Consider the following 71,653-nt stretch of genomic DNA (forward strand, 5'->3'; position numbering starts at 1 on the left):
CTGGTAGACTGTCTGCCAGAAGACCAAGGAAGTTCAGAAATTATTTTTGGGGAATTGAAGGTTTCTTCACTAAATCTTCAGCACCTACAGAGAAAACAGACACTTACTAAACATGTATTTACTGACATATGTGTAAGAACTTGTCAGTAAAAAATGATTTGATAACATTTGATCGTAAAAATTAACCAAAGTGAATAACTGTACATAAACTAAAAACATTCTTCTGGTATCTTCAGCTTCAGTTTCTGTAGAACACCCTGATGAAAAAAACAAAAGAAACATGAAAACATTCATGAAAAAACAGAAACTAGAGGAAACAAAGTAAATTTATTCAGGTATTATATTTAAGTACAAATCTGAGCTCTTTGAAGTTTTATTACCTTTTTACATCTCAGAGTTTTATGGAGGGATCTTATAACAAGATCTGACAACTTTTTATTGATCACTTTTATTGAATGAAATATTCAGTTAGAGTCCTCAGCTCTAATAAAATGAATTTACAGATAAAACAAAGTCACAACAGTCTTGACAGTTATTTAGGATACTCAAGAAGAATCCAAGGGGCTCTTAGGGGTACGTCAGAATTTAAAGTATATTGTCTAAAATTACACAAGTTAAACACCTTTTATATGACCCCTGTTCACATTGTGTATAATCATAGTTACATACAATCACCATGAGGTTTTAAAGTGGTCATCTATTCAGTTTATTTGGCAAGACGTAAAATGTGGTTTGATATTTTTGTATACTCACTCACTTGTTCATTAGTTACACTAATGAATACATTCTGGCATTAAACTTAAGCTTCAGGAAGTTTCTGGAATTCGGGATATGTTTCAAATTCCAGCATCTCTTGACTAAATCCAGGGAATGATAGGCAAACAGTAGAGAGCCATCCTCACGGAGTTCATGTTGTAGCTGGGTACATCAATCATTGATGTACCAAGCTAAATGCATTTCTTCCTAAGTACTGGTTTCCCCACTATACTAAACTGACCCATGGACTATACCACGTGTCAAAAGGAGGGATGTTAACTGAAATACACTGGTTCACCAAAGACTTCTCTGAAGTTTTGTCACAGTGGTGTGATTAGTACTACCAAGGATGTGAGTAGAGGTATTCAGACTACACAAGTGAAACACTTGCAAATGTTTGTAATGAACCAACACCAAGTGAAGGTAAACAATACTGTAATTGGATTGTAGACATGTTGACCTATAATCCATCCTGATCCCCAACTGGAGTGTGGTGGGAGGAAAGGAATGTGCACCCTCGAATATTTCATACAAAAGTTACTTCAGGTCTCATGTCTATCTTAATCTTGTGATGTCTAGCCACTGGGCTGCTAATCCCCAACCAACCAAACAGATTGCAACCAGCTCCTAAATTTATTTTTCACATATTCAGACACAGAATAACAAAATCCTCAATATATCTATAGACTATCTATAGACATAAATGGTTTGACTGGAATTTGACATGGAGGTTAATCAAGAGTCTACAGGTATCTACAGTGTCAGGTTTGATTCCTGGAGGTCATTGATTCATTTTACTGCAGTGACTCTCTGATAACAGGCTTCATATCCAGTTTATCTGAGTAGATTAATAATGTCAAAGCTTCATGTGAAACATTAACAGTGACTAAATACAGACGTCACAGTATCATAAAATGTTTATAGTTAAAGTAGAAGAACATTGGACTGAGGTACGTTGACGTCTGAGTGAAACCAGTTTACTTCCTGACTCACCTGCTGTTCAGAGTTTGATGAAAACTGATTCCCCGACTGGTTACCTGGATCCATAGAGCTGCCTTCACCTGTAGAAACAGGGTGACATGAATGTACAGCGACAGGTAGAAATGATATGTCTGCAGAGCATCACTCACCTGAGTTTGAGCTGTCCATCATGGAGTAAAGAGGAGAAGGATGTCAGGGTTATCTCTCACACCTGAAACAGTCACTAGTTAATAACACACAGAGAATATGATGAAGGACTTCATTCAGACACAGAGAGGTCAAATAAATCTGAACATGCTGTTCAAGGGGAATAAATTCTCCTCCACCTACAGCCAATGATCTCTGATTAAAATGCTATCAGTGCTAACATGCGAAAGTTGACTGTCCAGTGTGAACAGAGAAATCTTTACCTGCAGCTTTCTTCTGCTCTTCTGCTGCAGATTAACAGGAACTGACTCTTTATATAAATGATCTACCCAGTTTATTGGAGACTGATCAGATGACTTACAAGAAATCAGCTCCACAGATATGATCACAAACATTTAGTTTGTGCGTCAGTCTACAGGTTGATGTTTTGGCAGTGAGGACATTTTTGTTAGTTTGCTGTTTGGTTCAGGTAAGTGTCAACCTGTCATGGTTTAAAGGATGTGGAGATTAAATTCTGTAGAGTCTTTATTTATTAAATTGATCTTTATATGTTGATATCAGGTTGGTATCAGGTGTGACGGGCAGGGTAATTATGTTGTTGGATTTCTTTAAAGTCAGGGTTTTAAACAGTGATGATCTTTTAGATGAACAGTTTCTGACCTGAGTTGATTCTCTTTGCAGCAGAACGACGACAACACGACCATCGCTCCCAGTAAGGATGTTTCTATTGTCTCAGTTCTGTTAATGATTCATTATTTATAATATTAATTATTATCATTATTCTGAAGTTACTGATGAACTGAATCTAATTTTCTAATGTTAATGCCAGAACTCTTAAACCACTTAGTGATAAATAAAGGATAATCTTGTCTTATTAGCAGTTCAAGTTCATTCATATAGAAAATACCACAATGAATCATTTTCAACATTTTAAATTCTTGCAAACATTTAAAATAAAATGTTTTCAGCTGATTTAAGCTACAGTCACATTTCACATCCTGTTGTGGTCTGACTTTCCTTAGTGAAAAAAGTGAAGGCAATTTTCTCTCGTCCTGGTGAGTTAACCACAGAACTCTGTTCTAAACACAATGACAATGCTCTTGGTTTGAATGTTGATAAAAGTTATAAATCGTTGCATCTGATTGACTTTATCATGTTTGACTTAAACACGACTCATGAGTAATCTATTAAATACTGAACATGTTTGTTAATGTTTGTCTTTGTTTAAGCTCCACCTTCATCTTCTCTCAGTAAGACATGAAACTTATTTCTGAACATTAATCAGTTATTATCATCATTCAGTCTGAATTCTGTTTCTGAACTGGTTTCTTAATTAATTAAACAACTTTCTCTTCAGTACTTGATAAACCATGGAGGGACATACTCTGGGGGTGAGTCACCTGTAATGTGTATGTGGTGACAGTTGAATATTTCTGAACTGTAACTTCTCTCAAACATCACACCTTTAGACAGGTGTCGACTGCATGTTAAAAGAAATCATCATCTGCAAAGATCTGAGTGATTTATTATTCAGTGATGTTTGTAGCAACAGAGAAACACAAACCACACTAAACATACTGACTGTTCACTGATCAATTATAGTTAATTAATTAACATTAATGTCAGAGGTCTGAGTGACCACTTCTACCAACTAAAGGAAATAAACTGTCCTGTATCTGCAGCTAGAGGTGGTCTGAGCAGGTTTTAAAAGAAGAATCAGTTTCTCTTTTAATCATCAAACCTACAGCCTCAAGTTAAGAAAAATGTATGACAGAATAAAATTAACTAAGTTCACGTTTATATTTTAATCAGAGACAGAGAAGAGGATCTCTGGTTTGTGAAGGACTACAAACCTGCAAATCGTAACATTAAACACCTCAGAATTCTTCTGTACGGACCAGTCGGAGCTGGAAAGTCCAGCTTCATCAATTCAGTCAGCAGCATCTTACAAGGCAGAATGACCATTCCTGCTGCAGCCAGTACAACCACCTCTGACAGCAGCTTTACTAAAGAAGTAAGAAAACTTTAGATTATAAGAAATAACTTTATTACGATTGAGTGTCACAGCAGCAGAAGGAGGTATGATGTAGAGTAGCTGTTACAGTACAGTAAGACACATTTAATAGAAATTAATGAGTTTATTTTAAGTCAAAGTTAGAATAAAGATGAACTGATTAGATTTTACTGTCAAACATCTCTTTGTCCTCAAAACATATTTATGTTCAAAACTGAACTAATCAAAGTTTAATTATAACAATATAATGAAGTAATGACATGTTATGTCTAAAAGCTTAAAGATTCATTGTGTTCATAGACTCTAACCTTCATATATTATATGAGTCTGACAGACTGGTTAGACGTGTTTGACTTTACTTTCCAGAGTTAAAGCAGTTTACTTCCTGGTTGTTTGTCTCACCTGTGAGTGTGCTCCATGAAATATAAAGGATTTAAAATTTTAAGAATGTTGACTTTGTCCTTTATGCTATCTTTAATTGTGTTTTGTTAGAACAGTTAGGATCACTATAGTGTTTGAGGTTGTTGTGAAACCATGTAGACTCTGAAGATGACTTCTCCATCATTAAATCCAACTTTCAATCTTTTTGTGTTTCAGTATCAAACTCATCTATTCGAAAAAGAAGGTGGAAACGAAAATACATTTTACTCTGTGGTCTTCAATGACATCATGGGTCTGGAGGACGGGGCTGAGAAAGGAGTTCATGCTGAAGACATCAAACTGGCCATGAAAGGACACGTGATGGAGGGTTACAAGGTAGATGTTTCACTTTATTTACCAAACCCTCCAGTCTGAATCTTTCTGTACAAACACAGTTACAGACATTTTAAACACAGACAACAAGTAAAGACACAAAGTGTATGAAAGGCGTTAAGATGTGTGGCCAGCAGCTGTTCTTTCTGTTCACTAGTTTTGAATCAGTACTTCACCTTTTCTAATCTCTATGATGGCGCCGCGGACGGACGCCTCGGTACTGTGCTCTCTAGTACTTGTTGCTATTTGATTTTTTAGTGTTGTTTTCTGCACTCCCTCTGCTATTAAAATTAGCAGAGAAGAACTCTTGAACATAAGGCTATCCAGTGCCGGACTTTTTTCTCTGGTTTTCACTCAGCCAGATTGTTTTTTGGAGATTCTGGTCGGAGGAGCAGCAGCGCTCTGTGGATTTAGACGGAGACGCCGGCGCGGGAAACGAGCTGGAGCGCTCGTTAAGCAAGCTGCGGCAGCGGGGATTACACATCGCTCTCCCGTCCATACACCTGGGAAACGTCCGCTATCTGGCTAACAAAATGGATGAATTGCTCCTTCTCCTAACCAAGAACTTGGACTTTCGCCGTACAGCCGCCCTGTGCTTCACCTAAACCTGGCTCAGCGAACACATCCCGGACAGCGCCCTACGACTGCCGGGCTTCCAGCTGTTCAGTGCGGATCGCTGCACGAAACTGTCTGGGAAGTCAAAGGGAGGAGGAACGTGTTTCTACATTAATGAAGGTTGGTGTACAGATGTCACATTGATACAGAAGACATGCAGCCCTCACTTGGAATCTTTCTTCATAAACTGTAGACCATTTTATTCACTGCGGGAGTTTGCTTTGTTTGTGCTGGTCATAGGCGTTACATCACCTTGCCGACCAGATTACAGACGTGGAGAAAACCCACCAGACTCTCTGCTAATCATTCTCTGGGATTTTAACAGAGCAAATCTCAAACTCGAAATGCCTAAACATAGACAGCATGTGACATGTCCCACCAGGGACATGAACACTTTGGACCACTGCTACACCACAATAAAGGACATATATCGCTCTGTCCCCCGCGCTGCTTTGGGACTTTCTGACCACTGCCTGGTCCACCTCATCCCATTTTACAGGCAAAAGCTGAAATCTGCTAAGCCTGCAGTAAGAACTGTGAAGAGGTGGACAGATCAGTCAAAGATGCAGTTACAGGCCTGCTTTGACTGCACTGATTGGAGTGTCTTTGAAGCAGCAGCCTCAGACCTGGATGGACTGACTGACACTGACATCTTACATCGGCTTTTGTGAGGACATGTGAATGCAGACCAAAACCTTCTGCACATTCAACAACAACAAACTATGGTTCACTGCAGAACTGAGACGACTACGCCAGGACAAGGAGGAGGCCTACAGGAGTGGGGATCGGGACCTGTACAAGCAGGCCAGGAACAAGCTGACAAAGGAGATCAAGGCAGCAAAGAGGAACTACACTGAAAAGCTGAAGGACCATTTTTCTGCCGACGATTTTTCTGCATTTTGGAAAGGCCTGCAGACCATTACCAACCACAGGAGACCATCCCCCCACCCTGTGGGGAGCCCTAGCCTGCTCAGTGACTTCTACTCCAGGTTTGAAAGGACTTTCACACCTTTCACTTCCCCCACCATCTCCATCACAAAACCCCTGTACCCGACCCCCTGCCTGCGCTGAGGATCTGCAAACAGGATGTGCATCAACTCTTACAGAGACAGAGGATTAGGAAGGCCCCAGGACCCGATGGAGTGTCTCCGTCCTGCCTGAAAGTCTGTGCTGACCAGCTGGCTCCCATCTTCACCCAGATCTTCAACAACTCCCTGGAGCTGTGCGAGGTACCCTCCTGCCTCAAACGCTCCACCATCATCCCGGTTCCCAAGAAGTCCCCTGTCACAGGATTAAACAACTACAGACCAGTCGCCCTGACATCTGTGGTCATGAAATCCTTTGAACGACTGGTGCTGGCCCATCTGAAGGACATCACGGATCCCCTGCTAGACCCCCTGCAGTTTGCCTATAGAGCAAACAGGTCAGTAGATGATGCAGTCAACATGGCTCTCCACTACATCCTGCACCACCTAGACTCTGCAGGGACCTACGCACGGGTCCTATTTGTGGACTTCAGCTCTGTGTTCAACACCATCGTCCCGGAGCTCCTCCACCAAAAACTGTCCCTGCTCACTGTGTCCCCCTCCACCTGTCAGTGGATTACCAGTTTCCTGACTGACAGGAGGCAGCAGGTGAAACTGGGGAACTTCACATCCAGCACCCGGTCCCTCAGCACTGGCGCCCCCCAGGGATGTGTTCTCTCCCCACTGCTCTTCTCTCTTCCAGGACGGCGATGAGTCTGCATACAGGAAGGAAGAGGAAGAGGTGGTCCTCTGGTGTAGTCAGAACCACCTGGAGCTAAACCCGCTCAAAACTGTGGAGATGACAGTGGACTTCAGGAAGAGACCCCCATCAACCCCTCCTCTCACAATCCTCAACAGGACAGTCCCTACAGTAGAGTCACTCAGGTTCCTAGGGTCCACAGTCTAATGGGACCTGAAGTGGACCTCCCACATAGACTCTGTGAGGAAGAAGGCCCAGCAGAGGCTGTACTTTCTGCGTCAGCTCAGGAAGTTCAACCTGCCTCAGGAGCTGCTGAAAATCTTCTACACTGCAATAGTCCAGTCTGTCCTGACCACGTCCATCACTGTCTGGTTTGGATCTGCCACCAGGCATGACAGGGACAGACTGCAGAGAACAATCAGGTCTGCAGAAAAGATCATTGGCACTGACCTTCCCTCCATCCAGGATGTGTACCGGTCCAGGGTCAGAAAACGGGCCAGTAAAATCACCACAGACCCCTCACACCTCGGTCACAATCTTTTTAGACTCCTCCCCTTAGGCCGGCGTTACAGAGCGCTGTACGCCAAAACAACCCACCACTAGGACAGTTTCTTCCCCCGGGCTGTCGCTCTTTTGAACTCTGATCAGTCACAGAGTGTGAGACCACTCACATGAACAAACAATAACTCTGCACTACTGTATATAGTCACTGTACAAATGGTTTGGTGTATATATCTGCTCTTATTCTATATTTTATGTGTATAGATTGAGATTTATTTTATTTTATTTTATTTTAATTTTTAATTTTCTTTCACTTATTTAAGTTCGTGTGTTTATGTACAAGAGAGTAAAGCTGCCGAAGTCAAATTCCCTGTATGTGCACATACTTGGTCATTAAAGCTGATTCTGATTCTGATTCTGAGGTTCTCAGTCATCCAGGTCATAGAATATACAAAGCAAAAGTCGGACTGTAGGGTTTAGGGTTTGGGATCTTCTCTAATCTCCCCACTGCTCCTCCTGATACTACATACAATTATTATACAGTTACTGGATGCATCATTATGCCTCTTAAGTCCGGTCTTTCTCATCTCATGAAAGCTGTAGTTATTTAGATGTTTGACTTTGATGAACATGTTACATTTACAAATGTCTCTGGCCCAGTGAGCATCAACTAAAGTTAACATTTATGAGTTTGATTGCAGCTTCGGTCAGAAGAACTCCTGAACTCATCCCTGAACCTTCTTATATCCTCGGGTTATGGGTAACTGCAGTACTCTATTACTCTTTTATACACTTTGAGGTCACCCGAGCTTACTTGTAATTTCCCTACTTCAGTGTCACCCAGAGCCCAATCAGAAGCCTGTAAGATTTGGCACCAAATATGGGCAGAGAAAATCTCTATCACTATCCCAGACTATAGCTCCCATTCAGTCTTAGTGATAGCACCTCCTGCAGACATTGTGTTATGCTAAAACATATGAGATCCTTTTTCCACTTAAAACATCCCACCAATGTAGGCCAATAGTCAGGCTGCAGCTCTGTGTCTGTTTACTCTCACATAGAGTACCAGTCAAAAGTTTGGACACACCTTCTAGATTGTAGATTAATACTGAAGACATCCAGGAACACATATAGAATTAACAAACAGTGTTTAACAAACGAGAATCTGTCAGGTTCATGTGGTAGTTACCCATTTCAGGTGATAACCTCTTGAGGCTGACTGAGAGAATGCCAGAAACATTCATATGTTTACTGACATTACTCAGGTACACACAAATATCACAGTTTGTTGTTGGCCATTCTCTATATTTACCCAGTGAAAGGTTAAAACAATTTAAAACAATGTAAGCAGCAAATGGTTAATAAAACTGAATCTTATTGTGTTTTACATTGTTTTCAGTTCAACTCAGAGGCTCCACTGTCAGAAGGTGTTCCTGGCTACAACCCAAAGCCCACTGCAGACGACAAAGTTCATGTTCTGGTTTGTGTGATTTCTGCGAACACATCAGAATTCAAGGAATCAATTGTGCAGAAGATGAAGAGCATCAGAGAAACAGCTAGAGACCTGCGTAAGAACATGTCAGGAAGCTATCCTGGTTTTAATAAATAGTGTATGTGAGCTGTAGATTAAATGTGTGAGACACAATGAGCTGACACTCAACTTGTATAGAATCCTAATTCAAAACCACAAAGCTTTATGTTGTACTCTGTTCAAGGAACTCACCGTATCTGATACTAAGACAAAGCTACAACCAAGTATGCACATATACAAGGAAATGACCATGTGCATTTGACCTGGCTATTTGTACAGAAAGAAGTGAAGACTATCAGAGTAGTGAGCAGTCGTACCAGACACCCAGGCAGCAGTTTTAGGAGTTAAGTGCCTTGCTCAAGTGTACTTGGATGTGTGGTTGATTCAAACCAGTGACCGTATAGTCCACCTCTCCAACTACTAGCTCACAGTTCCCTCACAGTGGAGGCAGCTCCTTTTCTGGTTCATCAGGACTGGTAGACTTGTAGTTGAGTTTTCAGAACTGAATTGTTTTAAGGCTGTTATCTACTGTGGCATTTACAGCTTTGATCACGTGGCGGTAAAATTTTTTTCAGTTCTCTGACTGGCTGATAGAGACAAAGAGACCAACAGTATTTCTGAACTCTCAGATTAGAGTTTGGACTCATAGTTGTGAAGTTGTTACTGACTTTGAGAATGACATTTCAAACTGAAGTTATCCATATGTAAGTATGATTTCAACTGCTCTCTTCTCTCTCTTTTACTGGCTCTGCTCAAGGTCTCTTAAGCCATGTGTCTACTCACTGTTACTAGAGGTCATGTGCAGTGGGGAAAACATTTATGAGTTTGATTGCAGCTTCGGTCCAGGGATCTCCTGAACTCAGGTCTTATCCTGTAAACTCTTTCTACCCCGGGTTACTGGAGTACCCATTTAGATAAAGATAAGATAAGACATGTTTATTGATCCCACGTATGAGAAATTAACTTGTCACAGTAACACAGAATTTGTCAAAAACTAGTGCAGAGCCCGTAGTAGATGTGCCAGAGTATTGTGTTTTTCGTATTGTTTAAGAGTCTAATAGCTTATCTGGTGAAAGGAGCAGGAAATAACAATAAGTACTGTTATGACTTTTATTAGAACAACAGGCATACAGGCATACAGGCAATATAATATTTTATATGTATCAGAACAGGTCCGCAGGTATTTTACGTGCATCAGACAGGTACGTCAATTAGCTCCTCCTCCCAACTTTACTGACAAACTCGTCAGAGTCTCATGGTTGCCTTGGCAACCGCTCAGCGTATCGGTACGGCAGCGCGGCGCTCTGACATTCATACGGGTGACCAATAAAAGCTCAAGACACAACCATTAGAGCACTAAATACTAAAATATGTTTACTGGTACAGCGTATAAGATGTAGCTGATTGAGTTTGACACCACTGTCCTAAACAACCAATCAAACCACAATAGTCTAATAAAATAGGCTATGCCCATGAACTGACATCTTCTGGTAAAAGCACAACCCGATAGGAAATCAATCATAACATAATGTCCCATACCGTATCAGTCTCAGAAGATGATTGGGGATGAAGAACGTTTTTTGAGGAGTATCGGGGTGTAGAGGACATTTTTAAAAGGCGCGGGTTATGTGAGCAGCGCTGTGTGTGGTGTCTGTCTCTAGGCAACAGTGACAGGGGGAGTGGTGTCTGTCTCTAGGCAACAGTGACAGGGGGAGTGGTGTCTGTCTCTAGGCAACAGTGACAGGGGGAGTGGTGTCTGTCTCTAGGCAACAGTGACAGGGGGAGTGGCTACAGTCAGACGGAGCAGAAGAACGGTAAATGAGTAAATGCTTGTTTTAACGATATCTTTAGTGTTTATGGTCCAAAAACCACGAAACTTTGCACTGCACTCCCGCGAACCATTGGGAAGATACATAGCAAATTGAGGTGGATCGGATAAGTGGTTCGAGAGTTATGCGTGGAACAGACAAACAAACAAACCAACAGAGTGACACACAGACAGACGCTCCTTGCATTATTAGATAGATATTTCAAAACAGTGACGACTTGACTTCGACAGCGGAAAATTACCAGGGAAAAACAAAAACAAAAACAAAAAAACACACATACTCATTTGAAAAATATATACAAAAAATAACAACGCTTCGAAAATATATAGAGAAATATAAAGACATTCTGTATATACACTGTGGTGGTGGAATAAAAATTTACAAATAAATAGACTGCTAAAACTTTAAGAAAAACTACAAGTTGGTGAGGTAGTGGTTTGTGCAAAAAGGCAGATTTATTTGTGCAAAATGACAGTTCTTATTGACTCAGGCTGGTGTTGTACAGCCTGATGGCAGCTGGAATGAAGGACCTGCGGTAGCGTTTCTTCTTGCAGCGTGGATGCAGCAGTCTGCTGCTGAAGGAGCTGCTGAGGTCTGAAACAGTCTGATGCAGTGGGTGAGAGGGGTTGTCCATGATTGATGTCAGCTTGGCTACCATCCTCCTCTCACCCACCTCCTCGATGGAGTCCACAGAGCAGTCCAGGACAGAGCCGGCCCGTATGACCAGCTTGTTCAGTCTCTTCCTGTCCCTCTCTGAGCTCCCGCTGCTCCAGCAGACCACTGCATACAGGATGGCAGAAGCCACCACAGAGTCATAGAAAGTCCTGACCAGTGACCTGCACACTCCAAAGGACCTCAGTCGTCTAAGCAGGTGGAGACGACTTTGGCCCTTCTTGTACAGGGCGTTTGTGTTGTGCGTCCAGTCCAGTCTATTGTTGAGGGAACACCCAGGTACTTGTAATCCTCCACGGCCTCGATGTCCAAGCCCTGGATGTTCACCGGTGCAGTGAGTAGTGGTTTCCTACTGAAGTCGATCACCACCTCCTTTGTCTTCCTGGCGTTGATGTGCAGGTGGTTCAGAGTACACCAGTCCACAAAGTTGGCGATGACCTCCAGGTACTCCAGATCGTTTCCCTGAGATGCACGCCCGACAATGGCTGTATCGTCAGAGAATTTCTGGAGGTGGCAGCTGTCCATGTTGTGTCTGAAGTCCGATGTGTACAGGGTGAAGAGGAAGGGAGAGAGCACAGTACCCTGTGGCGCCCCCGTGCTGCAGACTACCACATCAGACACACAGTCGCGAAGCCTCACATACTGCGGCCTGTTGGAGAGGTAGTCGATGGTCCATGCAGCCAGGCTACTGTTGACTCCAGCTCCCTCCAGCTTCCCCCTGAGCAGTGATGGTTGGATGGTGTTGAAAGCACTGGAGAAGTCGAAGAACATGACTCTCACAGTGCTACCGGTGTTCTCTAGGTGGGAAAAACATCTGTGCAGCAGGTAGATGACAGCGTCTTCCACACCTATGCCTGATCGAGTCCATCGGGTCCATGTTGTCGTTCACCAGATGACGGAGGTGGCCCAGGATGATCCTCTCCATGGTCTTCATCAGATGAGAAGTCAGGACTACTGGCCTGAAGTGGTTCAGCTCACTGGGACGCGCAGTCTTGGGAACTGGAACCACGCAGGATGTTTTCCACAGGAGCGGAACTCTCTCCAGACTGATGCTCAAGTTGAAGATGTGGAGCTGGAGCTGATGCCATCAGGGCCAGTAGCCTTCCTTGGTTTGATCCTCCTTAGCTCCCTCCTCACCTGGTCTGTTGTTATGGAGAAGTTGGAGGGGTGGTGTGAAGAAACCCCTGTTGTGTTAGGTGGGGGTTGGGGTGAATGGATCACCCCAGCAGAGTGTAGTGGGGGGAGGTGTGTTGCTGGTGACAGTCCAGAGATGTTCTCGGGGGTGGAGATGTTGCTGATGGAGATGTTGTGGGGGGTTGGGGATAGGGGGTGGTTTATGGGGCGGCTGTGGCTCAGTAGGTAGAGCAAGTTGTCCACGAACCAGAGGGTTAGCGGTTCGATCCCCGGAATGTGCCACATGCCGAAGTGTCCTTGAGCAAGACACTGAACCCCCAGTTGCTCCCAGTGCGTGGCACTGGTGTGTGAATGTGTGTGTGCTTGTGTGAGCGAATGGGTAGATGTGTCTATGACTGTAAAGTGCTTTGAGTACCAATAGGTAGAAAAGCGCTATATAAAAGCAAGGCCATTTACCTTTTACCATTTATGAGTGTCGTTTGGTCTGGGCTGTGGAGGGTGGGGGAGGAGGCAGGGACACAGTCAAACCTATTGAAGAACAAGTTCAGTTCATTGGCCCATTCACGGTCTCCCACTTCTGGGCCCCTTCCACTGTCCTTCCCGTGTCCGGAGATGGTTTTCAGGCCTCTCCAGACCTCTCTGGTGTTGTTACCCTGCAGGCGCTCCTCCAGCTTCCTCCTGTAGCTGTCCTTGCCCCTCCTTATCTCTCTCTTAAGCTCCTTCTGCACCCTCATTCAGCTCCTCTTTGTTCCCAGTTTTAAAAACCCTCTTTTTCTCCTTCAGCAGGGTTTTTAATTCCGAGGTCACCCAGGGTTTGTTGTTGGAGAAGCACCGTACCTTCTTCATAGGTACAGTGTTCTCCACGCAGAAATTGATGTAGTCTGTGATGCAGGTTGTCAGACTGTCGATGTCTTCCCCATGTGGCCTGCAGAGCACATCCCAGTCTGTGGTGTTAAAACAGTCCCTGAGCGCCATACTGGCCTCCTCAGTCCATCTCCTCACATACCTTTTGGTGGGTGGTTGTTTGTTTACCATAGGTATGTAGACAGGGAGCAGATGAACCAGGTTGTGGTCAGAACGACTCAGTGGGGGGAGGGGGGAGGAGCTGTATGCATCCTTGGTGTTTGCATACAGCAAGTCCAGTGTCCTATTGTCTCTGGTGTTGCATTTAACATACTGGGTGAATGTGGGGAGAGTGGAGGACAGGGAGGCGTGGTTGAAGTCCCCGGAGATCAGTAGCAGGGCCTGGGGGTGCGATGTCTGGAGCTGTGATACAACAGTGTGTAGAAGCTCGCAGGCTGCAGCGGCGTCGGCAGAGGAGGGGATGTACGTCGTTATCGCGATGACGTGCGAGAACTCCCTCGGGAGGTAGTACGGCCGCATGCTAACAGCTAGCAGCTAGCAGCTCAATGTCCCTGTTACAGAGCTGCTCCTTTACCCTGATGTGTCCTGGGTTACACCATCTGTTGTTTACAAACATCGCAATGCCCCCTCCTTTCTTCTTACCGCTCTCTTTTGCCTTCCTGTCCGCTCTCATGATCTGAAATCCGTCCAATGAGACGTGTGAATCCAGTGTCAGTTCGTTCAGCCACGTCTCCGTGAAGCACATGATGCTACACTGCCGGTACTCCCTTTGCAGCCTGGTTAGCGCCGTCAGCTCCTCCATCTTGTTGGGGAGAGATCTCATGTTCCCCATAATAACAGACGGTACGCATGGTTTATACCGTCTGTTCTTCTCCCAGCGCTTCACACCAGCTCTGCAGCCCCGTCTCCTTCTCCTTAATTCCACGGGGATCTCCGGTCGTTGTCCTGGGAGCACCCTCGTGTTGCACAGTGCTAACAGCTGATCCCGTGTTTAAACAACAGAGCCCTGGCTAAAAGGGTCTCCGGATGCCGTATTTATCAAACAAATAAGTAGAAATACACATATTCCAAACCTCGCCCGATGCACATCCATAGGATTAAAAGTCCAACTGAGGTTGGCGACAAAAATGACACGAGACAGCACGAAAATACACAAAATCAAGGCAAAACGCTCAGAGCTACTGTAACTAACTGCCGGCCACCATCTTGGAAAAAAAAAGAAATTTCTCTTTACACTCACTTTTTTTGAGACATGAAAACATTACACCTGTTCAGATGCAATTGGAAAAACACAATAAAACACAGTCAAGAACAAAACTAACAGGTGGCAATATAACCCCAAAAATACAACCATGTAAAAATTCCAGTTAGCAACATTAGCACCACAGCTATCTTTGCCACTGTGACACCAAACTGTTTCACATAAACACTGCAAACTTTTTCTGAACACTTTCACCCAGGAATGAGTTTTTTTTCTCAAATAAATTATGGTCCAACAGCCAAAACACAGAAAACACTGTTTTAAAAACACACGTGGACAAAGACTGGATGTTAGCTGAGCAGGAGGCTGGACCTCCACTGAGGAGTCAGGATCAGAACAGTGGAACTCATTCAGAACTCTTTTCTGCACTTGCAGGTATTCCCCAAGTAGCGATAATGACCAACATCGATGGGGCCTGTCCTAAAGTCGAAATGGACCTGAGGAACGTGTATAGGAGCAAATACCTGAAGACAAAGGTGAGGTTTAGTCGTTCTGATCAGAAATACAATGATTTGCATTTATAATCCAGAATATATGAAAACCATTAATAGTGTTGTTTTCAATTCTCAGATGAATGAGTTCAGCTCAGAGGTGGGAATCCCAATGATTAACATCTTTCCTGTGAAGAACTACAGTGAAGAGCTCAGTTTGAAAGAAGATGTCGACATTCTGATCCTCAACGCTCTGAGATACATAATCAACTGGGGAGACGACTTTGTTAGGACGCAAATGAGAACAAAAAGTTGAAAGTTATTGTCGCTAACAGCTAACAGCTAACAACTAACTAGTCAACTACCTGCTTCATGATTCAACAGCTCAACAGTTATTTCTTTTATTGATGGGTGAAGGTGCAGGTCTGTGAAGTCTCCACATGTTGTTGCTTTTACAACAGAGATATGATAATATTAACTAATCAAACGTATGTGTTGATATAATTCTGAAGATCGAAGCATTTAATCTGATCACTACACTGTTTCTCTCTCTGACTAATAAAATGAATATTGTTTGCAATCATAAAACGTGGTCTGATTCATGTTAAACTGAAAAACAGAAGAATTTCTTTATATGTATGTATTAATTCAGCTGCCCTCTTCTCTCTCTTTTTTGGCTCTGCTCGAAGTTTCTATGTGTTTACTGACTGTTACATTAGGTCATGTATGATGACTGACTGGATGCAAAAGAAAACAGCATTGATGAGAACTGGTTCTGGTGGCCAGAGAGTCAGAGCCCTTTATAAAATAAGATAATCCTTTAATTTACCCCCCAGTGGAGAAAACATTTATAAGTTTGATGACAACTTTGTGACCATGACCACTTTATACCCCCAGGTTATGGGTAACTGCAGTACCTATTACGCTTTGCACACATTGGTGTTTTTGCACACCAAAACCTTACACCTGGTTTCATGAAAATGGAAAAACACAATAAAACACAGATAGACATGTGAAAAGTCCAGTTAGCAACGTTAGCATCACAGCTGTCTAACTCCACTGCACAAAACGGTTTCCCATAAACACTGCAGACTGTTTCTGAACACCTTCACCCTGGAAGGAGTTTTTTTCTGAAATAAACTGTAAGGTGCGAAGGTCAAAACATAGAAAACACTGTTTTAAAAACGTTTGGATAAAGACTCAGTGGATGTAAGCTGAGGAGATTCAGGTCTCAGACTCATTGATCAGTCACGCTGCAGGAACATGTTTGGCAATCAGGATTTCAAAATAAGAGACAGACATCAGTCATTGAAAGAAATAATTTTTTTATTCATCTCTTTGCTGCAGCATCGACTGAGGAACACATTAAATAAATATCATGGACTGATCATGGTCCAGACCAGGGTAACGCTGCTGCACATGCATAGATCATCTGATTCTTATTTCTTCCTTAGACATGTTTATTGCACCAACATGGATTTTATTGCACGATTCAGAATGAGGTCAAGGTTCTTCAGAGATTGGTTGGTGTCGAGGCTCCTCCTGGAAATACAGGGAGAGAAGAAGAAGGAGAAGAAAAAGAAGAAGATGAAGAAGAAGAAGGAATGTGATGAAGATGTGTTTATTAATGAACTCTGTGAAGCCTGACATTTGAAATCATACTCAAAAATAAATAGTTTTTGAAACAGAAGTTTAAACGAAATCAATAAATTAAAAAAAAAAAAAAACTACAAAAACACAATAATTAACAAGTGAGCCCCTGCAACATTAGGCTGAATAAAATAAAAGAAAAAAACACATTTTTAATAATCTGTTTGATTAAATTAGAAGAAATTGTCAAAAAAAAAATAATTAAATAAAATGAACCACTGACTGAGGTAAATGACCACATATACCTGCTGTATATGCCTCTCTCAGTTCATGCCAGGCCAATCAACATTTTTTCAACATGATTTTACAACATCATGTATAAAGTCTGAAGTAATAAGGTTACTTTAATAAACCAAATATTCAAATTTAAATATCGGTAACAACATTAATGATGTTCTTAATGGAATCATTTCATTATTAGAAAAGATTTTCCTGCAAAAAACATCATTGAAGGCAGCCATTTTGGAAATGGCTGCCATAGGCTAGTGACTGCAGAGCATGACTAAATCCACCAGGGGGCAAATGAGAAGGATAAATTGTCTACAACAGTTTTTTTTAGGTGAGTATTTTAGAGTATTGATGATGTTGGTGGAGCAGAGACTCAGAAACTCATGGATCAGATAATATCTGTGTGTCCAGTCGTTACCAGGACGTTGATCCACTGAGACTCGGCGTAGATGTAAAGAGCTCTTCTGTCCGTTCGCAGCACCATCACGTTCTCCTCCCGTAGCCTCCTCATCTCCTTCTCCCCGTCTGCCACGAAGATCTGCAGAACGACAAAGACGAGTTTATTTTACTCAGCGAACATCTGGAAATGTTGTGAAGAGCTTGAACCACACATCTGTGATAGGTAGTTTTCGAGTTCAAGAAAACCTTTATTCTGCTTTTACATGAATCAAATAAGAACTGTTTTATCCTTTACTTCTCCTTCTGGTTTCTTTGCCTTTTAAATTGAAAATCAAATAAGCTTTTATTTATTTAGTTTTAATTTCAGTCTAAAACTGAAGATGAAGATGAAGATGAGGTTCATGGGGAAATAACTTGTTTCTGGAGATTTGTTACAAGATAGAAAAATTCTTAATAAATTAAATGTGTGTTTACTTCACTGACCGTCTGAACTCTGTCCAGTGGCAGCGGGGTTCGAACCCGTGAACAGTTGCATGATGCTGGAGGTCCTCGGCTTCCTGAGTCTCCCTGTAGGCCCGGTAGGACGAACACTGGTAACAACAGGTAGTTATTATGAATATTTAAATATCAGTAGCAACATAAATCACATCCTTAATGTAAAGATCTCAATATAAGTAAAGATCTCCTTTAAAAGAAACTGAAAAGTCCATGAAGGCGGCCATTTTGGAAATGGCTGCCAAAAGCTAGTGACTGCAGAGCATGGATAAATCCACCAGGGGGCAGATGACAAGGATCAAATTGTTCAAATTCAAGGGTCTGAGGGTTTCCCTTCATGCAACACAAGTAAAACGTTTTTTATTTCAATTTATTTCAAACCTGATCATTCGTTGGACTGTTTATGATATTAAAGGAGAGTTCTGGTTCATTTCAGCTTGGCCTGTTTCACTTCAATGTACCTGTTGTGTCTCTGTGGGTCATGATGTGTTTTTAACCTTTATTTTTTTATGTGATTGGTTTTACCTTGTGCGATTTAAAATTTAATCTATTTAAATGTTTTTGTCAAGTCTGCAGCTCCACACACCTTGTCCAGGTAGTCCAGGCTCTCCAGTCAGACCAGGGAGTCCTGCTGGACCGGGGTGACCCAGCTGCCCTGTAGGCCCTCGAGATCCCTTCAGCCCCTAAACACAATCATCATTAAATCACTGGATGAGCAGAGATCTCACAAATTTGTCAAAAAATGTTTAGTGGACAGATGAGACCAAAGTAGAATAGTTTGGTTTAAATGAGATGAAACAACACTGCATCATTCCAGCATCAGAACCTCATCCCTCCATCAAACATGGGGGTGCTAATGTCCTGGTTTGGGCCTGTTCTGCTGCATCTGGACCAGGACGGCTTGTCATCATTGATGGACCAATGAATTCTGAATTCTACCAGTGAACTCTAAAAGAAAATGTCAGGACATCTGTCCATGAGCTGAATGTGAAGAGAAACTGGGTCATGCAGCAAGACAACGAGAACCAAGAACACAAGTGGTTCTACAAAAGAACGGTTAAAGAAGAACAAGATGAATGTTTAGGAACGGCCAAGTCAAAGTCCTGACCTTAATCCAATAGAAATGTTGTGGAAGGACCTGAAGCAAGCAGTTGATGTGAGGAAACCCACCAACATCTCAGAACTGAAGTGGTTCTGTTCTGAGGAATGGGCTAAAATTCCTCCAAGCTGCTGTAGACCACTGATCAGCAGTTACCAGAAACATTTAGTGACAAGGAGGTCACAGCAGATACTGGAGACAAGGAGGACATGATATGTAATATTGGCTCATTTTAACTGTGATTGGGTTTCCTTTGTCTACTTTCAGGACAACCTGCTGATGTTTTGAGTCATTTTTATGCAGAAAACCTTTAAGCTGCACTATATTCGTATGCACCCACCACTGCTCCTCTGCCACCAGGCTTTCCTCTGGGTCCTGGCTCCCCTCTCGGCCCAGCGTCGCCCCACAGACCCGGGTCTCCCTGCAACAGACCAACGTTCAGAGTTCACACCGTTCATCTGTTGTGTTTTATTCACAGTGAATCTCAGTCTTACCTTCTCTGCCAACATCCCAGCGACGCCGCGTTCTCCCTGCAGAGACACATCAGTTACGTTCATTCATTTCACGTCCAGCAGCAACACGAAGAAAAACGTTTCCTCACCTTCTCTCCTCGGACGCCTCGGCTTCCTTTCAGCCCTTTCTCTCCCTGATTGATTGTTTAATTGATTCATTAGTGATCAATAAAAGAAGATAAAATATGGATAAAGTGGAGGAACTGCTGTTTAGAAACCCCAGTGAAGAAAACTCACCCTCAGTCCTTTACGGCCTTTACTGCCCTGCAGACAAACAGAGAGAGTAATCAGATGCTGAGGTCACGTTTCAGCTTCCACCAGACTTCACTCGTGTTTCTGACGATTATTCTCTGCAGCTCACAGCAGAGAGGATCACACTAGTTATTTCCTTTGAATACCATTAAATATAAATGACAGAAATCATGGAAAGATGCATGAAACAGGAAATTAATGTAGTTTAGATAAACTACAAATTAAACTGGTACAGTTCTTTGTTTCTACTGAGCACTCAAGACTTTTTCTTTTGTTATTTTAAATGTGTGTGAAGAGATTCAAAGAATAAATATTAAAATAAACTAGAGCAGCAGATCCACTGATTGATGAGTTGTTTAAGTCATTTATAAATAAGATAAAATATAAAATATTGTGACATCTCTTTTCTTTGTCCTATGTTACTGTAAACATCATAGTTTTAATTAGTTTTAATATTTTGAACCAAAAATGTAATTTTTTTTCAGACGTTGTGATGGTGATTTTTTATTTATTTTTTTGGTTTTATGGATCAAATAATTTCTGAAAAACATAATTTAATCTGCCATAATTGTTGCAGCCAATCTGGCCACTTCATTAGGTACACTTCATGACTGCTCTAATGTTGAGTTGATGTAGAACCAGAGTCAGGAAGGTGGTGATTCACCTGGATGATCATTGTGGAGGATGGAGTCTGTGGTGCTGTTAAACTGGACTGAACTAAACACTGAAGAGTTTCTGTTATTTAGATTAAAATGTCAAAATATTAGGAACACCTGTCAGTTCAATAGTACATATAGAACAACTAGAAACTAAAGCTGAACACCAGAACCTTCATGGAGACTAGATTTAGAGCAGAACTGTTCTCACTAGTGTACCTAATAAATTGGCCAGTCCTTTGTGTGTTGTGATGAAACCAGGAAGTTCTATCAGATATTTGCTGACGTACCTTTATCATCCCAGGAGTTCCTATGTCTCCATACAGACCCCTCCAGCCTCGGTCGCCCTTCTCTCCCTGAGGAAACATTACAATCAAACTTCTGTCAAGGTTCTCAGTCATCAGGTTTATCATAAAATAAAACAATAATAATACCTGTAAACTGAAACCAGGGCATCTGGACTGGTAGAGTTAATAGAAACCCAGTTGGTTTTGTTTCTAGTTTGTTTTTAGTTTTTTTTTGGACAGATTTAATCACAGTGACATAAAAACTTGAGAAAGGTTTAAATTATGATGAAGCAAAGTTTCATTTTCCATGCATGGAAAGATGAAAAACACAAGTTTCTAAGGATGTGACGACAACACTGGAGGAGACTGGCTGTTGAGCTCGTGTGAAGCATAGTCTGTATATAAATATGGACAACACGTCTCCACTTATTGTCATTGGTCAAACTGACTCTATTTTCCCAGAGATACAGGCGGTGCCAACTTGTGACTTTGGAGTCTGATCAGTATGAGGGTGGAGCCACGTGGAGCCGTGATATCGATGCCCCGCCCACACTTCCTCCAGACTCACTTGTGTTTTAGTTTAATTAATACTACGCTCTGCTCTACCTCCACCTGTTACAAGGAGATGTTGGATTATACACTGGACTTGTTTTTAAAAAATGTTTGTGCTACTCTCACGGTCCCACAGACCGCTTTACAGAGTAGTTGGCATGGCAACTGGTAGTCGTCTTTATGTCACATCCTGTTTCTATAGCGGTAATGCTGATATTCTATCTGAGACCTTTGGACCCGGCTGTCCCATAACTCCCTGAGTTCCTGGTTCTCCGTCCGGACCCGTCACGCCGGGACGACCCTGAAACACAAGCAGCTCGTTGACTGTTCTGAACGACACCAGCGTCTAATCTCTAAACATTAAATAATCCACGGTACCTTACGTCCTCTGGGTCCCCTGCAGCCCTGCAAACACCAACACGGCTCAGAGACGAGTACAGAGTTAAAATATGAACATGTTGGATGTTTACCAGGAGGTCTGAGCTACCTTCTCTCCCTTCGCTCCCGTGATGTGTTCTGTTATATCAACCTGAAGAGTTCAAAGACAAATTATTAGACCTGATCATGGAGGATTTTAAAAGTTTAAAGGAAAGTTTAAACTCCTCACCATCAGCTCCTCCTTCCGTTTGACAGGAGGAAACATCGGGGGAGGAAGAGGAGGAGGGACGAAGGCCTCACATTTCCGAGCCGACCACTTGTTTCCTCGGTTGGACGGGAATCCTGAGGACACAAGTTAAAGGAGTAACGAGTCGGACTCAGCGACATCTGGTGGTGGAGTCGTAGATTACAACCAACCCAATGATTCCAGGGTAGAGGAGTCAGAGACGGACCGTTACCACGGAGACCGGATAAAAACATGTGATCGGAGACAAGCTGTTACCATGGAGACCAGATCAAACCATGTGATCAGATACTTGAGTTCACATCAGAACATCAATCACTGGAGAAGGTTATTGATGAAGAGGTTAAAACCTACTGGAAATAGAAGAGAAGAAGAAGAAAGAGGAGGAGGAGAGGAAGAGGAGGAGAAAAAGAAGGAGGGGAGAGGAGAAGAAGAGGAAGAGGAAGTTGAAAAAAGGAGGAGAAGAAGAGGAAGAAGAAAGAGAAAGAGGAGGAGAAAGTAGAAGAAGAATGAGGAGGAGAAGGAGGATCAATAGGATGAAGAAAGGGGAAGGGGAGGGGGAGGGGGAGGAGGAGAAGATAATGAGGGGAAGAAGGTGGAGTATGAGGAAGAGGATGAGAAGACAAAAGGGAAGATCAAGAGGAGAAGAGGAGGAGGGGGAGGAAAGGAAGGGGAGAAGCTGAAGAAGAGAAGAAGAAGGTGGAAGAAGAAGAAAAAGAAAAAAGGAAGACAATGAGGAGGAGATGTGGGAGAAAGAGGAGAAGAGGTAGTGGAGAAAGCTGTAGGAGGAGGAGAAGGAGAATATACAAAAGGATGAGCAGGAGGAAAGCGTGGAAAAAGGAAGACGTGGGGCATCAAATCCACTGGAAATAAAGCAGAAGAAGAAGGAGGAAGAGGAGGAAGAGGAGGAAGAGAAAGAGAACAACAAAGAAAGGAAGACGGAGAAGAAGATTATGAAGGAAGGACATGAGGAAAATGTAGAAGGGGAAGCATGTCCTCCTCCATGTCCTCCTCTTCCATGTTATCCTCCATGTCCTCCTCCAGTCCTGAATGTCTAGAGTCTTAGAAGACGACCAAGATGTCTCCACGTCTCCATGGTCTCTGTCCACATTGATTCCATCTTGGTTCATCTTGTTTCTCTACCTCCATGTTTCTGTTCCTCCTGGAAACTCCTCACCTGATGTTGATTAGTGAAGGTTACCATGGTTACCACCACGAGAACATCTACTCCTCATCCATGAGGTCTGGTTCTGATTCTGATCATTAGAGGAACAACTAGAGTCCATGGACACTCAGCCAGTGTTTGGTTTGTTCCTCAAAGAGGTAAATGTGAAGAAGAGGTCTCACTCCACCTGTTTGTTTGTTTTTACATATTCAGTAACGTTAGTTGTGTTTTTATACTCACTGGTTATTATAGAGGAAGCCGCTGGCTGGAAGCCGCTGAGCAAGGCAGTCCATCCCAGAACCAGCTGAGTCAGCATCTCTGTTTCTTTCCTCAGCAACAACAACAAAGATGAATCCAGTCAAACTTCAGATTCTTATTAACTCAGCAGCAGTAGATTTTATTTCCTACAGTTTTTTTTTGCGATTGAAGAACTTTTTCGTTCACATTTACAACATTTAGATCTTGTTCCATTTATTCTTTAGTAGACGAAGCCTCTGCAGCGTTTAGCTTTAATTCTTTTAATCCTCCAGTGAAAACACTCAATCTCACTCTGCTTCAGATAAAAGATCATCTAAGACACATCCAGTGCTGCCTTGTCTATCAAGAGCATGAGTTTACTCCTCAGAGTAGTATTCACACCAAACACACCGCCCAAAGATGAATGTCATGGTTTTATAACATATAAAATATCTGGATGATGATGAAGAAGCTGCTGATCTACCCATGCATGTTACTGAGTTCATGTTTGAGGGATGAGAGCAGGTCTTACCTCGGTGTTGTTCCCTGGTTCTGCAGCCCTCAGCTCTGCTGCTGCTGCTGCTGCTGTTCCTCCTGGTCATCGTCCAGCAGCTGGAGCTCATTCTGCTAAGCTTGCACACTCCAGTCCGACTTATCCCAACAAGCTGTGGAAATGCAACGCAGCCCCTGGCAGCGCTCGGCAGAGATAATCAGATAATTACAGAAGGGGCTGAGCCAAAGAGAGGCCCCGGAGGAAGAGGAGTCAGTCACCTTCTGTCACACTGTGCTACATCACCGGGGCTGCATTTACATCCAAGGCTTTTAGCAAAGTTCACCACAGCAGATTTTATTGAAGTCTATAAACTAATACAGATAAAAGCATTTAAATATGTATATACAAAAAAATAGGATAGAAAAACAAGGCAGCGTCACATGTTCTACATTTCTGAACAACCATGACTCAAAACAAGAAGATAAAGAGAACGCAAGCAAACACATAAAGCAGAAATATTATTCTTAAAATACACCAATATTACATATCAGAGAGGAGCTCCTCTAGGATCCAATCAGAGTCCATGTGTTCAGAAGTGTTTCCATCAATGTGATGAGACTCAGGTGTGGTTCAGTTCCCGGTTTAGTTTCAATAAATCAGGGATTTGTCTCAGTCTGATCTTCACAACACATGTTTGTGGACAAAGGAGCTTTCTGAGGAGCTCAGAAAAAGAGTTGTTGTTGCTCATCAGGCTGGAAAAGGTTCCAGAACCATCTCTAAAGAGTTTGGAACCCACAAATAATCCACAGTCAGACAGACTGAGAACAAACCTCTCCACTTGTCTTCCAGACCCCATCCAGGAGGGTTCTATTTCCACTAATGAACACCTCCAAATCAGATAAATGCATCTTTCTTTTAAAGATGCTGCAATTAAATTCATGTGTTTTATCCGACCATAGTCCGATATCCAAACTTCCTTTTATTTCTAGAGTCTCAGTCTGGTTTTAGAGTTCATCCCAGGACAGAATCAGCTCTGGTTGAAGTTTCTAACCTTCTCTATACTTGTCCTGTTAGATCTCAGCGATGCATTTGACTCTATGGTCACAATGTTGAACTTTACTGTTATTTTTGCAGCCGTACTGAATAATATACTCAGGGCTCAAACGTCTGGTGCCTTACAGTCGATAAGTCCATCAGAACATTTGAGTCGTGATTGGAGTCGATTTTTCTCCTGCAGGAATCGGGTTTCTAACTCAAAGCAAACATCTGGGTCAGGATACGTTTGTCTGTTAGTCAAGAAGACGACGTCCAACGGAGGAGTTTAATCTAGAAGATATTGACTTAATCTTTTGACTGATTTCTGAAATAAATAAATTTTTCATACAAACCTCGTTCCTTGTCACCTCCACTGGACGAGCGCCAAGGTTATAATAGTTTTGGATTTTTCATTTTAGTTTAGTTTTTATTTCGTTTTTACCTTTTTCCCTCCATTCAGTTAGTTTTAATTAGTTTTTAATGTGGGTTTGCTAGTTTTTATCAGTTTTAATATTTCCAAAAATGCTTAGTTTTAGTTTAGTTTTTATTAGTTTTAGTATTAGTTTTAGTTTTTTCATACTTTGGGTTATTTGTCAGGTGCAGGATTCGAAAAGGTCAGGGTGAGTATTGTATAATAAAATTCAACAGAGTTAATAATGACTGACTTTTTATTTTTGGGTGAACTATTCCCTTAATCCGGGGGTGCCCACACTTTTCTGGCTTGCGAGCTACTTTTACAGTGACCAAGTCAAAGTGATCTACCTCTCTCTCTCTCTCTCTCTCTCTATATATATATATATATATATATAATCATGTATATATATATATAAACCTCTTTTTCGCTATGGGTACAGTGCGACTTCAAGCATGCCACTCCAACATTTTACGTGCACCCGTACTACAGACTGTACAGCGTGTATCGACTTCCGATTTTCAAAATAGAAATGTGGGATATTTAAAGCAGAGATACTGTGTGTGTAAAGCTATTGAGAAGGTATTGGGCTAAAACAAGAGGTGTATCTCATGCAGCCAGTGTAGTAACATGATCCAACATTGATTTGGAGTCAATAGATGACATGACATGGAAGCTATTGAGCTAAAATGCTAATATTTACATATAAAAATTAATAAGAAATATTCAGAGATATGAAATGTAAAAACAAAGAGGTGTCTCACATGCAGCCCATGGAGGACTATGATACCACACTGATCTGGAGTCAATAGATGACATGACCTGGAAGCTATTGAGTTAAAATGCTAATATTTACATATAAAAACTAATAAACAATATTGATAGATTTCAAATGTCACAAATAGAGGTGTATCTCATGCAGAAGGTAGAGGACCATGATCTCACACTGATTTGGAATCAATGGATGACATGACCTGGAAGCTATTGAGACAAAATGCTAATATTTACATATAAAAGTTAATAAAAAATATTTAGAGATTTAAAATGTAAAAAAAAGAGGTGTATCTCATGCAGCCTGTGAAGGACTATGGTCCCACACTGATTTGGAGTCAATAGATCACATGACCTACAAGCTATTGAGATAAAATGCTAATATGTACATATAAAAATTAATAAAAAATATTTAGAGATTTAAAATGTAAAAAACAGCGGTGTATCTCATGCAGCCCATGGAAGACTATGATCCCACACTGATCTGGAGTCAATAGATGACATGACATGGAAGCTATTAAGCTAAAATGCTAATATTTACATATAAAAACTAATAAACAATATTGAGAGATTTCAAATGTCACAAATAGAGGTGTATCTCATGCAGCAAGTGGAAGACCATGATCCCACACTGATTTGGAGTCAATAGATGACATGACATGGAAGCTATTGAGCTAAAATGCTAATATTTACATATAAAAATAAAAAATATTCAGAGATATAACATGTAAAAACAAAGAGGTGTATCACATGCAGCCCATGGAGGACTATGATCCCACACTGATCTGGAGTCAATAGATGACATGACCTGGAAGCTATTGAGTTAAAATGCTAATATTTACATATAAAAACTAATAAACAATATTGATAGATTTCAAATGTCACAAATAGAGGTGTATCTCATGCAGCAAGTAGAGGACCATGATCCCACGCTGATTTGGAATCAATGGATGACATGATCTGGAAGCTATTGAGACAAAATGCTAATATTTACATATAAAAATTAATAAAAAATATTTAGAGATTTAAAATGTAAAAACAAAGAGGTGTATCTCATGCAGCCCATGGAGGACCATGATCCCACACTGATTTGGAGTCAATAGATGACATGACATGGAAGCTATTGAGCTAAAATGCTAATATTTACATATAAAATTAATAAAAAATATTTAGAGATTTAAAATGTAAAAAACAGCAGTGTATCTCATGCAGCCCATGGAAGACTATGATCGCACACTGATTTGGAGTCAATAGATGACATGACATGGAAGCTATTGAGCTAAAATGCTAATATTTACATATCAAAATTAATAAACAATATTGAGAGATTTCAAATATCACAAATTGAGGTGTATCTCATACAGCAAGTGGAGGACCATGATCCCACACTGATTTTGAATAAATGGATGACATGACCTGGAAGCTATATAGCTAAAATGCTAATATTTACATATAAAAATTAATAAAAAAAACAAATTCAGAAATTTATAATGTAAAAAAGAGGTGTATCCCATGCAGCTAGTGGAGGACTATGATCCCACACTGATTTGGAGTCAGTAGATCTCATGACCTGGAAGCTATTGAGCTAAGATGCTAATATTTGCATATAAAAATTAAAAAAATTTAAAATTACTTTAGTCCTCTTTCAAACCATCGGCCTTCTCTGGCTACGATTTGGACGTTGTTATCTTCAAAGGCGTGTCCTTTGTCCTTCAGGTGTAGGTGGACCGCTGAATCGTTTCCTGATGAGCTGGCTCCCCTGTGTTGAAACATGCGTTTATGGATGGGTTGTTTGGTTTCCCCAATATTCTGATGTCCTGCTCTCAGTTACCAGCAGGCTGCAGACACAGCACCCACAGGCCCTCTTCCTCATCTCTGGAGACTTCAACCACGCTTCTCCCTAATCTGTTCTGCCCACATACACTCAGTATGTCACCTGCCCCACAAGAGACAATAAGACACTGGACCTGTTTTACACCAACACCAAGGAGGCATATTCTGCATCCCCTCTCCCTCCCCTAGGAAGAGGTGACCACAACATTGTTCACCTGCAGCCTGTGTATAAGCCTACTGTACACAGGCAGCCTGTGTATCAGCCTAATGTACACCTGCAGCCTGTGGTACCATGCATGGTGAAGAGGTGGACTGCGGAGAGTGAGGCAGCTCTCAGGGACTGCTTCAACACCACTGTGTGGACAGAACTCTGTGATCCACATGGGGAGGATATCAATGCTATGACAGACTGCATTACAGACTATATTAATTTCTGTTTTGAGAGCATGGTTCCCTCCAGGGTGGTACGGTGCTTCTCAAATAACAAGCCGTGGATTAACCCTGAGATTAAAGCTCTGCTGAAGGAGAAGAAAAGAGCTTTCAGATCAGGGAATAAGGAGGAGCTAAAGACTGTACAGAAGGAGCTGAGAAAGAAGATCATGGAGGCAAAGGCCAGCTACAGGAGGAAGATGGAGGAGCAGCGGGACATCAGAGGGGTGTGGAGAAGCCTGGAAACCATTTCGGGCTATAAAACACCCCATGCACAGGTTGGGGGGGGGGGGGGGGGGGGGGTCAAACTGCTAACGGCTAACCTGGTTCTGGTTTGACTTAAAGGTGCAGTAGGCAACTTTTATAAAACTAACTTTCTGTCATATTTGCTGAAACTGACCCTATGTTCAAGTATAATTGCATAAAGCAGGTCATTTAAAAAAAAATTCGGCTCCTCTGGCCCCACCTAGAGCCTGTAGCGCGATTTGCAAGACATCCACCGCTCCACATCCAGATGCACCAATCACGTCCAGGGGTGTATCTAACAGAGTGTCAATCACTGCTCATGGACACGCATTTCATAGCGCCCTCCCCTCCCTCCACCACCTCGCACCACTTGGCCGCGGGCGTGTAGAAGGAGCCGGGACGTAATCCTCGTCTGAGGCCTGTGCCTCAGCTTCACTCTCAAACGTCTAACCACATCAACAGGTAGCGGTCATATATCTACCACATAGCAAACTGATAAATCTAAACTGTGGAATAAAACGCCACAATGAATGCTTCTAACTGTTACTGATAGCAAACATCACCGATGTAGGCTACTTTCAGAAACATCCTAACCTTGGTTTTGTCCTAAAGTTGACTATTGCTAAATATTTTGACCTAAAATTATTTAGCAATAACGAAGGGTATTATAAAACTATTTTGTTGTTGTTACGTCGGTGTGTTCCATGCTAGTTTGTTTACTCGCTCTCTCTCGGTTCTCTGCTCGTGCACAGTATTCCAGGGCCAATATGCACGCGCTCTATCGTGCACAGCTCTCCCTTGTGGGGGGGAGGGGCTTGCGACACCTTTTTGGGCTTTAGCGGAAAGTGGGGAGGGACTGAGAAGTTGTCGATGTTCAAATTTTTTGGCTAAGTCCTGGATCTTCGCAATCCTGCCTACTGCACCTTTAACTGTCATACTAATCTGATTAGCTTGTGGAGTTCAGATCTCACAGTTTAAAGTTTTTCAGTGCACCTACATCAGGAAGTGATGAGAGCAGTACTGTGGAAAGCAAGCAGAGTCTAAAGAGCTGGAGCGCTGTCGTGTGCAGAAAGCGTAAATAAAATAAAAATCTTCATCAGTTCTTTATTGAAGCATTTAAAAACAAAGACCGTCGACTACAATCCATGTTAAAAAAAAAAATCATTTTAAGTGACAAGAAAAGAGCAAAAGAATCTAATAAATGCTACAAAATGTACACGATGAGTGAACAGGCACCGACAGGGACGACACCAGAGCGCTTATGTACAAAGTCTGAAGGAGTCCGCTTCACGAAAAGTCAGTTTCTTCATATGAAAGATGTTAAAAGTCTCAGTTTAAAAAGTGTGACTGTGCTTCCCTCTGGAAAAACAAAAAGCTACAGAGGGAAGAGGAAAGACGTCTGCTAGCGTTTATTAAAAATACTCTCAGCTAAAGAGAAGGTCCAGTCACGCACATTAAAACTAAACAAAAAGAAAAAATAGATTCATCTCGTCTGGAAGGATAAAAGAAAACTTTATCCTCGGTTTCAGGCTCGTCTTCAGGCGTCCGTCCTCTAGAAGCGTCTCCAGTCGATCGTCCTCTAGAAGCGTCTTCAGGCGTCCGTCCGGCTGAGGCGAGTCTGCAGCTCGACCACCAGGCGTCCCATCAGGCCTCCCAGACGCTCGTGGATCTGGACCAGCTCTGGTGGAGAGCAGCGGCTCAGTTCTAGAGGCGTCATGCTGCGGGTCAGGGCCTCCACCTGGGGGAGGAGCCCGTCCCGTCCTCCGTCGGGCCCCTGGTCTCCGTCAAGTTGGTTGGGTGTCTCTGAGGCGTCCTCAGGTCTCACGTCTGCAGGAACGGGCTCGTCCACCAACTCAGTCGCTGCAAAACACAGAAGAAGAAGTTTAGAGTGACGTCATGGGATTTAAAGTCTAGATACATCATGGACTGGACTGGAAGAGAGGGAGGAAAGAAGAGGAGGTGGAAGGAGGAGGAGATGTAGGAGGAGGAGATGTAGCATGAGGAGGTCCAATGGTAGAAAAAGGAGGCAGGAGATAGAAGAGGAAGAAAAAGATGGAAGAAGAAAGAGGAGTAGTAGAAGAAGAAGGAGATGTGGGAGGAGGAGAAGACAGAAGAGGAGGGGGAGGAGACAGAAGGGGGTGCAGGGGGAGACAGAAGAAGAAAGAGGAGGAGGAGGAGGAGATGTGAGGAGGATGAGACGGTAGAAAGAGGATGAGGTGGAAGGTGGACAAGAAGGTAGAAAGATGAGAGAGAGGAGATAAAAGGAGATGGAAGGAGACTGAAAAAGAAATATGAGGAGGAGAGAGAAGGTGGAAGGAGGAGGTGGAGGAGAAGGTAGAAAGGAGGGACAGGAGAGAAGGAGGTGCAAGGGGAGATGGAAGAAAGAGGAGTAGTAGAAGGAGAGTGGGAGGAGACAGGAGGTGAAGAAGAAATGGGAGTAGTAGTAGGAGGAGGAGGAGATGATAGAAGACGAAGGAGAGGACAAGGAGGACAGTGGGAGGAGAAGGAGGTAGAAAGATGAGGAGTAAGAGACGGTGGGAGGAGGTTCTGAACATTTAAATATTTGTACAGGTTTTTATTTCAAACTCACCCAGAGTCTCCAAGGTCTTCTCCTCCGAGGTCTTCTCCTCCGAGGTCTTCTCCTCCGAGGTCTTCTCCTCCGAGGTCTTCTCCTCCGAGGTCTTCTCCTCCGAGGTCTTCTCCTCCTCGTCCAGGTTCTGAGGAGCGCCGCTCTCCTCCAGCTCAGAGGTCATCCTCTCCGTTTCATCGAAGCTCTTCAGCTCGTCTCCTCCTCGTCCTTTACGCTGTGTGACGGAAGTCCAGACGTCAAACACTCAGAGCCAGGTCATGGTTTAGGTTGTGGTGCGTTCACGTACCTGCTGCTCGTAGGACTTCAGAGCCTTCTTCACGTTGGAGACCTTTGGAGAGCGGATCGGCAGCGTCTTGATTTCTCCAGGAGTCAGAGCGCTCAGGTCTCCCACCGTTTTGATGTTTCTGGCCCGAACGAGTTGGCCGAAGCCTCGAGACCTGAGAGGAGAAACCACGGTGGTCAGAAACCTGAGGGGGAGCAGGAGAAGACCTCCTCTGTGACGTTACTCACCACATGTTGGAGGAGATCTGAGGGAGCACAGCCTCCACGGGAGCAGAGCAGCCAACCAGCGGAGGGTAGATACAGTCTCTGGAGACGGGACGGGGCTCCTGACCCATCTCAGAAATCTGGAAGATAAAGAGGTTCCACAGGACATCAGGACCGTCTCCTCCTCCTCCTCCTCCTCCTCCTCCTCCTCCTCCCACTATCTTCTACTACCGCCTCCTCCTCCTCTTTCTACCTCCTCCTTCCATCTTCTCTTCCTGTCCTCCTTCTACTCCTATCCCCTCCTTCCAATACCGTCTCCTCCTACTTTCTTCTTCCTTCTCCTCCTGCACCTCCTTCCATCTCCATCTTATTAACATCAAACCCTCTTCAATGAGGCAGATCATGTTCCATCTTGTTCTTACTCCTTCCTTCGTGTTCTCCTTTCTACTTCTTACTCCTCCTAGTTTCTCCCCTGTTGTCTTCTTGTTCTTCGTCCTTCCTTGTTCTCCCTCCCTCCTCCTCTTTTACCCCTTTACTCCTTCCCTCTTGCTCTCCATCCTTCTTCCTACTTCAACCTTCCCTCTACTGCCTTCTTCTCTCTACCTCCTCCTGCTTTTCTTCTCCTTGTTCTGACTCCTTCCTTCTTGTTCTCCCTCCTCCTTCCACCATTTCTTCCTGTCCTTCTCCTACTACTATCCCCTCCTTCTACCAATACCATCTCCCCCTGCACCTCCTTCCATCTCCTCTTCTTCCTTACGTCTCCATCTTATTAACATCTTCAATGAGGCAGAGTAAACTTTAATATTAATAAACTCTCACCAAACATTTCTTGGAGCTCTTGTAACCTGGACTGTGAATATTTCTTGGACTCAGTACCAGCGGTCCCTTCGTCGGAGTCGTGATATGCTAAAATAAAGAAGAAAGAAAAAGAAGAAGCACAAGATGGTCAAGTTTAAAAAGAAAGATAAAAGAATGAGAGGATGTCAAACGTGGCATCGCCCCCCCGGCCTCCTTTGTACCTTGGGCTGTGGGATGCCGCTGATCTTGGACCTTCTGGGGGAGCTGGTTCTGATGGCTGGACTGCGGCGGTCTATGTCGTCCGCCAGCTCCTGATGCTGGATCGGATTAGCAAAAGACACCCGTCTGGACTGTAAAGTTAAACCAGAGAATATAAAGTTAGATAAAACGAATAAGGTGCAATATTTATTTTAAAAGAATTTCATCCGAGGACAACGACTGACTTTGACGAGGGGCGACGGAGTCTGAGTCTCCACCACCTCCAGTGGTCTCTTCTGGCCCTTCTTCAGGATGCTGGTAGAGGGTGAAGCTGACGGAGACCAGGTTCCTCTGGTCCGGCCACTGCTGGGGCTTTGAGCGACGTCGGCCTCCATCAAGGCCTCCAGGTCCTTCTGCTTCACCGGAGACTCCTGAGGAACCGCTGCGTCGGCAACATCGGCCAGAGCAGCGTCCAGATTCGTGACGACCTCGTCTGCAGCTTCGTGTCCAGGCTCAGACTCCTGACCCTTACTATCTTTATCCTCCACCTCCTTCTCCTCCTCCTCATGTAGATCCACGGCTTCTGTTTGCTGGTTTGCCGTCTCCTCCTCCTTTGGGAGCTCCTCCGAGACTTTTTGATTTTCTGCACCTCCTTCTGGAACAAGTGGACGTTCTTGAGCTGAATCAACATCCACCTCATCCCGGGGTTCAGACACTTCTTCGACTTTCTCCTCTGAAGACTCTGGCACCTGCAGATTCTCCATTTTCCCATCAGGAGGCGCCGATTTGACAGCAGATACTGAAGACTCCTCCTGAGTCTGTTCACGACCAACCCCGACACAATCAAGCGTTTCCAAACCCTGAGACGATGCGTCCTCAGTTTCCTTTACATCATCAACCTCCAATGCTGATTCGTCCTTGCTCTCCACTTCGTCTGTACCTGGAACCAAATCAGAACTCTGCAAATCTTGGGTTTTCGACGCTTCCTCTAGATCCGTTTCTACGGTTTCAGTGTCCGGCTGCTGGGAAGAATCGGCGTCAACCTTTTCCACGTCAGTCCTGTCCTCCTTAGACTCGACGGTGAGAGGACTCTGCAGAGACGCCCGAGGCTTCCTCCCTCTCTTTTTGGCAACGGGTGGATTCTCTCTGGCGTCAGAGGATTCAGACTCGGAGGACTCGACGCCAGCTACTAAACCCTGAGAGGATCTCCGCGTGGAATATCTACCTCTGCCCTGGGAGGACTCGGATCCAGAGATTTCTAAAGATTGTGAACTCTCTGGGGTCGAAACTCCCTCATGGACCTTGCTCCTCCTCGTCGTCCTACCCCCCGTCCGAACTTCTGTCTGAGAATTAGACCGACTCTGCCTTCTCAACGAATCCGTATTCTCACTTTTGGTTTCGGACTCGGCTGAAGTCTTGCTTCTTCTGGATTTGCGTTTGGACTCGGAGGAGGATGGCGAAGGCGTGCTCACCTGAGAGTCCTCTTGACTGAGGTTGTCGTCTACAGATTCTGTCGTCTTATGTTCAACGTCTTTGACCAGCTCCTCATCCATCGACTTATCTGTCGAGCTCGTTTTGTTTTCATCAGTAGCTGGTGAAGAAGAAGGGACTATCTGAGAATCTGTATTTTCCTTTTTAGACTTTTCTTCAGGCTCAGACTCTTGGGACTGTGCATCGACTTGAGATGAAGAGTCGAGGATTTGAGAATCTTTGTTTGGCTCATTGACGTCTTGTTCTAAAAGTTCAATTTCTTGGGAGTTGTCACCAGTTTGAGGAGAAACAACAACAGTTTGGGAGTCTTCCTTAGTCTCCTTGTTTGTTTCACTCTGTTCTACGAGTTCCTGAGTGACCGTTTGGCTGGATTCGTCTTTGTCGACGTCCTGTGATGCTTTGCTCTGTCGACTGCGTCTTCGCTGAGTCTGGCTGTCTTGATCAGACTCTTGTCCACCGGTGCTTCTTCGTTTCTTCTCAGGTTTATTAACATCAAGGAGCTCCTCTGAATTACTGTACAGTTTGATCTTCTTTCGCGGTCGAGTCACGGAGCCGGTTTGACTCGAGTCCCTCTGAGCCCTAGATCGTAGTCGATCCCTGCCGGCGTTGTCCTCGGCCGCCTGCTTACTCCTCGTCTTCGGTCTGCTTGCGGACTCGTTGGCGGGTTCCTCTCCGGAGCGTCTCCTTTTTGACGGAGTGTATTTTGCTTCCCGTTCGTCTGGGTCCTCTCCGGGCAGCAGAGGTCGGACTCTGGGACGTCCAGATCGCCGAGGTTCGGTGGGAGATGTCTGGGTCTGAGAATCGTCCATCGCTGGTTCAGACTCCTCTTCCTGGCTTGAGGATTTAACTTCCTCCAGTGAGGATGCCATGTTTGACGTGTCCTTACCCTCTGCTTCAGGTTGCGTATCTGGGATAATGTCTTCGTCTTCCGTCGATTCACTGGGTAGTCTCTCTGTCAGCTTCACGGGCTCGCTTTTTGTCCTCGAGTCTTTGGGCCTTCGAGGAGACTCCAAGGCGTCGGTTTCTCTACTCTGAGGTGAATGATGAGCGTCAGGACCAGTGGGCGTCGTCTTATTCTTGACATTGGAGCGTTCTTGGCTATTGGAGGTCTTTACCAGGAGACCAGTAAACGGGGATGTGCTACCGGAGCTGGCGGGTTTTCCCTCAACATACTTCTCCAGGGTGATAAACGACTGGCGGCGACTGTTGGGTTTCTGGGGTGTCCCTGAAACCAAATCTGAAGAGTCTGAGACGTTGGGACTCGTGTCGTCTTTGGGCCGAACGTCCACCTCGTCTGGTCTCTCATCGTTCTTGGTATCATCCTCCATAGAAACATCTGCAGACTCCGGGACGACCTCTTCCTCCTGCTGGTTTTCTGTCGTCTCTTTTGGGCTGGTGTAGTCTTGAGTCTCTTTTGTTAGAACTTCCTCCTCATTTTCTTTCTGAGGATCCTGAAAGAAATGAAAGTTCTTTAATCTGAGAATTAATACATTCAACTCGTTTGGGACGTCCTGATCAAGTTCTGGATGCTTTGATTCTGATGCCGATCGTTAAATATCGAGTCCAGATCTGATCTATGTCCAAAAGTTCCTCCTCCTTGTTCTTTCTTTCTACATCCTCTTACTCCTTCCTTCGAGTTCTCCTCCTTTCTAGTCCTCCCCCTATCCCGCTCCTTGTTCATACTCCTTCCTTCTTGCGCTCCTTCTTTCTACTTCCTACTCCTCCTACTTCCATCTTTTCTTCTTGTTCTCCCTCCCCCTTCCTCTCATTTACACTCTTGTTCTCCTTCCTTCTTCCAAATTCAACCTTCCCTCTGCTGGCTCCTTCCTTCTACTTCACTCCTTCATTCTCCTCCTCCCTTTACTTCCTCCTGCTTTCCTTCTCCTTGTTCTGACTCCTTCCTTCTGCTTCCTCCTCCTCCCTTTTGTTCTCCTTAGTTCTACTTCCTACTCCCTTCCTCTTTCTCATTGTTCTTCCTCATTCTCCCTCCCTCCTCTTTTACATCCCTGCCTCTTGTTCCTACTTTCCTTCTTGTTCTCTTTCCTTTCCTTCAACTTTCCTTCCTACTGCCTCCTTTTCTCCAACTCCTCCTCCTGCTTTCCTTCTCCTTGTTCTGACTCCTTCCTTCCATTTCCTTTCCCTGTTCTCCCTCCTTCTTGTTCTCCTTCCTTCTACCTCTTCTTTCCTTCTACTTCTTGCTTGTAGCTGTTGAATCGAGCCGTTAGTATTGAATCACAATCTCCTACACAGGATTCTGGTTCTGCTTTCTTCTTCTCCTTCTGTTTTAATAGCGGTTTGACGCTGCCAACCACCATTAAAACAGAAGAAGAAGACGACATTTTAAAGCTACGCTGACGTGGTTTTAGTTTATGACACAGCTCAAATGAAAAACTATACAATCATTTTTATAAATGCCTGGATCGAGACATCCCCAACATTAAAAAACTTGATTATTTTTCTTTGTTTGAGTGTTTCGTACCTCGCCAGGAGCCTCTTTGTTAATGTTGTCAGCCTGTTGAGTTGGCACTTTGTCCCTGCGGGAATATTTATCATTACACAAGTGTTTTTTATTATAACAGAGCAGCGATTTAATTCTGATTCACATCCTCCACAAACTTACAGAGAGTCTTCTTGGCTCTGTGTGTACTGGGTGAAGACCGTGGTGTCCAGAGAAGCATCCAGGTTGTTGTACATGGCAGGAATGTCGACCCTGAGAGGAGAAACACTCAGCTTCACAAAGTCGACAAAGAGGAAGCTTTAAATTAAATAAGACCCGAGGAGTAACCTGACCTCTTAGTCCGTTTCACCTCCTTCTGGTGCTCCGTCAGGACTCGCTCCTTCGTCTCTGGAGGAATGAAGACGAAGTCGATGGAGGCTTCTTCCTCCAAGACGTCTCTGCGGGGAGGTTTGGGGGAACCGAAGTCCAGCTTTGTCTGCAGGAGGAAAACACAGATTTAGAATTTATTATTCTGTCTTTGTGTTAGAGACAGGAGGCATCTGATAAACGATACGACGAAGGTGATGAGACGACAAATAAAAAGAAAGCTACGAGGAGAACGATGAAGAAGATGCTAAGATGAAGACTACAGAATAATTTAAAATGTGAAGGTGATGAAGACTATGAAAACAACAGAACAAAAAGACAACAATGAAGAGAAGATGACAAAGATGGAGACCATGAAGAAGCTAAAAAGGACAAAGATGAAGAAGAATAAAAGGTATACTGGGAAGAAGATGAAGATCAAGAAGAAGGTGATGATGAAGAGGAAGACAAAGGCCACAAAGATGAAGTCCACAAAAAATAAGGAGACGAAGACAAAGAATAAGAAAATGGCAGAAGACGATAAAGACAGAGTGACAAAGATGGAGACGAAGAAGAGTGTGGAGATATAATAATAAACTAAATGATGCATGTATGACAGTAAACCCTTTTGTAATACTAGTGGAAACTCAACACATCCTGAGTCTAGACTTACAGAAACCGGTTTGGAGGTCTTAGCTGAGCTCTTGTCCTTGGGCTCGGGGGTCTTCCCCAGCAGAGAGTCCCTCTTCCCCACAGAAGAAACCGGCATCCCGCTGAGCTTGGTCTCCATCTGAGAGCTCTCACTCTGAAGACCAGAGACACGACGGTGAGGGAAGACCAAATCACAACAAGAGAAGAAGAAATGTCTGGAAACTCACCGAGTACTGTCCGCTGAGCTCGTCAGGGACGCTGACGGCCTCGAAGCCAGGAAGAATGATGGGAGTCTTCTGCTTCACTTGGCTCAGTATCGGCCTGAGTACAGAGAAAGAAAGACGACGCTGATGATCTGAATCCTCTAAATCAGCAGATCTAACTCATCATCAATCTTCCTCTGGCTGTTCTTTACCTGATTTCCTCGGGGTACGTGAGGCTGGCGGCGTTGGCGAAGGTGGCGTTCCAGAAGTGGGCGACGGAGGTTCGGAGCTGCTTGTTCTTGTGGGGAAACAGAACACAGAGCAGAGGAGAGAGCAGAGCCAGGAGGTCGTCGTCAAAGGCCAGAGTGGAGCAGGTCTGCAGGCAGCCGAGCACCTCCCCGAGGAGCTTCTCCAACTGGAGGAGGAGGAGGAGGGAAAAAGGTAGAAAGACTTTACTCACATTCACCTTTTAAAAAGCATTTAAGTGTAGGGCTGGGTTTAAGAAGAAGAAAACAGGAAGAAGAAACAAGAAAGGAGGAGGAAGGAAGTAGGAAAAAAGAAGGAAGAAGGAGATGAGAAGGAAAAGAAGAAGAAAGAAGAAGAAGAAGAAGTAGAAAGAAGGAAGAAGAAAGAAGGAAGAAGAAGAAAGAAGAACGGAGGAAGGAGATGAGAAGAACTAGAAAGAAGAAACAAAAAAGAAGAAGTAGGAAGAAGAAGAAGAAAGGAAGAAGGAAGGAGGAAGGAGATGAGAAGGAGAAGAAAGAAGAAGAAACAAAAAAAAGAAGTAGAAAGAAGAAGAAAGGAAGGAGGAGGAAGGAAGTAGGAAAAAAGTAGGAAGGAGATAAGGAAAAGAAGAAGAAACAAGAAAGAAGAAGAAACAAGAAGTAGAAAGAAGAAGGAGTAGGAAGAAGGAAGAAGAAGAAAGGAGGAAGAGGGAGATGAGAAGGAGAAGAAGAAAGAAGAAGAAATAGAAAGAAGAAAGGAGGAAGGTGGAAGAAGAAGAAAGGAGGAAGGAGGAAGAAGAAGAAGAAGCCAGACTAAGAATCCAGAAGGAGAAGAATAACTTTTACATCCACCTTTTAAAAGCATTTATAGTGTAGGGCTGGGTTAAAGAACAAAAAGGAAGGAAGAAGAAGGAGAAGAAAGAAGAAAGTAGGAAGTAGATGGAGAAGAAAGAAGAAGACAGAATGACTCTGGCTACTCTCCAGCACTCAACGAAGGTCGACACATCTCTCTGTCTCTGTCTCTCATCTTTCCTGCTTTGCTTCTCACGTCTCGTCCTGTCTTGTCTCAAACTTTGGGAGCCTCTTTCCGCACTGCTCTCCAAATCTAAAATCATGGAATTGGTCAACTGGTCTCTCAACGCAATGGACAGAATCTTCTCGACGAGAAGTTCGGGTTCCTGGGGGAACCTGTCTGCCCTGATGGAACGTTTGCCGCCGGATACATGATGGACTCCTGGGAGAAGTGGAGGGTCGTGTGACTGGCGATTCTTTACATATTCTGAACCATGGTAACAGGCTTTCTGCTGATTGGATTAGGCACTACCCTGGTGTATCAGAAAATTAGGAAGATGGTGTCAGCAGTCCAAAGCCCCATGAAGCTGCCCGACATGATTATGGAGTGAGCAGAGCTGTTAGCGCTCAGACTGTGGGTATAAACCACAACATGGATAACACCTTGGAGAATAAGTTTTCAGCTTTGCTAAGGCGAGTGGATCGATTTGAAGACCAGAAAGGACAAACAGAGTAAGACATGTCTATTGAAACGGACTACTCGTCCTAACCCAAACAATCATAATCTAATCTGCATTCCTGGACCAAGGCCGCTGCTCCTCTTGTTTTTCTTCCCCTTTTCCTCCCCCCACTATTGAGGGACTAATAAAGGTTTTCTCAATAAGAAGCAGCAAAAAGAAAGAAGAATGAGGAGAAGTAGTAGAAGAAGGAAACCGATCATCTCTAATAAAATAAATCCAGACCTTTCCCTGAAGCTGTGACGAGAACTTTCTGGTCTCACTCGCTGCTTGTTGGTAGAAACAGGTTAGAGGTTGAATGAGGGCGGTGACGGCCGCCTGGACGGCGTTGGACAGGACGAGGTTGCTGAAGAAAGCCGACAAGACGGAGACCAGGGCCAGACCCGTCCCCTCGGAGGAGGACGAAGACGCCTCGGGAGCGTCCAGGTAGACCTGCAGACTCTGCACCAGCAGGGACTGGAGCGTGGACAGGTTCCCCAGAGCTTTATTCCTCTTTCTCGTCCAGTTGACAGGAGTGTGAGGAGCTGGAGAAAAAATAAACAATTAAGGAATTCTGTTTTTAATCCAAAATGAGAATAAAAGTATTTAAAAGTTCTTACACTTGAGCTTCTGTTGAAACTGAGGCGTGAACGGAGAGAAGTCCACACACTCCACCACGACCTGGAGGATACTGGCCACGGCGTTCAACGTCGACGGCACCTGGACAATTAAACGGCGACTATAAGTAAAAACATCCACGAGAAGAAGTGATTTATTTAAACGCTCCTGAACGCACCATGAGGGCTTCTCGGTCCACCGCGGCGGCCATCTTGGCGCAGAGCTCCTCGCAGCAGACGTTCTCCTCGGCCGTGACGACCAGAGCCGAGCAGCGAGCGAACACCTTGTAGAGCTTGGACCAGGAGGACAGCATCGACCTCTGGGCCGCCTGGACGGAGACGGGAGTTGAGGAGGAGGAGGTGGCGTCAAGAGGAAAGAAACGAGCGACTCGACAAGTGAAATAAGGTGAAGATGAACCGACCTGTGGGAGCGGCGTGCCACGAAGGAGGTGTGTGACGGGGAGCATCAAGGCCGAGAGCACGGCGCTGAAGTTGTGCTCCAGAGCGTCTCCTTGGTTCACCTCATTAGACTGTAACGAAAAAAACATTTTAGGGTCCTAAGAATCCTTCTGAGGGTGTCCTGTTGTTAGTGGGGGGGGTCTTAGAGGGGAGGGGCCTCTGTGGATCATCCCTCAGATACTTGATCAGTTTGGGATCTAGTGAATCTGGAGGCCAGGTCAACACCTTGTGCTGTTCTTCATGTTTTTTTTTAGTTGTTCCTAAAGTGTTTTTGTGTGTGTGTCTGTGTCAGGCTGCATCCTGCTGGGGATGGCTGCTGCCATCAAGGAGTGTCATTGCTATGGGGTGGGGGTGCCTGGTCTGGTCTAGGTGGGGTGGGGGTGCCTGGTCTGGTCTAGGTGGGTGCTACATGTCTAAGTAACATCCACACCAATGAATGCCAGGTCCAGAAGTTTCCCAGCAGAACACTGAACTGTCACAAGATGGTCAATGTTATTTACTTCTCCTGTCAGTGGTCATAATGTTATGGGTGATCAGTGTAGTGACTACACAAATAAAATTTTAAGGGTGACAAAAGACTAAAAACGACAGAACAAAAAGACGACAACGAAGACAAGATGTCAAAGATGGAAACCATGAAGAATTAGCTTCTTCATGGTTTCCATCTTTGACAGGAGGATGGACAAAGATGAAAATAATAGAAAGTACATGACGATGAAAACAAAGAATGAGGTGACGAAGGATAAAAAGAAAGCTACGAAGAAGATGATGATGACGAAGAGGAAGAAGAAGACAAAGAAGTTCACAAAAAAATACAAATAGAGACGTTGAGACGACAAAGAAGCAAAAAAGGACAAAGATGAAGAATAAAAGGTAGAAGGGAGAAGATGAAGCAAACAACAACAAGAATGTGAAGAAGCTCTGATATACTGGGAAGAAGATGAAGATCAAGAAGAAGGTGATGATGAAGAGGAAGACAAGGGCCACAAAGATGAAGTCCACAAAAATAAAAAGGAGATGAAGACAAAGAATAAGAAAATGGCAGAAGACGACAAAGATGGAGACTGAAGAATGTATGTTGTTAAAAAGATGAAGGTGACTAAGACGAAGAGTGTGGAGATATAATAATAAACTAAATGATGCATGTATGATATTCACTTCTCCTGTCAGTGGTCATAATGTTGTGGCTGAACTGTTTTGAAACTGAATTCATATTGAATCCTCGTACCTGTGTGATGGTGTCGGTGAGCGGGCTGACCATCACGCTCCACATCCTCCACAGCTGCTCCTTGTTCTGCAGAGACCCGGCGCTGCGACCGATGGCGCCCAGCACCGCCTCGGAGAACGCCAGAGGAGACGTGGGCCCCGACAGGCCGCAGCCGACCAGCGTCTGAAGGCAGTGGTAAAACCTGCACAGAGATCAGCAGCGAGATCAGAACACACACCTCCACCTCCACCTCCACCTGCACCAAAGTGAACCTAAAACATCCAGACCCCCACCTCTCGTCCTCGGTGCACGCCGACAGCGAGCTGCTGTTGTAGAGGAGGAGGATGAGGAACAGAGCCGGGGTTCCCTGAGGAAGGAAAAAAAGTTTGAACTAAACCCGTTCAGAGGACACGTGAGACGACCGGAGCGAATCAGGAACTCACATTCAACACGTCCATCTTCCCCACTTGGTAGGAGGCCGAGCCCAGGACTCTCTGAGGGATCCCCTTCACCGTGGCCTCGAACAAAACCTGAGGGAGACATCACACGGTCAAACATCTGGAATCAAACAAGGCAACTAAAAGATGTGATGAAATACCTTCTTATTTATTTATAAGCCCTGAATTACATATGAGGAAATAAACTACTCCGATGGGAACCGACTCTGCTCCTGCAAAGGTTTGGCAACATGATGCAGGAAATGATCCGTTTCATTCGTCCATTTATCTTTTAAATTAAGATCAGTTTGACTCCAGAGGTCTGATTTTGTTTTAAACCCAGACCAGGATAGTAATGAGGACGTCAGGTTTGAAGGTTTGTCTCTTTTCTTACCAGGACTCTGTCTGCAGGAAGAGCCTCTGAGGTGACGATGCTCTGCAGAGCCTGAAGCATCAACGTCAGCACCTCACAGCCCTGTCGGTCCTTCTTACTGCCCACCGACACCGCTGGAGACCAGAGTTATCATCATCAGCTGAGAAAACTCTTAAATTAAAGTTTTTAGTTGAGATGATGATGATGATGATGAAGAAGAGTCATCACTGGGGGCCGACCCCTCAGAGTCATTTCCTGTCACAGCGGTCCAGACCACGAGGATCTGAACCGCTCCAACTTAAACTGATAATGGTAGTGGGAGTGGGTCGGGCCAGAGACGAGGACGAGGTCTCGCTGGTCCTCCTCTAATGTGACGGAGCCCGGACCCAACCTGGGTGCTCTATGTGGCGCTAGGAGGCCGGACCCACAGCTCCTAGAGTCCGGCCAACAGAACAGCAGCCACAACGACACTTAAAGTACATCTACAGTTACAGGATGATAACGATCAACTTACCAGACTCTATGGTCAGACTGACAAAGGAGACCAGCTGTTTCCACAGGACGGCCAAAAGGTTGACTACAAGAGGACAAGAGGACAGAAGAGACGAAGCAATAAATATATGTCAGGTTAAAGCAATCTGTAATCTAATTTATAAACATTTAACAGGACTAACAAATAAAAAAGGTCCCGTCAGCAAAGTCAGCAACCTGACTTCAAATTAGTAAAGAAGGCTACGAAGAGCTACAGTTAGCTGAGAGGCTAGGAGGAGCTACTGTTAGCTGGGAGGCTAGGAGGAGCTACTGTTAGCTGGGAGGCTAGGAGGAGCTACTGTTAGCTGGGAGGCTACGAAGCGCTGCTGTTAGCTGGGAGGCTAGGAAGAGCTAATGTTAGCTGGGAGGCTAGGAAGAGCTAATGTTAGCTGGGAGGCTAGGAAGAGCTGCTGTTAGCTGGGAGGCTAGGATGAGCTAATGTTAGCTGGGAGGCTAGGATGAGCTGCTGTTAGCTGGGAGGCTAGGAAGAGCCACTGTTAGCTGGGAGACTAGGAAGAGCCACTGTTAGCTGGGAGGCTAGGAAGAGCTACTGTTAGCTGGGAGGCTAGGAAGAGCCACTGTTAGCTGGGAGGCCACAAAGAGCTACTGTTAGCTGGGAGGCTAGGAAGAGCCACTGTTAGCTGGGAGGCCACAAAGAGCTACTGTTAGCTGGGAGGCCACGAAGAGCTACTGTTAGCTGGGAGGCTAGGAAGAGCTACTGTTAGCTGGGAGGCTAGGAAGAGCTGCTGTTAGCTGGGAGGCTACGAAGCGCTGCTGTTAGCTGGGAGGCTAGGAAGAGCTAATGTTAGCTGGGAGGCTAGGAAGAGCTAATGTTAGCTGGGAGGCTAGCAACTTAATCAGCGATCGTCGCTTTGCTAAAGGCTAGGAACTTTCTTCCAGTTATCTTTTAACTAACGGAAGGAAGTAACTCTTAGAACTGATCTGAGAACCAGACGTGGATTTGTACCTGGAGCGTCTTTTCCGATGTTGATGAACCCGTCTCTGATATTGGAGACGAGCACCGTGGAGTGTTTGGTGAAGGACGGAGCGCCAGAGAGGAGAGGGTGGTGCAAAGGTTCTGCAGAGAAGAGACGAGATCATTATGACCTAGTGATTCTTTGGTTTCATTACAACATATAAAACTCTCCATGCTGGCTGGGAGGTTATTAAACATATGTGTGGCTCTGACTCACCCAGACTCAGGGTCAGTTTGTTCTTCGCTGCAGCAGCAGAAACCTCCGGCCCCAGAAAATAGTGCAGCAGCATCTCCAGACCCAGCAGCTGGATGGAGGGGAAGCTGGAGACCTGGATGCTGGAGTTCAGGGACATGCGAGGCGTACCGGCTGGACTGTTGAAGCCTGGAGCAGCTGTGAGAGTCAGGAAACAAACAGCACATGAGTTATATTACATTTAATTACTCAGCTTAGAGCATCATACAGAGGGACCGGTCTCTACCGTTCTTGGGCGTTCCAGGTACGACTGCACCGTTCTGAGCGACGGCTCTAGACGGAGTACCAGGGACAGAAGAGGAATCTGAAACAATGGTGCATTGAAGCAGAGGAACAGAAACCTGCAGAGAGACAGATAAGAGTTTGATCTTTCAGTTTCAGAACAGGAGAATGAGGATCTAAAGTGAAGGACTGGCTCCATTTTAAAGATCTGAATGTTCTGCACGAGTCCACATGACCAGATTTAGTTTAGTAGATGAGAAACGAGAGGGAGAAGATTGAGGAGGTGCCACAAACCTCAGGAACCAGCAACAACATTAGTTTTAAGTAAAAACTGAACCGATAATGAATCAAATCTGGACCCTGGTGCTGTCGCTGAGAGATGTGAGGAGCTTCTAACCTGATCAAAGTTGGAGGAGAGGTTGGGTCCCAGCTGGACCACCAGGTACCACCAGACCTCCACCTTGGTGAGCAGCAGGGCTTCGGTCCTGACGTGGATGGACGTGAGTGGCTGCATCAGGAGCTTCATGCGTTTGCTGCTGCAGAGGATGTCTTTACAGGAGGAAGAGTTTAAACGCATCAGTGTCGTGGTTGTTTTTTTTTTTTTCAGGAGGAGAAAATAAAAACAAACGAGGGAGCGGGTCTCGCTCACCTGGATTGAGAGCAAAGTTATCGATGAGGCTCTTCCAGGCGATGAAGGCGATCTTCTTGATGGTCGGAGAGGAGCTGCGGAAGCCCAGCTCCTCCAGGTGCAGCAGAGAGTTGATGAAAGGACCTCCTCTGTGCAGCAGCTGGACAGGAAACATGTTTTAAATTGTTTTAGCTCCTTTAGAAAATAAAAAACTGGCACAAATGATGCTTAACGCTTCTAATGAGCTACCAGGGAAACATTTAACCTGTGAAATCACTGAGATCATTGATTCTTAGGAGTAAAACACCAAAAATTAAAGTCTAAACTTTGGACATTTCGTCATTATTTGTTGGAGAAATTAAGCAAGGGAGACTCTGCAGAGAGCACACACCGTCAGACATTAAAAACTGTGAGTGTGTAGGTTTATTTATTATTATTAGGTAGTTTAATATGTGATATTTTGCAGACGTTACCTTCCCGAGCAGTTTCACGAATAAGGGCCAGAGCTTCAGGACGTTCGTTTCGTTCTTGGACATGAAAAGCTTCTGCAGTTCTGGGATCAGTTTCTGTGGAGACAGAGAAACAGTCGACTCAGCAGAGTTCAACATCGTGAGTTAGATCATAAGACCTCAGGGATTATAGCCACGGTGTCATGTAGATGTTTTAGAAATCTAATCATGAAACCACTGATTCAGTTCTTCAGCCTCTCGTTAGAAATCTGGCTGAACGACTGGTTTAGCAAAGACAAATCCTGCAGAAGCTCCAACTCTGAGAGCGGCGTCAGGACTGAAAGATGACTGGAACTAAAAAGTGTGACGACAGAGAAGAGCTGGAGAAAAGAAAAGACGAATGAAAGATGTGAAACTAGAGGAGGAAGACGGAGGAGACGCCATAAACCTCTGGAACCAGTGACAACAGTGAGGCTCTTCTAGACACTGCAGGACGAGACATCGTAGCCTACACCGTCAGTCTGTCTCGCTCTGTAACACCTCCACCCAAACAATTAGGTTGATGAGACTCAACACTCACCGAGGACATCATTGGCTCGATGACAGCGGCCACGTCCATCTGTTTCTCCAGGAGCAGAGGCATCCCCATCTCCATGGCGGCGGCCGCCCGCAGACGCACCTTGGACGCCGAGTGGACGACCAGCGGGACGACCAGCTTGGCCCACTGCACCGCCCCGCCGCACATCTGGGTCGGCACCTGCTCCAGCATCCTGCAGACGACGGCAGCGGAGCGATTAACGGACGAGTAACAACGAACACAGAGGAACACAGAGGCCAGGTTAATGAGGCGTCTGTTACCTGATGATGACGTTCAAGGCTTCGTGCTCCATCACCACAGACTGGATGTCCTCTCTGTTCAGCACCGTCTCCAGAGTCCCCAGGATAGACGACACCTGACAGGAAGTAAAACAAAGAAACACTCAGATCAACGAGTCGCCTTTGAAGCGTTCCTTTTTCTAATCACACGTCCAGACGCTCACTTTTTTGCCGACCACGTCTGCAGGGAAGCTCTGTTTGGAGACGACCCACAATGCTCTGGTGCAGGTGTTCTTATCCGTGGACTTGACGACCAGAGAGCAGAGAGATGAGAGGATTTCTGCTGCAAAGCTTTCTGGAGGGCGGACAGAAGAGAGACGAGCTCCTGAGTAACAGCGACTGATATTTATTTAAATATTTAGAAATGAACGTACCAGACACTCCAGAGACGACGTGAGAATGATAAACACAGAAGCCTAGAGCCTGTAAGGCGGCTTGGCTCAGCTCGGCATTGGGACTGCTGATGTGAGCCTGGAAGCAGCAGGAGAGACGAATAAATATGAGATATTAAGGACAGATATAAGGTAGAGACGGAGGAGACGCAGGAGACGGAGGTGACAGACTCACCAGGATGGCTTTACCCAAACGAGGAAAGTGCTTTTCTACTGCAGGGAGAAACTGGCGTCCTTCCTCTCCACTGAGCCGACTGCACAAAAACAAACAAGTTAATTTGTCGTTCCTGTTCCAGCGGCAGCGTTATTGTCCCCAGAAGGCGTCGGGACGGACCCAGAGACGTACCTGGCGATGGTGAGGTAGGCGTCCGTCTGCTCGGACTGTGCGGCCTCGCCGTCCTCCAGAGACTCCAACAGCGGGAGGAAGCTGGAGGCGCTCTGAGGCCCCGTGGTCGCCATCATTATTACTCGCCTCCTCGAGGCCTTTAAAGGGAAAAGAGACACGGACGGAAACGTTTGAAACTCTGGAGACAAGAGGAGTTTGATCATCAGCTTGATCTAGGACCCAAAACGGTGAAGAGAAGAAAGTTTCTGCTAAATGAAAGAGGAGTTCCTCAGTTCTATGAACAACCTGATCAGAGCGTTTACATTGGGACTAAATAAAAAGATGTCTGGAAATAGAACAGGAGAAGAAGAACTAGGAGGAGAAGAGGAGGAAGACAGAAGAAGAACGGGAAAGAGAGAAAAACGGAAGATAAAGGAGGAGGTGAACGAGGGAAAGAAGAAAAGGCAGGATGACGAGAAGAAGACAGGAAAAATACAAGGAAGAAGGCGGAGGAAAGGAGGAGGAGGTGAAGAGGGAGAAGAAGAAGGAGCAGGAGGACGAAACAGAAGAGGAGAAGAAAAAGTAGGAGGAAGAAGAAGAAGCAGGAGAAAAGGAGATGGAGGAGATAAAGGAGGACAAGCAGAAGAACGGGAATGAGAGGAAGACGAAGATAAAGGAGGAGGTGAAGGAGGGAAAGAAGAAATGGGAGGATGATGAGAAGAAGTCAGGAAGAATACGAGGAAGGAGGTGGAGGAAAGGAGGAGGTGAAGAGGGAGAAGAAGAAGGAGCAGGAGGACGAAACAGAAGAGGAGAAGAAAAAGTAGGAGGAAGAAGAAGAAGCAGGAGAAAAGGAGATGGAGGAGATAAAGGAGGACAAGTAGAAGAACGGGAATGAGAGGAAGACGAAGATAAAGGAGGAGGTGAAGGAGGGAAAGAAGAAACGGAAGGATGATAAGACAGGAAGAATACAAGGAAGGACGAGGTGAAGAAGGAGCAGCAGGAGAAAAGGAGATGGAGGAAATAAAGGAGGACAAGTAGAAGTTTCTCCTCCTCCATGTCCTGAATGTGTAAAGTCTTAGAAGACGACCAAGATGTCTCCACGTCTCCATCGTTGCATCTTATATATTTATGTTTCTCCTCACCTGATGTTTACTCCACATGGAGCAGACACGCTCAGAGAGAATAGATTTATTCCAAACAACCAGTTTCTAGTTATCAGAGGAACATTAGGGTCCAAACAAACTAGGTCAGTGTCTCTTTGTTCTTCTCTGACATCAACATTAGTTTATTAATTATTTTCTGTCCTGGTGTCTGAGGTAAAGTCTCAAAGCTGTCACATTCAGGAGGAACCAGTGAGTCAAACATGTCCACACATACCTCAGTGAGATGAAGCCTGATCCTCCTTCACCATCCACTGGTTCACAGCTGGAAACAAGACACAAGTTAGACACAAGTTAGACACAAGTTAGACACTGGTCTCTGCTGGACGTGTCCTGGACGTGTCCTGGACGTGTCCTGGACGTGTCCTGGACGCTAACAGAGACTAGAACTAGTCTCTCCGTGCTTCCTGAAACCTTCCTGAACGCACCTTGGCTCGTGCGGAGGAGCAGCCTGCCTGCTAGCTAGCTTAGCCTCGTTAGCATGTCGCGTAGCTTCCTGCGCACACAGACGTCTGCTAGCATCGCTTAGCTCTGCTGTCAGCGACATTTATTCAGACGATTAAACAGTTAAACTAACTAACACACTAACACTGGGTTTGTTTGAGCACATTAACATCCACCACCACCACCACCACCACCACCACCACCACCGCTCCTCCTGCTCCTCCTCCTGCTCCTCCTGCTCCTGCTCACCTCCGTCTGTGTCAGAGTTGTTGTTGTTGTTGTTCGCAGACTCATTAAACCAGTTAACAGTGAACAAAACTTCACTTTCTGATGTTTGTCTCAAACGCAGCTTTTAAACTTCACAGTTTCTTCTTCTTCTCCTCCTCTTTCCTCCTCCACCTCCTCCTCTTCTTCTTCTTCTGCTGCTGCTACCCCGCGAAATTCGCTGGCGCCAAACCACCACGCCGACGTACAAAATTACCTTTGACCCCGCGACGTCAGACCAGGACACGCCCACTTTACCTTATAAGGGATCTGACGGTTAGAATATTAAAGTAGTAATATATTATTATTATTTATTATGACATATTATATAGCGTATAATAAAAAGAATAATACATAAATAAATACATTATAAAAGAAAAAAATCTGATTTATTTTTTTATTCCTTTTTCCAGAACATAAACGACTCAAATATAAACTATACAACTATTTTTCTCTTACTGATAACCAAAGCAAAGCTGCAGCTTTTTATTTAGTACACTATATTACCAAAAGTATTCGCTCACCTGCCTTTACTCATTCTATGAACTGAAGTGCCATCCCATTCCTAACTCATAGAATTCAATATGATGTCGGTCCACCTTTTGCAGCTATTACAGCTTCAACTCTTCTGGGAAGACTGTCCACAAGGTTGAGGAGAGTGTTTATAGGAATTTTTGACCATTCTTCCAAAAGCGCATTGGTGAGGTCACACACTGATGTTGGTCGAGAAGGCCTGGCTCTCAGTCTCCGCTCTAATTCATCCCAAAGGTGTTCTATCGGGTTCAGGTCAGGACTCTGTGCAGGCCAGTCAAGTTCATCCACACCAGACTCTGTCATCCACGTCTTTATGGACCTTGCTTTGTGCACTGGTGCACAGTCATGTTGGAAGAGGAAGGGGCCCGCTCCAAACTGTTCCCACAAGGTTGGGAGCATGGAATTGTCCAAAATGTTTTGGTATCCTGAAGCATTCAATGTTCCTTTCACTGGAACTAAGGGGCCAAGCCCAGCTCCTGAAAAACAACCCCATACCATAATTCCTCCTCCACCAAATTTCACAGTTGGCACAATGCAATCTGAAATGTACCGTTCTCCTGGCAACCTCCAAACCCAGACTCGTCCATCAGATTGCCAGATGGAAAAGCGTGATTCATCACTCCAGAGAACGCGTCTCCACTGCTCTAGAGGCCAGTGGCGGCGTGCTTTACACCATTGCATCCGACGCCTTGCATTGCACTTGGTGATGTGTGGCTTGGCTGCAGCTGCTCGGCCATGGAAACCCATTCCATGAAGCTCTCTGCGTACTGTACTTGGGCTAATCTGAAGGTCACATGAAGTTTGTAGCTCTGTAGCAATTGACTGTGCAGAAAGTCGGCGACCTCTTTGCACTATGCGCTTCAGCATCCGCTGACCCCTCTCCGTCACTTTACGTGGCCTACCACTTCGTGGCTGAGTTGCTGTTTTTCCCAAACGCTTCCATTTTGTTATAATAGAGCTGACAGTTGACTGTGGAATATTTAGGAGCGAGGAAATTTCACGACTGGATTTGTTGCACAAGTGGCATCCTATGACAGTTCCACGCTGGAATTCACTGAGCTCCTGAGAGCGGCCCATTCTTTCACAAATGTCTTCTTTCACAGTCTGCATGCCTGAGTGCTTGAATTTATACACCTGGGGCCAGGCCAAGTGATTAGAACACCTGATTCTGATCATTTGAATGGGTGAGCGAATACTTTTGGTAATATAGTGTATGTATGAAATATATTAACTATATGTGAAGTCCAATAAATGATTTACTGATCAGCCACAACATTATGACCACTGACAGGAGAAGTAAATAACATTTAAACCATCTTGTGACAGTTTAATGTTCTGCTGGGAAACTTCTGGACCTGGCATTCATTGGTGTGGATGTTACTTAGACATGTAGCACCCACCTAGACCAGACCAGGCACCCCCACCCCATAGCAATGACACTCCTTGATGGCAGCAGCCATCCCCAGCAGGATGCAGCCTGACACAGACACACACACAAAAACACTTTAGGAACAACTAAAAAAAACATGAAGAACAGCTCAAGGTGTTGACCTGGCCTCTAAATTCACTAGATCCCAAACTGATCAAGTATCTGTGGGATGATCCACAGAGGCCCCTCCCCTCAAAGGCCCCCACTAACAACAGGACACCCTCAGAAGGCCCATGTCCATTCTCTGATGACTCGCCTACACAATATTAGGAAGGTGGTCATAATGTTATGGCTTATCGTGGATACATATATATATTTTTATTTTTTATTTTTTTCAAGACGAGACAAGTTAAGATGATATTTGTACATATAAAGTGCTGCTGTGTCAGTAATATTAAACATTTGTAGTCCAGTTGCCTTTTTTTAACCTTTTTTGGATATACCAGATGACTGAGAACCTTCACAGACTTAAACACAAACTGTTTTTATTTTACAACACGTGACCCTGACGTTGTTCACTCCCCCGGAAACAATACAACACAAATGAGGTTTATTTAGGTTCTCCTATAATCGGCTATAAAGTCTCATTAATTACAGTTTACATATACAGGATGAGGGCGACAGCAGTGGATCAGTCAGTGATTTGTTGTTTGGTTGCTGGGGTGACCGTGTGACGACAGAGACGCGTTGACGGCAACGTATTGTAACCGGAAGCCACCGGCTGTAACCGAAGCGTCCGAGAGGAACTTCAGCGTCATCACGTTTCCTGAAAAACATCAAACACCAGCGTTAGTTTCTTCTGGTAGATCAGGACGTTCAGACGTCCCTCTGCACATGTGAGGACAGCTCACCTGTACTGATGATGTCATCAGGTAAATAGTCACCACAGAACCTGGAAACAGAGACAAAACGATTACAGTTTTTCTCAGTTGCTAAAACACTAAAATCCATTGGCTGAGGAAAGTTCTCAGTTGCTTGAACTCATTAAGCTAACTGTTCAGTCTGTTGTCAATACCTTAAACCATTTCACATGGTTTAGCAAAACTCTAAACACATTCTCATTCTTAAAACACATTCTGCACTCTAATGCACATGTCATCCATACTAGTAAACACAAGTGGCAACAATTACATATAAAGAGAGCAGAAATGTCATTGATTGAACACAATCAGTCAAAACTGATTTCACTTCTTTCAAATGATGTGACAACCAATATAAGCCAGTTCAGAGAGCAAACAGGTTGTTGAAGGTGGGAATGAGAAAGTGTGAGAATGGACAGAAGAATTTATGTGAGAGGACGAGGACAAGTGCGTATGCGAGGTGGGGGACGAGGAGAAAGAGGAGGAGGGCAAGAAAGAGAAAGAGGCGGACGAAGAGGAAGAGGAAGAGGAAGACAAAGAGTGGAAATATCTGATGAAATTCGAGCAACAATCATAGACCATGTTGTTGGTTGTATATGGTACAATAAACAAATTGTATGGCCCTGAACATTGTGCTTTCCATTTGTTTTCAGTACTGACTGCTCAATAGATTTCGACTGGTTACAGGTTCATATCATCAAAGAACAAGAATTACAGTATCACAGAGATAAAGTTTTTGAGATGCAGGGTACAGCACTGTAAAAATAAGGGTACAAGAAGGAGGAAGAACAAAAAAAATGCAAAGAGCAAAACAGTAATTTCTGATCAATTTTGAGCTTTTTGTATAATGACAGAAACATGTGAAATTTCTTTTGAGATTAAAAATGTACTTCTACCTGAGAACTATATGTTTTGAATAATGTGTTTTCTATTTTTTGGTGTATTGTTTACTGACTGCTTGATAGTGTATGTAATTTTGAGCAATTTGTTTATTATTTGAGAGCAGTGTTTGATTTTGAGCACAGGTAAAACTGTTTTGAGGCCAAAGTTTCATTTTGGGCACACGTAAAACTGTTTTGAGGCGAAAGTTTGATTTTGCAAAAGGAGTCAGAGGTTTTGTAAATCGTGCTTGAAGCTGAGGTTTTGTGTTTAAGGTTTTGAGAAAATGGAGCAAGGTTTCAGAAATTGTGTTTTAGCAAGTGAGAAAAACTGTAATAACACAATGAGACAAGATGAGATATCATGAGACGAGACAAGAGATATGGTAAGACGAGATGAGACAAGTCAAGATAAGACAAGATGACACAAGACAAGAAGAGACAAGTAAAGATAAGACAAGACAAGACTAGACAAGATTACATGTCATGAGACAAGATGAGACGAGATGACACAAGATAAGATACGATGAGACAAGACGGGACAAGACGAGACTAGACAAGATGAGACGAGATGAGATATGATGAGAGAAGTCAAGATAAGACAAGATGAGAAGATACAAGACGAGATATCATGAGACAAGATGAGAAGAGATATGATAAGACGAGATGAGACAAGTCAAGATAAGACAAGATGAGACAAGAAGAGACAGGATGAGACAAGACGAGAAGAGACAAGTCAAGATAAGACAAGACAAGACTAGACAAGATGACATGTCATGAGACAAGATGAGACGAGATGACATGTCATGAGACAAGATGAGACGAGATGACACAAGATAAGATACGATGAGACAAGATGAGATGAGGCAAAATGAGACAAGACAAGAGGAGACGAGACACTCCAACAAGTCTTGACCATAGAACGTAGGAAGAAAAATGGATGTCACGTCCAATCAGACAAACATTATCTTGACGTTCATACTCTCACGTTCCTACAGCAACTGTCACTCATGATGATGTCACATCCTGTTTTCATAGAGGCTTGAACACACGTCAGCGTTAGATCAACTAGCAAAAATGACAGAAACCGTCTTTGGAAGAAAAATGATCCGACGTGTACTTTTAGTTCGGCCCAAGTCCCGCCCACTAACATAGAGGGGGCGGAGCTTATATGACTTATACTGCAGCCTCCAGCCACCAGGGGGAGCTCTACATGCTTTGGCTTCACTTTAGAGGAGCTGTCATGGCGTCCTCTTTTTATACAGTCTATTCTCAAAACTATTCCCTAACCTTAACCCTATCCCTGGAATTCTAGCTTCAGTTTGACCCTACAGTCTACGTCCTGGACTAATGACTGTCCTGATGTTAGAAACCAATTGGAGGTAAAGAGCGACGTGGCATCTTCCTTTCTGAGGGATCTTTGTTTTTCCATCCTCACCTCCCAGCGAACCCCGAGATGTCGTCGTAGCTGTCGTAGACCTCCAGGTAGTCGGCCAGACACGCCGTGTCGTCCTCCACGTCAAACTCCAGGAAGTGCAGCCGGACCTTCTGACCCAGACGCACCCGGATGTGCCAGTAGCAGATCTGCTCGTCCTCATACTCCTCAGGGAAACCAGGAGACTGGATGATCCTCTGCTGATCTGTCAACACTCCACCACACTCCTTAGCTGGAAGACACATGAAATAATACACACTGATCAGCCACAACAACACCATCAGACTGTTGTCTCTACAGGTCACTGAGAATAAACTCAGTGTTTTAATCAGCTGGTGACGGCGGCATCAAAAGTTTTTCCTCTAGACGTCCTGCAGGGAAATTATATCTAACGTTGTTTCTCTTTTGTAGACGACTGAAATGCTCCACGACAGGGTTGAGCCAAAATGTCCGACCTGAGCTGAAGTTGCATAAGTCGTATTTTATCGTGTAAAATTAGATGAATTAATTAAATATTATCTAAACAGATGCAGTAAGTAATCAGTTTATATTAATATATCACAGAGAAATAGACGCACACTGTGTGTCGGCCAATCAGATGCAAGAAATAATTAAGAGGTGTAGCTGCAGTTCTACAATTTGTCCACCAGAGGACGCCACCTGTATTTTAATTGTTAATTGGACCAATCAGAGCATCCAGATAGATAGAAAGATAGATAGATACTTTTCTTTTTATTTCCATATTTATAAACTTCTTATAATATCAAACTCTGAGAAACGACTTTGTCTCTTAATTTGTGAAGATAAACTCAGAACAGCTCAGTTCATTCTGCTTCTTATCTCCAAAGTATTTCAGTATTTCAGTAAGAAGAGTTCAGCTTTCATCTTATCCTGTCGGGTATTTTCTCTCCTCCCTCTGGTTTATTCTGGGTCCTGGGACGGTGATAACTCACAGGGTGGGACTGAGACTGTGGTCGCTGCTCAGCGTCTCTTTGTCATCGCATCACATTTGATCTAAACCTGCGGTGATGACGACGTCCCGACTGAGATTAACCACAGACATACAGTCACCAGTCTGGTGAGCTCTACAGAAGAATAAAAAAATAACAGCCCTGCCGTTGAAGTTCTGATAGATCAAAAATAAAATGTCAAACGTCTGAATAACTGCCAACATCTCCAGATCTGTCTGCGTCTGACCGTCATCACTGTTAATGTAGAAACAGGAACTCAATCTGTTCTCTTCCCTTGAGGCCAAACATTTACCATCAGCGCTCAATAAGCAGAATAAATATTAATGCATCGTGTTGTTTGACCTTTAATCGCTGGATCTCCCTGAACCAGAACCAGGCTGCGTTTGTTTTTATCAACATGGACTGTTGTAAGACTGTTTGTCAGTTTCATTAAAGTTCTATTGTTTCTTGTTCCTGCATTTGTTTCCAGCAGCAGAGAGACACTACAATGCATTGATCTCTGTCACATTTCACGCCGGTTAAGTGCAGGGTTTGGTACGACTCACAGTTTGGGTTGTAGCAGTACACGTCCCATTTCTCGCTCTTGTTCATCCTGTAGCCGTAGTCGATGATGCCGATCCTCCCAAACCCACAGTTGGCTCCGGCCTTGACGATGGGGTAGCCAACGCGACCTTTGTCGAACCATCCAGCAGCGCACACGTGAAAACCTGGAGAATGAAAATAAGAAAAGACAGTTTTAACAACTGAGATCTGATGTTTAAGATTTGTTCAAATGTTATTTAGCTTCTAAATGTGTTCACCCTCATTATGTTTGTACTTGAATGAGTCCTGGTCTGAACATCTGTGTTTACTGAACTTTAATTTGAAGTTTCAGAAAAGACATTTACTGTTGTGTCCGAAGATGACATGTTATTAGTTGCAGTTTGACTAAATTAAAAGTTGACAATGCAACAAGAAGCTTTTTCATCTGAAGACTAAATCAGACACTGTTGTCAGAGTCGCCGGCAGCATTGAAGATAAAGGCGAGTTCGATTTTAGAGTCACAATCAGCAGCTAGAGCGGCGCAGATAAAAAAGAAGAGATGGACCTCCTACGTAGAGAGTCTGGATTCAATCTCTGAAATACTACCCCACCCATGAAGGCGTTAACAGGCTTTTACTATACTGCTAGGACCATTTAAAGCTCAGAGTCATGCTTCTCTCTTTGGACTTTCCTGGTGACCTTTACCCTTCTTTTCAGTGCACCCCTTCCAGTGTGGTGGTGGTGTTCCTCAAGGCTCCATCCTTGGCCCCTTGATGTTCACTGTTTACATGCTCCTATTAGTTGGGATTATCCCCAAATACAATATTTATCGTTATTGTCATATTTTCACTAATCGGGCGCCGCAAGGACACCTAACAATTTTGGATGGGTGACAAAATATTTCCTAACTAGGTGCATATACATTCATATTATTACATCTAGTGTCATTGTATTTGATTTGTTCTTATGTTTACTGACCATATTTTATTTACCTGTTTGAATTAAGTTTGAGTAATTGATGAATAAAGTTTTTTTAATTCTTACTAATTTCCATAGAAACTCGATAAAAACAAGCCTAACTAACAATTTTTAAGACAAATCTTCCATTAAAAGAAAAATTCGAGAAGGCAGATCCACATGAAAGACACTGTGGAGTTGCATTGTGGGAAATGTATGAACCAGAAAAAGAAAGTAGACATTTTAATTGTTGATCCTGTGATTTTTATTGTTTTTGAAATGAAGCTATGGAGCTAGTTTTAATCTGAGAAGCCTAAATTTAAGAGTTTAACAAATGTTCCTTTTAGCTCATGTTTGGTCTCCACCAGCAGCCGAGAAGCTTTTTAACTCGTCTTTATCGGCGGCTAACAAGTTTTTCTCTCCACGTAAAAAGCATTCCAGTGTTTTTAAGATGCTACAACCTGACGCGTTAGATGTGTTTGTTGGGAAGCGGGTCGATAACGGACGGACCTAATGGATCGAACAGGCCTCCACAAAGAGGCTGCATCTGCTTTGAGTGAGTCTGTTGGGATGTCTCAAGGTCAGACGCTGTTCCTGAGTGGTGGATGAGTTACAGACCTATCTGACGAGCTGCCTCCAGCTGCTCGTACGTGGCCAGCTTCCCCCCCTCGTATTTGCAGACGGCCTTGGCCTCTTTATACGTCAGCTGGTATCTCCCTTTGCGTGATTCCCGGTGGTAAACTCCGGCCGCTTGCTCTGTCAAAGAGAGACAAACACAAAAATCTGCCAAGACCGTCTCAAAGAGAGAAAGTTCAAAGTCTTAAGTTCTGCAGCAGCCACGGACCGAGGTGTGTGAGGTCCAGAACAGACAAGATGAGTGTGGTTTTAGAGAGGAGCAGTGCTGCCAGTTCAGGTGGTTTTGACTTTAAGTTTACAGGTTAAAATAGAGATGGGCAGGTGAACGAGATTTGGTCCCGTTAATTAATTTTTAATGCTGGTTTGAAACTAAACCACAGTCTGATGCAGACGGCCCAATAACTTGTTCTGCAAAGGTAGGATCTCACAAATTCTAAAGAGTAGAGAAGCTCCAATGCACTACACGACATGAAACAACTCCCTAGAAGCTGGATGTGAGTAGTTGTGGTGGTTGGTGGCACTAGAGTGAACAATCTGTGTGGATAAAATACTAAACTGAATATCAGTCTAATATTGTAGGCGTTTTTTTGTGTGCTTTGATGGTTTTCGAACACCGTTTGGGCTGGAAACCATCATCTATAACAGGATATGTGCCTCAGTCTTTTAAGATCGCTGTAATTAAACCTTTAAATAAATAACCTCCTCTAGACTCAGATGTTTTAACCAACTAGAGACCAATAGCCAACCTTCCTTTTGTTGCTAAAGTTGTTGCTCATCAATTTTGTGACCATTTAAACAGGAATGTCACAGGAAGGTTTGTCTTCACCTTCAACATAGAACAGAAACAGCTCTGGTTAAAGTTACCAATGATCTCCTTGTGGTTTCAGACTTGTCTCTGTTCTCGTCCTGTTAGATTTTAGTGCTGAATTTGACTCTACTGATTACAGTATTTTACTACAGAGACTTGAAAGTGAGATCAAGATTAAAGGAACCACATTAAACTGGTTTGAATCCGATCTGTCAGACAGATTCCAGGAATGATTGAGTTTAGTTAGTCATGGAGTTCCTCAGGGTTCTGTGCTAGGATCAATACTCTACACGTTATATATGATTCCCGGCATAAATGTCCATCACTATGCAGATGACACCCAGTTATATTTATGTATTTATATATATGTAAACCAGATGAAACTAAGCAGCAAACAAACTAAACACCAGTCACTGGATTTGGCCCTAAACACTGAACCATCTGCTCAAGGTTTCAAGTTTTTTCTTGCCACCGTCTCCTCATGCTAGCTCTGGGGGTTTCATCGAAGCTGGACATGAAATACAAAAACAAAAAGACATTATTTTTGTGTTTCGGACGCTCCCCTGACCCTCTCGGCGTGGAGTCGTCTGCTGATCCCTCAGCTTCACACATGCATGACTGCACAGCTTGGCGGGACTCTTTCTGAATTAGCCACTGTTTGATCGTGTTATGAACGTTTTTACACGGATTTAATGACACGTATTTGCTTCTGAGCAGAAGTGTTGCATCTGTGAAGTATCTCAAACAAAAAATAAATCATATGAAACATGTAACAGAGGAGGAAAGTCAAAACACTGAGCTTGCGAATAATTAATAGGCTTCCTCTCTCACCTCATAAAATCTGTCCGAGGTGCATGATGGGAAAATCAACAGCTTTTCTGATTTGTTGTTTTAACATAAACAGACTCGGTGGTGTTGGCGCTGACATTCAGTGATGTTGCAAAAACGGAAAGTCATTGTTGGACATGGTGGATGGTTTCTGTGTTTACTGGCAGCATGCAGCTCTCAGGCAGGTCATAAACATTCAGTCTGGCACAAGACGAAGCTGCTGAGCTGCTGCACAGCCTCTTAATCCTGGTTCCCTCTCACACTGTGCCTCCATGTGAAAATTAAAGTATTAAGTCTAACAGACTCAAACGTTTCTCACAGCCACAGGGGAAAGAAGCCGATCATGAGGCGGGGAATAAACTCCAAGAACAAGAACAACTAAAACTGTAACAGACAAAGTTTCTAGCTACACAAGAGAGAAGTTAATCAGTGAGAAGATATTTACCGAGCCATATAGAGTTGTGAAATATTCCGTTCTTGAAGCCCCATGCCTGCGCCTCCTTCAGCAGAAAGCCGAGGGTCCAGATCAGAGCCAAGACCTGCATCCTGCAGCTGCTCTCCAGATGTTTCCAGGAGCTCTGAGCTCCTCCGCTGAGCTGCCTCCTTTATATACGAAACGCTGCCCCCCTCCAGGACTGGGGAGTATCAGGTATTAAGAGATGATTAACAACTGGTCACGTACTCTTTTACCGTTTCCAGAAAACATCGTATTACTCACAATAAAAACAGATAAATGAGGGACTTTTCATGTTCATATCACAGCTGAATGAAAACATGATTTAATATCTTAAACAAACATGAAGCAAGTCATGCTGAGGAGCACGAGAAGTCGTTTTCATTTATCACTTTAAAGAATTACTAATAATTTAAAAATATTTATTGAGACAACAGAGAGAAACTTTTCCCCAGAAGAGCACTCTTACATTAAATCTAAATTTATCTTTAATCTTATTTTCTGTGTTTTGAACCTAAAGTGATCAACTTGGAAAAACAAGTAAAAAACAAATCAGCACACTTATGAGACGTTTAATTATCGCCTTAATGACGAACACTAAACCTGCTCCAGGTTAATTTTACACATTTTGTTAAATGACTATTCATTCATTCATTCATCTTCTATACCCGGTTAGTCCTGTTAAGGGTCGCGGGGGTCTGATGGAGCCTATACCAGCTGTCATCGGGCGAGAGGCAGGGGTACACCCTGGACAGGTCTCCAGTCCATCGCGGGGCTAACACAGAGAGACAGACAACCATTCACACTCACACCTAAGGCCAATTTAGAATCACCAGTGAACCTAACCAGCATGTCTTTGGACTGTGGGAGGAAGCTGGAGAACCTGGAGAGAACCCACGCAGACACAGGGAGAACATGCAAACTCCACACAGAAAGGAACCAGTCAGCCCATGGATTCGCTGTGAGGCATCAGTGCTAACCACCTCGCCACTGTGCTGCCCATTAAATGACTAATCACCTGTAAAATTTACAGCCTTAAACTGGTTTAGATCCGACTTCTCAAAGTGAACAAAGTCAGTGATTCATAACCGACTCATTAGCCTCCTGTTTAGTGGTGGTGTGGTGGTGTTCCTCAAGGCTCCATCCTCGGTCCCTTATTATTCACTTTTTACAGGCTCCCATTGGGTGGGATTATCCCCAAACACAATATTTATAATTGTTGTCATGGAGACAGCAAATAGATCTGTGTCCCCCTGTAAAACTGTGAAAAGGGCAAAGTACAGTTGCTCATATTTTACCACAAAACATGAGCACAACTTTTAAAATCAATGCCTGACAATTTGGATGTGTTACAGAAAGTTAAAAAATAAACCTCAGGAGCATTTCCTTTTTCCAAACTAGGTGACTATACATTCATATTATCGACTCTCGTTCCTTACTTTCTTCAGATTGTATTACTTCTCTGTACATTTACTGATTTATTTAATTTAATTGTTTAAATTGAGTGTTTGTGCTCAATAAATACAGTTTGTAATGTCCATAAAAAATGACCCTAGCTAACAATTTTTAAGACAAAACGTCTGTTACAAGAAAAATATGAGGAGGCGGATTCAAATGAAAGACGGTGTGAAGCATTATCGGAAATGTAGGAAACAGAAAAAGGTTTTACTTAAAAACTTTCTTTAACCCCTGAGCTTTGGAGCGATTTTCAATCTCAGAATCGTAAATTGCTTTGAAGATCGTAACTTTAGCCAAATGTTTGGGCTCCTTTTAGCTCGGCTTTGGTCTCCACCAGCAGCCGAGAAGCTTTTTTAACTCGTCTTTTCTCTGCATCTTGTGGGTTTTTATCTTATCTGGACACAGCGGAGTTGAAATTGAACCAGTAAATGTAAAAAAAATAAAAAAATAAATAAAATAAAACCTTAAAAGAAATCTTTGTGCTGTGTTAATGTTTATAGTTGCTCCATAGTGTCCCGTTGCTCAACAGACCCCGGACCACATTGGGGCTGGCATCGCTCAGAGAAAGGACCCCCAGGTTTAAGACTTTCCAGATGTTGGGTGTCCCCCCCCCCCAAGGATTCAGTAATATGACACACACTCTGAGGCCAAACAGAAACTGTGTATTCCCGGCAATTTGAGGATTATGTAAATTTGTGGAGGACAAAGCAGCGTTTGTTGAGGATCTAACATCTGTTTAACAAACACTGCAGAGTTGTTGTTTTTTTTTTTTTACTTTTTAATGATAGTTTTAATAAAGCGTCACGTAAAAGTTTTTTCCTCCAGCTCTGTGTGGGATTATTTATGCCTCATAGTTTTACTGCTTCGCTTCGCTCTCAGCCTCGTTTCCAAACAACTTCTCCCTGTTCATAAAAGCTCTGATAAAAAACGACCGTAGATGACTTTAGACCAGAACCAGAACCAGACATCAGCAGCTAGAGAGACGCATGGTTCCTCCAGAAACTGGAGGTGGAGACCAAATCAGAGCCAAAAATTAAATTTTAATGTGTCAGGCGTCCAGAAACACAAATCTAAATCAGTGTCGCTCTCCACCTCCTGATGCAGCTCCACCTCTTTAAAATAAAATATATTTAAAGATGCACGGAGGCTGTGGGTGCGACCAACGTCTTTTCAGTTAATTCATATAGCAGAAGCTTATTTATATAAAATCATGTGACATGTGTCCCGTCTCAGCCCAGATTAGACAAACTAAACGCTATATTCAAAAGGTTTACAACATTTAAAGACACCAACACCAGAGCAGGAAAGGTTCCAGCTCACTGAGAGTGACTTTTAGTCATTTTAGTAAAAATAAAAGTGAATGTTTTGTCAAATATATAGATATAGAATACGACACGTTGAATACAGCGGTGAGGAAAAAGCACATCTAAGTGTCTTTAGCTTAATTAATTCTTACAGCCGCCCTGAGAAGATGTGGGTTTAAGGGCGTAGCTGGACAGACCAGAGGAGACTCCAGGCCTCGTGTTTGTCGTCTATTAGTGAGTTTTAAAGTAATTTATAGAAATAAAACATCCAGCAGAGCCTGAACCATCTCAGCCATGTAAACTTTACCCTAAAAACAAGGTAGAGCTGTGGGGCCCAAGGACAAGAACGAGAGTTTAAACTTCATAAAAACACTCATGCGGCTGTCGAGTGAAATTGTCCTGAATTGGTTCCAGACCTGGAGAGGAAATGATCTGAGCCTCGTCCTCCTCCTCCTCCTCCTCCTCCTCCTCCTCCCACTCAAACCCACTCATGGAAAGTTCACCTCAGATGGAGTAATTGTGACATACTGTACGCTACGCTAAGCTACACTACGGCTGCTCGTTAATGAAGGACTCATCATCATTTCCATGTGTCCTCTCAGAGTGAGTGGGTCTGGATCACCAGGAAACTACAGTAAAGCAGCAGAGAGTGATTTATAGTGACGACGTCATGTCTGTCCAGAGGCTAATAAACACAGAGGATCATTATGGAGAGACAGAGGAGGAAGAAACTGGATCTACACCCATCAGGCATAACATTATGACCACCTTCCTGATACTGTGACTCATCAGAGAATGGACATGGGCCTTCTGAGGGTGTCCTGTGGTGGTGGGGGGGGGGGCTTTGAGGGGAGGGGCCTCTGCTGCCATCAAGGAGTGTCATTGCTATGGGGTGGGGCACTGGGGTGGGGGTGCCTGGTCTGGTCTAGGTGGGTGCTACATGTCTAAGTAACATCCACACCAATGAATGCCAGGTCCAGAAGTTTCCCAGCAGAACATTGAACTGTCACAAGATGGTCAATGTTATTCACTTCTTCTCCTGTCAGTGGTTTTAATGTTATGGCTGATCGGTGTTATTCACCCACTACATCAGACTGTAGAAACCTCAGCAGCTCCTTCATCAGCAGACTGCTGCATCCACGTTATAAGGAGGAACACTACCACTGGTCCTTCATCCCAGCTGCCATCGGGCTGAGTCAACAGTAACCCACACCCTGGACTTGGCTTCATTTCTTGCGTTGCCTTATGTTGCACCAACCACTACCTCACCCCTGTCTTTTTAGCAATTATTTATTATTTGACGAGTTTCCACCACCGCGCTGTACACACAGACTGTCTTTATGTTTCTATTTTTCCAGAGTCTGGTTATTTTTATATATATTATTGCTGTGATGAGGACATTTCCTATACGTGGGATAAATAAACAGTGTCTCATGTCTTACTTCTCCTGTCAGTGGTCATAATGTTGTGGCTGATCGGTGTATGTGACCTGAAATAGAAGCCGTTGTGAATAATAATGAGTGATGCTTAGTGACTCAGTGAGATGACGTCCTACACTCAGCATCTTTTCTGACTCCCATGAGATGACGTCCAGTCTCAGCTGGTCTGGACCAGACCACATAAACGGTCTGCTCTGGTCCCTCTGCTGGTCTGGACCAGACCACATGAACGGTCTGCTCTGGTCCCTCTGCTGGTCCAGACAAGACCACATGAATGGTCTGCTCTGGTCCCTCTGCTGGTCCAGACAAGACCACATAAACGGTCTGCTCTGGTCCCTCTGCTGGTCTGGACCGGGCCACATTAACGGTCTGGTCTGGTCCCTCTGCTGGTCTGGACCAGACCACATAAACGGTCTGGTCTGGTCCCTCTGCTGGTCCGGACCAGACCACATAAACGGTCTGCTCTGGTCCCTCTGCTCTGGTCCCTCTGCTGGTCTGGACCAGACCACATAAACGGTCTGCTCTGGTCCCTCTGCTCTGGTCCCTCTGCTGGTCTGGACCAGACCACAGGTTTGGTTTCTCTTCGTTGGCAGAAACGTGTTTAATCGTTGTTGAATGTCACATAAACTGAGTCTCTAGATCAGGGGTGTTAAACTCATTTTAGTTCAGGGGCCACATACAGCCCAGTCTGAGGTCAAGGGGGCCAGACCAATAACACGATGTTTACCTGTAAATAACGACAACTCCAAATGTTTCCCTTTGTTTTAGTGCAAAGAACAAACATTAAGAAAATGTTTACATTTAATGACGGGACATTTCTTAAGAAAAAGAAATGTAATTTGTGTTTAGTTCTAGGTCTCAGTGTTGTGTTATGTCCACAACTCTTACTAAATCTGTGTGAACCCTATAGCAATTACTTTTATTGGAAAAACTGCAGTTAATGTCTTCAGCGTAAGTTTTGCAATTCACAAATTCATCCCGCGGGCCAGATTAGACCCTCTTGCGGGCCGGTTTTGGCCCCCGGGCTGTATGTTTGACACGTACGCTCTAGAGCCTGAGGTCACTGGTGTCCTACCGTTCAGAGACAGTTAAAGGTTTAAGGATCCATCCTCTGGGACAATTGCTATGGTTACGCCTCTTAGTGTCAGAACATGGACTTTGCTTCTCGTTGGTCGTTTTCTCCTTGAGTTTCACTTCGAGTTTTCCTGTTTTAATTTGTCATGTCTTCCTGTTGAATCATTAATTCTTTGGTTAATATGTTTCATGATCTGCTTTATTACAACTTTTTATTTTATTTTTTTTTACTAATTTTATTTTTATTGGCATGTTTTATTCCATTTAAAATCGAATCTTAAAAAATACGATGAATTTATTCCATATCAGTGTAATTTGTAGTTTTTTATGTGATATTTCTCTTTAATGTTGCAGACGTTCACTTAATATCATCAGACAATTAAATGGTTATAATCATTAACATTCATTAATACACAGGATTAGATGTTACAACCCCTTGTGCCAAGATCCAAGGCAAAACACATTTAGAGGCCCTGTCCAACTAGGAAACCCTAACAAACCTACAGTCATGTGATATGATGATTAACCTACAATCTACATAAGCTAGCCTAAAGCTGCTGGCTTGTATGTCCCGCTCAGCAGCTAACCATAGCTACCAAGCAACATGAAGACATCAGGAACCTCTCCTAGCCAACAGCAGTATGCAGCATGTCATTGGGGTTTTCAAGTGGGCACCTCCCTTCACTGATGTTTCGTTAAGTTAGGCCCACGACACCTCGAGAAGGCTTAACAGTGACTTCCAGCGTCCTGGAGTCACCCCCCTCCACACCGCCACTGCACAACCCTGCTTTCCTCACCATTCAATGTCTATCATCCACTAATATTTCAATAATTAGCCAAGTCCTTTTATGAACCACGACACAAACAAACAAAACTACCGGCCGGAGATAAGCCTTCCATCCATTCTGCTCTGCATCTGCTGCTAACTCTGCATACTTAGCTCTCTTACGCTCATTAGCCTCCTCAACTCTATCTTCCCACGGGACAGTCAGCTCTATGAAATAAACTACTTTCTCTGGCTCAGACCACAACAGCAGATCTGGCCGTGGTCGAGTGCTAACTATCTCAGCTGGAATAACCAGTTGTCCATTTAAATCCGCTCTCATCTGCCAGGCTCCTCCTACTCTTAGCTGTCCCGTGTTATGCCTGATGCCTGCTGGTCTAGCCTTTTCTCCCTCTTGTACAAACTCAGTGCATCTATTCTCTCTGTTAACGGCCATGGAATTTACATTCACCCGTTTTTCCTCAATTGCAGCTGCTAAACATTTCAGTACCTGGTTGTGACGCCAGGTATAACGTCCTTGGGAAAGACTAACCTTACAACCTGTCAGAATATGTCTAAGCGTGCAGACACAAGTGCACAGTGGACAGGCATTATCCTCACCTACCCACTGGTTTAGGTTCTGGGGAGTTGGCAGCACATCATAAGTAGCCCCTAACATAAATCTAATTCTGCTAGCCTCCATGCTCCAAAGCTCTCTCCACTTCAACTTCCTTTTCTCCACATTCTCCCAGTTCACCCACTGACCCTGCTTAGCCTGCGACACTGCCTTCGAGCATCTAACTGCTTCCTCCTGCTTCTGTACTTCTTCCACTACCATCTTTCTCCTTTCTACTGCTGATGCCTTGCTCCACAGAGGTTTCCCTGCACACAGCCCTAGGCCTCCACGCCCTTGCTGTACATGACCTATGATATCCCTATGTTTAAGAGCTGCCTGTGCTTGCTGTACTGCCTCTTTTGGTTTCCACTTCCTCCCTGTCTTAACAGTAGGCGCTACACTCCTAACCACTGGATCCTTTGACTGAGTCAGAGTCATTTCCAGTCTAACTTTAGCACACTTAAACTCCTCTGTTAGGCTGGTAACTGGGAGCTCCAATATGCATTTCCCATACAAGGCTGTGTCACTTAAGCAGCGTGGGACACCAAGCCACTTTCTGATAAATGAATTAATCATTCTTTCTAACTTTTCTACCTTTGAGAGGGGCAACCTCATAAACTGTTAGCGGCCACATTAGCCGGGGCAGTACCACCCCAATTTTAACTCCTGTATACTATATAATAACTATATAATATATATATTTACCATTTTAGAGAAAACATTCAGAGACAAGAACAGAAACTGATCAAAAGGTCAAATAATAAAGTTCATAAATAGGATCCTGTGAGGGGAAAAATTAAATTAAATCAGCAGAAATATTTGAAATAATATTTGAAATGTTCCAAATGTTCTAAAATAAAATAAAAACCAGGGTCAGTCAGTTGACATAAATGTCCCACATAACAAATATGACACAAAACAAAACTCTAGCTTTAAATGTTTATCCAGATCTTATTTTATCATGACTGTAACAATAATAATACAATAATAATATAATAAAATAATAAAATAACACAGTCTCCTAATTAATATTAACAGTCTCTATAAAAACTATTTACTGAGACTGTTCTTATAAAAGAAACAATGACTAATATAATTCAGCTTTTTTAAGGAAATAAATAAATAAATAAAAATATCTAATGTCAGAGTGACACAGATCATCCATGGAAATGATTATCCAATAAATAATTTGTTGTTATTATTATTATATATATTTTATAAGAACTGTTTTTCATAAATAATGACACATATAAATATTATAATCAGCCTTCATCTAGATTAATCAGATTCATTTGTAATTTAAGACATAATACTCTTTAAATCATTTGAAACCCGTTTTATTTTGTATAAATAAAGTGAATCTTTAAAACAAACTAACCTGGTTACAGGTTGTTAGGAGCTCTAGCGCCCTCCACTGGTCACAGACGGTCTGGTTGTTCAGAATCAGGGGGATGTTTTTTTCTTAACCAGAAAAATAAACAGATTATTGTGCCAGAGATTAAAAAACACTTAACAACTTAAATCACTGACTTCCTTTTAAATCCTCCTGTCATCTTGAACTAGTTGGTGATAAACGAGTCAAACCTGATCTTAGAGAAACAAACTTCAGATCCAGAGCTGCACTGACGAGTCTCCGTCCACTAGAGGGCAGCAGGAGGCAGCAGCTGCTGTGGAAACAGGAACAAAATGTTTAAGAAGTGATTTAAAATCCACCTCAATGCAAAACATGTCTCGTCACCTTCAGGACAGAGTAGATCCTGGTGAAGATAAAAGGTATTCCTAGAGAATCTTCAGAGAGCTCCTGAGGTGAGATCTGTTCAGAGCAGAGAGGAGGACTTTTAAGAGGTTTAGGAGTTTCTGAAGCAGAAAGGAGTCATTTATCTGTTGTGCTATATTTCCTCATGCCTGCTTCTTGTCTTGTAGTTTGACACTGGAGCCAAATCTACGTCTCAAACACTTTTATCCTCATTGACCAGTTGATCCAGAAGCAAACACTGTTCCTCTGTCCAGTTGAGTTTGCGGAAGATCTGAACACCAACCATCTCTGCTTCTTCTAGGCCGGTTAGCAATCACAGAAACTGATGAAAGCTGAGACATTTTACCCTCGTTGATACCAGATGATGAAACATGACCAGCATGGTAAATGAATGGAAGCAGATCAATAGAACTATCAGCATGTGAATACTGTGGTAGTGGCCTGAGTTTAATCACACATGTTGGAGGATCAGTTTAAAGTAGAGCTGTTCTCTCTAATCTGTTGCTGTTTTAGTAAAAGTTGTAACCGACACTGAGACCAGAACTAAACAGCAGATGGCAGCGATGAGCTAAAAGTGATCACAGGTTGTTGATCAAATGCTTTTTAAAGGAGAAGATGTTGTTCTGTGTTTCATTAGAGGACTGAGAGAATCTTTCTCCATGACTTTAAAGGTTTTATTTTATTTTTGACCAACTCTAAACAGACGCTAGTCATTTATGAACTGGTGCCTCAAAAATAACAACTAAACATATTCACTCAGGTACTAAAACAGAGTCATCATCTGGTTTCTTTATGATTCACAAACACACAACTTTTATTTGTAGACGACACACCGCTCTGTGTGAAGCTGAAGGTAAAATGGTCAGAAGAAGAAGAAGAGGAGGAAGCAGAAGAAGAAGAAGAAGATGAAGATGATGAGGAGGAAGAGAAGAAGAAGAGGAGAAGAAACGAGGACAAAGAGGAGGAAGAGAAGAAGAAACAAAGAGGAAGAGAAGAAGATGAAGAAGAAACAAGGAGAAAGAGAAAGAAGAAGAGAAGATGAAAAGCAGAAGAAGAAGAGGAGGAAAAGAAGAAGAGAGGGAGAGAAGAAGAAGAAACAAGGAGGAAGAGGAGGGAGAGAAGAAGAAGAAAAAAAGGAGAAGAAGAGGAGGAGAAGGGAAAGAAGACAATAAGAAGAAGCAGAGGAGGAAGAGGAGAAGAAGAAGAAGAGCTGAATGTGAAGAGAAACTGGGTCATGCAGCAAGACAACGAGCCCAAGAACACAAGTGCTTCTACAAAAGAACGGTTAAAGAAGAACAAGATGAATGTTTAGGAACGGCCAAGTCAAAGTCCTGACCTTAATCCAATAGAAATGTTGTGGAAGGACCTGAAGCAAGCAGTTGATGTGAGGAAACCCACCAACATCTCAGAACTGAAGTGGTTCTGTTCTGAGGAATGGGCTAAAATTCCTCCAAGCTGCTGTAGACCACTGATCAGCTGTTACCAGAAACATTTAGTGACAAGGAGGTCACAGCAGATACTGGACACATGGAGGACATGATATGTAATATTGGCTCACTTTAAGTGTTTCATGTGTTTGATTGATTCTCTTCATCAACTTTCAGATGTTTTGAGTCAGTCTTAATCAGACGTAGAAAAGTCTGAAACACTTTAAACTGTTTAGGGAACGGAAACAGAGAAATGATGAGTTGAAGAAGTCTAAATAAAAGAAGTGAAATGTTCAAAAATGCAGAAACGCTGTAAACGTTCATGTGGGAAACTCGTCTCAGAGGGAAGAGAAAGTTTGACTCCAGCTGTTATGTTTACATCTAAAGTCAGTGCTGCCTCTGAATGAATCAAGTCTGAGAAACTAAAACTGGTCCTGGTAGAGGACTCACCCATCAGAGAGGGAGGGGGGGAGGGAGGGAGTTGACCCACTCCTAAAACCAGGAGAGTGGGTGAGTTATGATCTCACCTCCAGTCTCTCCATCACAGCTGTAGTTTGTTTCCTGGAGGAAGGAGAAATGAACGGCAGGATTTCACCATCAGGCTGCAGAGACACGGTTCTACTCTACGGTTCTATTTCCTGTTTTCAGATACGTGGATAGAACTTTTGTTGTTGTGAAGAGTAACTATGGCAGCATTCAGGCTTGTCCAGCAGCGATCCTTCGTCTCTTTCACATCATTTCTAAATCAAATGATCGTGTCACTGTGTTATGGTGCGGGTTTAATGTGACTCCTGCAGTGAGGAGGTCAGTCTGACTCTTAGTTCCTTATTGACGAGCAGGAACCGTTCATCAGCCGCCAACAGAACAGAGAACACCTGCTGCTCCACCAGCTACACCACAACAAGAAAAAACACCTCAGTCTGTTTATTTATCAGCTGCTGATCTTATTTAATCCTAACTCACATTTATGTTTTATGAGTTGACAGTTTTAGATTTAACTTATCTAACAGTCAGACGTCTGAGTTGCCTTCAGTCATATTTAAGTTGTGCAATTTTATTTTATCCATTAAAGAAGAAAAAATGTGCACAGCATCCTAGAGGCTCTACACTAGGGGGGTCAGGGGCCACTAGAGGCTCCAGCCTGGTTTTACTAAAATGACCACCTAATCTTCATCTGTCCAACGTCTTAGACCCAGAACTAAACAGCAGATGGCACCAATGAGCTGAGACGACGCTTATTCTTATAAAAGACTTTGATAAAACCAGGACGTCATTACATGACTGACACGTCTTTGCACTAAAACAAAGGGAAACAGCAGCAGAGCATCCTGGAGACGTCCTGAGGAACATCTGAGGAACATCTGAGGAACATCTGAGGAACATCTGAGGAAGATGAGACGCTTCCGTCCAATCAGAGTCTGAGAGGAGATGAACTGAATAAAGGTGTGATTGAGAAGCTTCTACAAAGACCTGGAGACCTTGAGAATACTGTGCATACTGTAAATATTAAATATATAGTATAGTATATATAGTATAGCCACAAAAAGTAAAGAAGTTTCATTCACTTCCAGAAACCCTGTTTAAATAAACTTTTAAGCAGCGCTATGCTATGCTATGCTATGCTATGCTATGCTATGCTACTAGAGTAAGATTATTTCTAAGAGCTGAAGCCCTGGTGCAGCGTCTTGTGTCTCCTCCTCTGATGTGTGTTTACATTTACTGTGATTTACAGACTCCAGTTTGTTCATTGCTCATAAACCTGAGCCTCGTTAAAGACGCAGCGTTTTAAGATGAGGAACTAAAAGAGGAGGAAGCATCAGATGAAACATCACCAGTGACTGAGTGAGTGTAGACTGAAGCATCTTTATTGTTCCTGCAGAGTTAAAGGTGGAGCGAGTCGCTGCTGAAGCTCAGAACGGATCATCTGCTTTGTGTTTTTGTTCATTTGGCACCGTCTGTACAAACGCCCCCGAATGGAAGAATTATTTACACACACTCTCGTCATTTTAAACACACTCTCGCAAAAAACAACACAAATACGCCAACACTAGCCCCTCCCAACACCCACTCCCACTCCCACTGCCGGCAGGGCGTTATCAACTCAGAGCATGAGTCCAAAACAAAAAACCTCCAGTCCGTCCATCCGTCCATCCGTCCATCCGTGGTGCTTGGGTTCAGATTGTTTAGTTCAGATGTTGTGTTAACAGTAGTTTAGTTGAGCTCTTCATCTTCCTCTGATTAAATCATGTTTTTATTGAAACTAATTCTCTTGTTTTGGTTGTAGATTAATTTCATCTGGACGCAGCTTAAAACCTAAAGATTATTGCACAACTTCTTCCATAAAGACAGAAA

At 43.7% G+C, this 71,653-nt stretch overlaps 3 protein-coding genes across 3 annotated transcripts in view; 1 reads left to right on the plus strand and 2 right to left on the minus strand.

Moving 5' to 3' along the window:
* Window positions 1-4,928, plus strand: part of LOC311488737 (interferon-induced protein 44-like) — a gene marked incomplete at its 5' end in the record, with an annotated part of 8,675 nt that extends 3,747 nt beyond the window's left edge. Inside the window, 3 exons of the mRNA XM_084545588.1 lie at window positions 2,566-2,624; window positions 3,697-3,898; window positions 4,439-4,928. Of these exons, the coding sequence (XP_084401714.1) occupies window positions 2,566-2,624; window positions 3,697-3,898; window positions 4,439-4,693 (516 nt within the window). The 3' untranslated portion in view covers window positions 4,694-4,928. The remainder of the gene's footprint in view (window positions 1-2,565; window positions 2,625-3,696; window positions 3,899-4,438) is intronic.
* A 24,749-nt stretch (window positions 4,929-29,677) lies between these two features.
* Window positions 29,678-49,279, minus strand: rif1 (replication timing regulatory factor 1). Its single transcript, XM_084544675.1, has 36 exons — window positions 49,138-49,279; window positions 48,662-48,709; window positions 47,306-47,442; window positions 47,135-47,213; window positions 46,942-47,038; window positions 46,732-46,862; window positions 46,550-46,644; window positions 46,272-46,461; window positions 45,716-45,808; window positions 45,264-45,402; window positions 45,012-45,163; window positions 44,619-44,733; window positions 44,357-44,530; window positions 44,131-44,241; window positions 43,147-43,209; window positions 42,654-42,766; window positions 42,266-42,352; window positions 42,116-42,189; window positions 41,844-42,024; window positions 40,579-40,686; window positions 40,336-40,485; window positions 40,160-40,259; window positions 39,786-40,084; window positions 38,020-38,222; window positions 37,832-37,925; window positions 37,627-37,758; window positions 36,941-37,083; window positions 36,771-36,860; window positions 36,630-36,684; window positions 32,905-35,601; window positions 32,683-32,811; window positions 32,483-32,569; window positions 31,688-31,803; window positions 31,464-31,614; window positions 31,178-31,391; window positions 29,678-30,447 (listed from the first exon to the last, which is right to left on the minus strand). Exons 3-36 carry the CDS (start codon window positions 47,419-47,421, stop codon window positions 30,179-30,181), a joined length of 7,047 nt encoding a protein of 2,348 aa, XP_084400801.1. The 5' UTR covers window positions 47,422-47,442; window positions 48,662-48,709; window positions 49,138-49,279; the 3' UTR covers window positions 29,678-30,178.
* Window positions 49,280-51,506: 2,227 nt separating this feature from the next.
* Window positions 51,507-59,555, minus strand: tnfaip6 (tumor necrosis factor, alpha-induced protein 6; the record flags this gene model as incomplete). Its single annotated transcript, XM_084544749.1, has 6 exons — window positions 51,507-51,881; window positions 51,967-52,007; window positions 54,292-54,520; window positions 55,805-55,966; window positions 57,357-57,494; window positions 59,456-59,555. The coding sequence occupies 6 exons, from the start codon at window positions 59,553-59,555 to the stop codon at window positions 51,751-51,753; spliced, it is 801 nt and encodes a 266-aa protein (XP_084400875.1). The 3' UTR covers window positions 51,507-51,750.
* Window positions 59,556-71,653: the final 12,098 nt, after the last annotated feature.

This window comes from Chelon labrosus, assembly GCF_963514085.1.
Source record: "Chelon labrosus genome assembly, chromosome: 5".
Taxonomy (NCBI): domain Eukaryota; kingdom Metazoa; phylum Chordata; class Actinopteri; order Mugiliformes; family Mugilidae; genus Chelon; species Chelon labrosus.

Excerpts from the sequence above, each read along its gene's own strand:
- rif1 (XM_084544675.1), bottom strand. The coding sequence starts at position 47,421 with ATGATGGCGACCACGGGGCCTCAGAGCGCCTCCAGCTTCCTCCCGCTG. Across the intron at positions 47,214-47,305 it reads GCCTACCTCACCATCGCCAG|TCGGCTCAGTGGAGAGGAAG; the intron begins GTACGTCTCTGG and ends GTTTTTGTGCAG. Across the intron at positions 35,602-36,629 it reads ACAAAGAGGCTCCTGGCGAG|GATCCTCAGAAAGAAAATGA; the intron begins GTACGAAACACT and ends CATTTCTTTCAG.